The 72089-nt window shown below is 43.7% G+C and overlaps 1 long non-coding RNA gene across 2 annotated transcripts; it reads left to right on the top strand.

Annotated features, from left to right (window-relative positions):
* Positions 1–28993: 28993 nt before the first annotated feature.
* On the top strand, positions 28994–36619 carry LOC134045262 (uncharacterized). Of its 2 annotated transcripts, XR_009933291.1 has the most exons (4): positions 28994–29223; positions 31889–32083; positions 33276–33453; positions 34886–36619. It is a non-coding gene; the product is annotated as an uncharacterized LOC134045262 (long non-coding RNA). The 2 variants fall into 2 exon arrangements; XR_009933290.1 differs by lacking the exon at positions 28994–29223 and having other exon boundaries at positions 31326–32083.
* The last annotated feature ends 35470 nt before the right edge of the window (positions 36620–72089 follow it).

Genomic DNA, 72089 nt, shown 5'->3' with positions numbered 1-72089 from the left:
TAAAAACCCTGCAGGGATCACACTGCCCTTGTGGCATCCTACAGCTTGAATGGGCTTGGAGATCCAAGATTTGAGCAATTCTCCAGGGATCTGCCCTGAATTTCTGCTTTAGCAAAGGGAAAAATCTCTGGATTAATAAGAAGAACAGAAAGTGGAGCTGGAAAAGAAAGGTGGCTCCTGTGAATGGGAAGTGCAGCTCTCTAAAATATGTGCTGAGAAGCCAAATATCACTCTCTGTTTTCTGCTTCCTGCACTAGGGGCCTGTTCCATAAATGTGTGTCCATCCAAGGGCAGCTGCTCTCACTGCTGATTTTAAATTCTCTGAGTAATTTATTTATTACCAGCGTTGTTCATTGCTACACTTGTTAGCAGGGCAGCATTGCAGAGCTGGACATAGAAACCTTTTCTTGCATGGGAAGGGTTCCTGACTGTTAAAGATCATGTTCTGAGCTTCCAGGACTTGCAGAAATCCTCTGCAATTAAAGGAAAACCAGTCAAAAAAGCTCTTCTCCCAGCCTGGGAACTGATGAAGGAGGATTCCTACAGATTGACATCCCAAATCCCTGGTCCCTTCACATCACACCTTTTGTGCTGAAGCTTCTTTTTAGGTTCTTCATGAGCTCAACATGGACATTCCCAAATGGAAAACATTAGAAAAATTGAGCATCTCTTGTGCGCCCCTGCAAATTGGTTGAAATTGGGCCTCAGATCTTAAGACTGCAGCTGTTAGAAGGAAAAGGCACAGTTCAGCACTTTTTTTGGGAACAAGAACTGTACCTGGAGTCAGAGAGTTTTGATGACTTATCAGGAGGTGTCACTTCCAGAGCAAAGGACTCTCCACTTGAAAAGCCTTGCCCACTCTTCAGCCTTTGGGGAGCAGTTGAGGAGTGACTCTGAGCCAGTTTAACACATTTCTCCTAGATCTCCTGCCTCCAGGATTTTAACTGGGCTCTGCAAAGCCAGAACCCTTCCTACTCCAGGCACTCCCAATGTCCTTAGACCATCTCAGGAATTTTTGTGTCCCACATTTCCTTAGTGCATCTGGGTTGTCCCTTGAAATATATCAGGTTCCCAATGCCCAAAGCCAGAGGACACCCGGATGCAGGGCCAGGAGGATTTCAAGAAGTGGCTGCCCCTCTTTATAAGGACACACAAAATGCCTTCATCACTGCCTTGTGAAGAAAAAACACCATTTTCCCTCCCACCCTGATTTCTTGTGTGCTCCTGATCATGATCCTGCAAGGACAGCCTGGGACAGACATGAAGCTCTGAGCTGGGTGGTATTTGGTGGGAGCTGCTGGGACAACTTGGGGCAGAGCAGAGCCAGCAGCACAGAAAGCAGGAGGAGCAGGAGGAAGAGGAGGAGGACGAAGGTGGTGTTTCCTTTCCTGCCTCTGCTCTTCCACACACACGGCTCTTCCACAGGCTGTGCACAGGGACCAGGATTTAGGCATTAATTAATAGGATTATTTCTTAGGAATTTCTTCTTCCCCTTTCCTAGGATGGTTTCTGAGAGCAGTAGGTTTGACTTTCCTTCCTTAAAACACCAAGGCTGAGTTTGCAGGACCTGGGATGTGGCCATCACCTCATTAATACCCTCTGATACGGGGCATGTTCTCCAATTAGGAGAAACACAGCAAATTATCACCCCCCTCACCCCATAGACTGAGAAACCCCCATTACCATAACACATCTCCCACATGCTGAGGCTGCCCCCACACATCGGATACTCCCTGGGGAAGGCAGGATGGGATCCCAGTATCACACCTGGTGGGTGGTTTGTGTGCACTAATTTCCCCCCTCAAGTGGAATTTTGCCAAAACCCAAGGTTTGGAAGCCTCAGCTGTGTGGAGAAGGAGCAGCTCAAGCCAAGGAGGCACCGAGTACCTTTGCTGCTGCTCTCGTTTCAGAATCTCTTTCCTTCATTATTGTAATGCAGCCTTTCATGTGATTTCTCTATGTAACCGATAATGTTCTTGAGCTTGCATTTCACAGGAAAGGTTATTTTTGAAAAGAATAAAGAAAATCCTTATCAACCTACATGCTTGTTGTAGGGATGCCAACTCTCTTATAAGTGCAGGTCCATCCATTCCTTTATTTTGATGTAAAAAAATCTCCTGGCCTGCAACTACAACATGTAAGGGGCATTGCCGGCAGAACTTGATCTCATCTCACTCTGAAGACAGCAGGGCCTTTCTCCCCCAGAATAAATCCCAAACAAGCCCCCCTCCTGCTCCCAGCTTAACTGGCAGCTTCAGCAACAAGAGATAAACTTCAACCTACGTTTTCTTTCCAAGCTTAGTTGTTCATTACTTTTTTTCCTCCCACACCTGCCTTGATCCCCTGCAAGAAGCAATTACCCAAATGATATTGTGGCTGGGGATAACTAAATATCCCTCCTGATACAAGGTAGTGATATCCCCGTGGCTTCTACAGGTCTCAACAGATTTTGTACAGCGTGGCTCAAAATAAAAGGGCCCTCCTCCGAAGCGGTCTTTGAACCTGCCCCCCATTACAAGCACAGCTTGCAGAAAGGAAAGAGAAAATGGCAAAATCTCCAGCCTGGAGTATTTGGACCAAGTGCAAATCTCTAAGAAAGGTAAAACTCTCAGTTACTTGGCAGTTCATAAATGCTAAGGAGTCCCTGTCCTTCTTTAAGATTTTTGAAGGATGAAGAAAAGGTTCAAACTCTCATACTTCCATTCAGGACAGACTCTTCCCACTCACAAAAATCACATTTCTGGGACAAATGAGCTCCCAAACAGAAAGTATTTGTAAAATAACCCCCTATTTTCTTACATTGCCAGAAGATACAGCATCAAGTTAGTCTCCAGATGAGTGTGAGGAATCCAGGTGTCATCGGGCAAACGCCATTCACCGCAAACTCCACATGGCAAAGTCTACCCTGAAGGGAACTGGAGGGAATTCTAGAATCATGGAATGCTTGGGGTTGGAAGGGACCTTCACGACCATCCAGTTCCAAGCCCCTGCCATGACCAGGGACACCTTCCACTGGACCAGGTTTCTCAGAGTCCCAAAGATGTAAAAAAGGGGTCTGGAGGAGGTCATCACTTACGGCTACAGGTCTGAGCTGCCAACCCTTAGCAGAGGCAGCGTGGTGAGTGGGAAAAAAGCAAAATCTGCTGAAGGGCCGAGGCATAGATTTTCTGTAATTAGCAGCTGATGCCCATTGATTTTTGAAACAGCAACTCTTTAAAAGGAAACAGGTTCCACGATGGTCACGGTGGCCGCGGTAATGTGCCTGAGCTCCCAGGTCTGTTCCAGTGACAGATAAAAGTGCCACCAGCACGGCACAGAGCAGCACTGATGTGTGCACCCAATGGAGCAGGGACTGCCTCTAAAACTCTTTTTACTCCAGACCAATTTGTGCAAATAAACGCCAACATTTCCAAGGCTTGATTGACTGAAGTCAGTGAGAAGGTCTCTGCTGACTCCACTGGGCTCCAGATAAGGTTCTTCAGTTCAGTAGCTTCCAAAATGCATCTGCTTTTCTGATTTGGTGCTATTGTTTGATGCAGGTCAAAACCAAACGAGCCTTAATTATCTCCAAACTGAGTTTCCCGTGTTTGCAACATCCTGGTTTTTACAGTTCTGTGCTCCATTCAGGTGTGCACATTGCCTATCAGCTGGGAGCCCTGGCTGCTCTTAAAATACCTGCTTGTCTCACAGTCTCTCACTGACTACAAAACTGCATTTCTAAATTCTCACATAATCAGAGGTACACAAAAAATAGAGGAAATTCTTCCATATCAAGACAAGGAAAAAATGCACGCAACTTCTTTGCTCACTGATGCAACCAAAACACCCAGGAGTTATTATAATGTGCATTCCCTTGACAGAGACTTTTATTTCATGCAAATTACTATGATTAAGATTCGAATGCTTTTTTTCCATTTTCGCACATTACTTAATCAATGTGAAGTACTGTGTAAAAATTGCATCTCTTCATAACAGTGATTTTGACCAAGTCAAGTGTTGCTGCTAGAATCCTAATCCAGACTTGTGATTCAATTATCATTTAGAGACTTTCTAAATTCAAATTAAGTTTACAAAAAAAAAAAAAGTTAATATCAATATGGATCATTTGTAGGTTTTATCAAAACAGCTTCCCGTTGCAAGGGAATGCAAAACATGTTGGATTCTTTCTGTTTCATTTACTTCTTTAACTAAACGTGAAAAATATACAGGACTGCATGGAATGTGAGCATTAAAATGTGTACCTTGGGACACTTCTTGCTCATATTGCACTGTTTATATTTTATAGGCAGCCATCCTGAGAGCTTGAGAGAATATTTAAGCTATGGATGTGGGCATCTGATTGAAGCAACCACATTACTACAACTTCATGAGTTGCCTGCTCTTCAGCTGAGTCCTAGAAATTCACCTCACCACCCAGAGTGAGTGTCTGCTTCAATCCTCAGACCTACAACTACCTAAAAAAACAGGTAAATTTTGTTAAAAACATCCCTCCTCTTGGTGGTCTATGTTAAAATTCTGATGGAATATGCATGTACATGATGCAAGCTGCCCATGAACTGCAATAACCTCATTATTTCCTGTGTTATCATGCAGTCAGGCTAAATATTTCATGGTTTTTTGGGAGGATAAATTCACTGTGGGCTGCTCATGGGTGTGAAGGTCAGTGATGACCTTTTCCACAGTCATGGAATCATGGAATGGTTGGGGTTGGAAGGGATTTTAAAGCTTATCTCATTCCAACCCCCTGCCATGGGCAGGGACACCTTCCATTATCCCAGGTTGCTCCAAGCCCCATCCAGCCTGGCCTTGGGCACTTCCACGTATGCAATTCATACAACTTGGCACTGAAATTACTCCCTCAGAGCCAGCAGTGCTGGTAGCAAGCACTTTTGGGAAATAAACCCCCAGCTACTTAACATAAAGAATCCAATCAGTGGAGGAGTTGCTACATCCCTTGGCCCCAGAGATAACACAAACTATTCTGGAGAGCATTAGCTTGGAATGCTTAATATAATGCCTCTAGATTTCACAGGCTAGCTAGAAAATTACATTTGCATTAATGTTTTGGCTAATTATTCTCCTACATCCACCTAGGAAGGTTACCTGGTCTCCCAAATCTGGTATGTATCTAGTATGCTAGCAATTTCCCTTCCTTTTCATTCCTCACAGGACAGAAATTAGACATTGTCATTCCATATTATTTGCGACATGTTGACATTATAATTTAAAAGGATGCAGCAGTCCTGAACAGCTGGAGAGTAATCCTGAACAATCCTTGACAGTTTCCTTTGGAGGATGAATGCCCCTCCCTGGAGAACTGCACAGTCTCTTATTTTAAACTAACAGCTAATTTTAGACAGTTTGCCCTCTCAGAAATGCATGCCACAGAGACTTCTCTACTTGGTGAACAGCAGTGACCAGAGATAAGCACCCACACAGAAAAAAAAGAGATAGCTCTGAAACAGATTTTTGCTCTTCTAAGAGACATGTCTTGTTTGCTGTGTTGTGTGATGGAGCCAAGGAGGGACTCTGGCTGCTGAGGCAGCCCTCCCTCGTGCTGTGCTGAGCTGGAAGCTCCTTGGATCCCACACACACTTTGGGATTGCTGTGGTTTGCTGCTTCTCAGAGACTTGAGGGAATTGGTTTAAGCAGAGGGGATTTTTTTCACCCCCACATCTATCCAACAGGATCAGCCCACTGGGAGTGAAAGTCCTGACTCCTGGAATGGAGCAGGAAGCAAACCTGCAGCAGGGTCAGGCATTACCTCTGTCTGTCACAGGTCTTGGGTGTGTGGAGGGATGGAGGCACGAGCCAGAAAATACCTTGTGGAAGGTAGAGAACAGCTTCATATGGCCTTGTGGGAGCTGAGAGAAAATGGGAGCTGGGGATTCTCCTCCTGCTGTGCCCATGGAACAGAGCTCCATCTCTCCTGCCCTCCTGCAGCTGTGGTGTGGCTTTGAGGACAGGTTCAAACCAATCAGTGCTTGTGTCTTTAGCCAGTAATGCCTTGATTTTTTTTTCTTTTCATCTTTCTTTTAAACTGTTTTTGCGTTCTTTTTTTTTTCTCTTCCTCCCCCCCCCCCCCCCCCCCCCCCCCCCAAAATCCTGACTTCACATCATCATGCTCCTGGGACATTCCAGGTAAAGACACACTGCTTGCAGATCAGACATCAGCTAGGTGACCCAATACCTGGGGGGTATTTTGGGTTCAGCTCAAAGGTCAACAAAAGCTGCTGAAAGGATTCTTGATTTTTTTGTGTGCTGTGTGGCCTGAACAGAAACAGATCTGGCTTGCAGGAGTCATGGCAAGGACAAGCAAGAAGCACAGCAGAAGCGTCTCTCTGTTGTCAGGGGAGCAGGAGGCACTGCCCACACAGAAGGGAGCTCTCCCAAAAAGCTGGCTCGTGCTCTGCAGCTCTTTTCTCTCCTGGGTACAACAGCAAGAGCAGAGAAGGACTGAAGGGATAAATACTTTTGTGCCATTAACTGAGGAAAAGCTCCCTCTGCTCAAATAGGCTTGGTCAGAGCTGAGTTGTGCTCAATCACATTTTCTCTAAATTTGCATTAGTGTGGTCAGTCTGGTCTCTGATGATGGAATCCTGTTTTTCTGGGACCACTGAGAGGCTTCATGCTGGCTCTAGTGGGGCTGTGATCCAGCCTTTAACCTGTGCAAGGCTTTTTTTGTGCTGCACAGCTCCTCTGGGGAACAGTTCTGCCTTTTCTAAGCAGGAATTGCTGCTGGATGCAGAATAAAACTGTCTGGAGTTGGGCTATGCTGAATGATGTGCCCTGTGATGTCAAGGGGAAATGCCACTGGTTTCAAGGACAACAGCTTGAGGTCCCTTCTTCAGCTGTCTGTCATTCAGGAGTTTGCCTCATGGTTCCTACCAGTTAAACACTTCTATCAAATGAGGATAGTGCTCAAAAGAGGAAAGTCTGACAGAAAAAAAAAAAAAAAAACCAAAAAAACAAAAAATCCAAACCCAGAAATATTTCCTGGTTCTTTTTTCTCTAATTAAGAATGATTCCCCTCAGCTCTCAAAAATCTAATCTGGCTGTTATACTTCTCAGGAAATGAATACTTCCCTTAAAGAGTTTAGAGCAGAAAACTTAAAAATCCAGGGTTTGGAGAGAGGAGATTTTAAAAACCATTTTGCTGTCTTTATTCTGTAGTTGGAGAAGCCAACAATCCATGCAAAAGAAAACCCTGTGAATGTAAAGAGATTGAGTGGAGCCATGAAAACCTTCCTCTACAAGGTCTGTGGGGGGGAGGAATTGGTCACAAGAGTGATGCTGTTCCTGTGAAGAAACATTTGCAGGCTCCAAGCCCCCAAAACAGCTGAGCAGGTGATACCCAGCACGGTGCTTTGGGGCCCAAGGGGGTGGGAGATGAAGATGCTCCAGCACTTGTCTGTGTGCAGGCACTCGAGTGAGCATGTAAAATGTGTGTGCCAGAGCTGAAGGGCTTCTGGGGCTCAGGTGTTTGCACCTGATAAAAAGCCTGGGCTAGTGTTGTGGGAGTGTGGGAGTCTGAAGAGGAGAAGTCAAGACTCATTCTCTTTTCCTGACAGATTCATTGCCCTAAAAGCCAGAATCTGAACTGTGATTTTTTACTGAGCACAAGGTGCACCCAGCTAAGAGGTGACCCAAAAAGCAATTCCCCTGTAAATGTAAACAGAGGAGACAGTGAAGGAAATTATCTTGGGTCATTCCAAACTCATTCTCAAGCAGTTGTTAGAAATGTGATTTCAGACAGTTGCCTCTCCAGAAAGAATAAGATAAAATACAATAAAATGGCTTAGCAGAGTTTTAAAACCCTGATATCCCTATTGATTTTCCATGGAAAGCAGACAGTGATGAATAGCAACAGCACAGTGCCCTCGGGTTGGTTTTCTCATGCTGAGATGCAGAATGCGTCAAACAGGTCCAGTTATTAGAAATTGTCCTCTGGTGCACAAGTCACCCCTTGTCCATCACAATCCCACAGATCAGCTCCTGCCCCATTATCCTCCTTTAAGTAGGGAGTTACCACAAGTCTGTTCAAAGACCTCTGATGTGTTCCAGGAGATACAGCGGAAACCATAAACAAACCAAGGTTTGGGTGAGCCTTGCAAACTCTGCTCTTTAAATGACCTTGAGATCCTCTCTTTATTTCACAGAGGTCTTTTCAAGTCATTCCTGGTGGGAAGAAATCAGGAATGTTGGGTGGAAGAATGGCTCATGGGAAGCAGAAGAAAATTCCTGCCTGAGAACTCCTGAACAATGACACCCTCAGAGGGTGTCCAGCAGATCTCCAGGACCTCATTCCATGCTCTCACCCAGTGACTGGAGGCCTCCTGGAGCCAGTGGACCCTGCTAGGAGAGCAGATTGCTGAGGTGAGGCTTGCTCCTGCAGTTTCTAATATCGGAATGTGCAATGAGAGACATGGACAATTCTGGCCACAAATACCCACCCCCAAACCAAGGCTGCTACTAACTGGGAAAGAAAAAACTGTATTTCAACATAACCTCAACTCTTCCCCAGGGATGTTTTTATCTGTGAAAATGCATTCTAACATGCCTTGGTAGAAGTCCTCTCCTGACTTGCTTCATGCACTGGCAAGAATCCATCCCTATCCACCCAGGACAGAAGGAAGACATTAAAAAAAACCCTCCTTATTTTCTTTCGCCCTCGCACACTTTCAGTCAAAATGTGAAATGTGCCACAAATCTCTTTGCATGGTTAAACTTGATTAATTGAGGTCGGAAGTGAAAATTAAAAAATGGCAGCAGCTCACAAAACACAAACAACCTCTCCCAGGCCTTGTTGTTGATGGAGCACAAGCAGAGGTGCCAGAGCTGGTTCTGCCTGGAGGAGAACAGCCTCCTTCACCTTGGGTTAAACACTCAAGAGCAAAGCTGGGGTTTGAGGGGAGGAGGCTGGCCTCAAAATAATGTGTGCATAATCCTCAAGATAATCAATTTCTTACAGATGTTTTGTAAACTTCCGTGTTCGAGAGCGCAAGCCATAGTACTTTCTAAATCCCTAGGGGTTGTACTTGATATCCATTTGTTATTTCCTAATGCTATTCAATCTCTTTTTTTCCCCCTGTTTGTTTTTTTTTCCCTTTTTTGAAGCTTGCAGCAATAAGCCTGAGCCTCACGTCTGCAGTCACCACCGCCGCTGCCGTTCCGCGGTGAACTTTGAGCGTGTTTTCACATTCCCTTTCTTACACTCCCGATAAAAGCATTATCAGGGAAATTCAAAAGCAAGCAGAAAACTGGCATAGCTAATTTAGGCTAATTAGTATGGCAGAAGCTGAGTCTTCTACTTCAGAGGTTCCCATGCCCTCCCATGTCTCCACCTGATCGCCTTGTCCAGCAGCAAACCCAGGAGGCAGCTCCAATTATATCATAACCTCTTCAAACACCAAGCCACTCAAGCTAATTTTATCCTATTAAACAGACTGAAGGATTCAGAAGAAAGGTTCTCCCCCAAAAGCTTCAATTACCAGTGTCCCTGATTATCATCTTTACAATCCTATATGCTACAGTTAAATACTTTTTTGCTTAGTGTTGCGTTCTTGATTTAGATGAAAAGCGAGTATTAAGAGCATGTCTTTTCAACTCAAGCAAGTGACATTCATAAAAAAGGAAAAGGAAAGAGAAAAGGAGCCTCTCTTGTAGCGTGTTTAATCAAAGTCAAGTTTAGAACCGTTCAAAGACAATGCGACTGGGGAAATGTAAACATCCCCTCATTCAGTGGCATTTAAAGCAGCCACAGGTAACTGCCAGGAACAGCAGTGATGGCCAAAAGTATTAGGGCTAGAAGAAAAAAAAAAATATATCAAGAAAACAGCAGGATCTCCTGAGGAAAGGAAATGTCGAATGGTGCTGGGATTAAATCCCATGTCACTAATCAGCAATAAAGAGAGAAAACAGCCCCAAGGTGCTGCACTGGTTCATCCCTGAGCCCACAGTCTCTCCCACCTGGGTCACAGATGTGCCTGGGCTTCTGTGCCTGGGCCCCAGCCCTGGGGTGGCCTCAAGTCCTCGCTCTCCATCCCTGGGAGCCCCTTCTCTGAGGGCCAGAAGCTCACTGGAGAACTGTTCCCCATTTTCCTGGTCAGTGCCTCCTCCCAGGGGGCTGCTGACTCCAGGTGCTGCTACAATTCAAATAATCCAAGCTATTATTTTTAACTACAGAGGGAAAAATTGGGGGGGGGGGGGGGGAGGTTAGAATATATGTTTATATGTCACCTGAACATCAAATTAACCCTCTCTTGAACACTGAACCTGGGGGAAGTTTAGGTGGTGGCACTACCTGTCAGGGCAGCATTTATATGGAAACGTCACGAGGATATTTATCACCTGGGAACTTCAGCAGCAAAAATCATGACCAAAAAAAAAAAAATCTAGCTTTATCAGAAAGAAACTTATTCTTCGCCTTCCCCAATGAGACTAATTTTGCTTATTCCTCTTCTTCCACTCACAGCAATTATTTCAAACACACTTAATATCCTTGTTTTCTTTTGGGTCATCCCCTCTTGTTAGCTCACAGTCCTCCAGAGCTGGAGGTATTTGGGGGTTGCATTTCACTACTCATCTACTCCTCCTTGCCGTTGAAAATGAGCATTTTTCTTTACCTCTAGAAACAAACAAACAAGCAATCAAACAATTTCTGTCGTTTAAGAGAAATTGAATGCGTTTCACCCAATTGCCCGAATTTTGGGTGATAGTGAGGTGCTATTGTCTGCGGACAATGATTCTCATGCTAATGAAACAAGAGCTAAACAAGAACCCTCCCTATCTCTGTTTGGGCCAATTTTCTTAACGTTTCAACAGAGCTTAATCTGTTGGCAGAAGTGTTTAGGCCCATTAACAGCTAAAGTCACAGAGTCCACAACTCACCCTGCTGACAGTAAACACGGAATTTGAGGAATGGCCTTTAAACAATGGCTAAGCCACAAACCATTTTGTCATCAAATGCTGTGAAAGGCATATGGGCTGATGATTTTCTTCCTTGGGTTACAGCGATTTGAAAGCCTGGCTTTCCTCCCCCGAGTGCCCAGCGCCCTCCAGGCTTGAGTTACAGCTGTTCTATTTGCCTTTCCAGCCCTATATTGTGGGATGGGTGTTGCAGGTGTGCTGCCCACGAATTACTCATGCCAAGGCTTCGTATTATTTATTTGTGTTGACTGCTTTGGAGGCCAGGGCCACCATGTACTCGCCACTGGCCAAACACAGGACAGCACCACGCTCTGTGTCCTGCAGGGCGGATTCCTCAATTTAATTGTGTTCAGGGAATTCTGTGCCCAGATCCTTGCCTAAACACCCCCCCTTGCTGAGGAACTTTAAGATCCTTTCCAACCCAAGCCATTCTATTACTCTGCTCCTGTGGAAAAGATAAAATTTATCGAGGGGGAGAGAAATACATGGTAATTTCCAAATAAAACCAATATGGCTTGAATCCTGGAAACTGGGAGGAGGATGGGGATGAGGATAAGGATGGTGGGGCTTCTCACTGGGAAACACGGGTGAGAAGTCCTACTGGGCAGTGCTGAAGGAAGTCACTTTGAACCCCACTGCCTGAATGGAACCTTAGTTTATCCCCTTCCCCTGGGGAAAGAAGCACCGAGTCATGGCAGATAGCTGCAACCAAAAAGATTTTTTCCAAATGTCACTGGAGTGGTTTGGAAAACACACACCTCTGGAAACTCACGATGCCAACCCCATCTGCCTCCCAGGCACTTTTGTGGTTTCTTCCCAGGACAAACCAGAAGAACAGGGAAGGGAAGAGAGGAATGAGGAGCAGGGCAGGTATGGAATGTTCTAAATGCACACCCAGGAATCCCATGCTTTGATTTGTTCACGCCGCATTTGAACTATGTTTCATCCACCACTGCCGTGAGGAATCCCCATCAGTGTTACCGGAGAATGAGAAAGAAGAAAGGAAAAGAAAAGACGGAGTAGGGGAGAGTTGGCTGTGCCTGGAACCAGCATGGAGATCTCTTCATCATTCCACAGCTCTGGAATGCCACATTTCCCTCCTCCACCTTTGCCATTCATTACCAGGAAGGGCAGGTGAAAACACGAGGTTATTTTGTATTTTGGTATGGTGACTTCTGAGCAACCCCTCGGCAATTCCTTGCCCCAGCCTTGGTATAGATTGGTCCAAAGCAACCAAAACACTTTCCCCCCCTCCCAGTTAATTAGTTCTGCAGCAGACAAGATTTTGGGGTTTGTTGGAATAGAAATGAAATGAAATGAAATGAAATAAAGTGAAATAAAATAAAAATTTAAAAATGAAAACTTTAGTAATACAAAATTAACTAAAAAAATAATTAAAGTTAAGAAGGCTTGTTGCCAAATTTTTCTGCCATTTCAGTTATTTTTTAAATAAGTGTTACAGTGCTTCATGGAAGTTTTTTTAAAATGAAAAGGTATCAGTCAATTAAACCATGTTACTCCTTAATGCCAGATTTGTTTCATTTATATCTTTGGATCACCACAGTTACAGTGACACTGTTGCCAACTGCTAATTAAATGTGGGAGGAAAGGTTTTTGAGGCTTTTTTTTTTTTTTCTACAGATGGCAATTGGGAAAAAACTCGGGTGCTACCAGTACCAAGCTATAGGGGTGAGACCAGAAATTGATTTTTTCCATAGATCCTTCTGTACAATTTTAAGTGATGTGGTTCCAAACACCCACACCTGTGTGAGGAGGTGGCTGCTGGGTTTGTTGTTGACTGGTGGCACAAAAACACGTCCCAGCTCCTGGTGTGGTGCCACTATCCCACCTTCCAGCCCCTCATACAAGCATTTACCTACAGCTCCAGGTTTTCCCTGACTCCACATTCAAGCTGATGTGAACAGATGGAGAGGCTGGGCATGAATTATATGAATGAGAGTTGGAACCACAAGGAAAGGATGAAAATGAAGAGTTTAGCAAGGAGCAGACACCTTTATCAGCAGCACCAGGACCACAGGGATGAATTTTGCCAGAAGAGTGGGACAGCAGCACTCCACAAATTTCACTTTTTACTGGGTTTAAAGCTCTTTTCTCTATTTTTAGCATACTACAGAACCCTTATAATTCCCAAAATACCAACCAGAAATACTCCTCGGTAACAAAGTGGAGTTTATGCAGCAAGCAAGCCTTTCGATCTACAAGGCAGCATCAAAGAGGAGATCTAATGAAATTTTAAAAAGGAACAAGCCATAAAACTCAGATCAAAGACTCTGAATCATCTTGTTTATTTCTGACAGACCTGAACATTTCTTGGGAGAGTTTCTTCTAAAAGAAATAAATAAATCACCCTCTTAAAGCCACGGCAGGACATTCCCCCATGCATATGCATAAATACACACACACACACACACACACACACACACACACACACTTGTGTAAACAAATAAAATGCCCACAGTAAATCGGTTTGCAAGATTTGATTCAGCAAGACCTTGCTCAGGACATCTGGATGGGGAGGAGACCCCAGGAGTGTGGTGGGACAGCAGCCCCCAGTGCCAGGCTGAGCTGGCACAGCTGGCACACCTGCCTTAGCAAGACATTTATTTGTAAGTTACTGATTTCAGGGTGCAGAGCACAGACGTTGAATGAATCATGGAATTTAATTTATCAGAATTATCAGACAGACAGACAAGAAAAATTTGACTTGCATTGAGCGTGCAAAGACATAACATCTAATTTGGAAGTTTTCACTGCCCTTTTAGGAATTCAAAAGACATCATAGCTTTTCTCTTTTTTAGGGGAATAGATTGAAGCTGGATATTTTGCTGGGAAAGTATTTCTTCTTCTGGGTTTTATCAGAAGTGACGATGATCTTGGCACTCATGGCTTAGACCCAGCTAATCAGAACGTGCAATCAGAGACATCACAGTGTGTTTCTGCCTGCAGGTGAAGGCAGGATTAACACACCTGAGTGATCCAGGGGCCTTTGGTGGCCACCAGAACCCTCTGTCCATGGACAAGGTGAGACAGAGATGGGATCAAAATTCACCTCTTCAAACACAGGGTTGCAGCCAAATTCTCTGGGGGTGCTAAGAGCTCCTTTGGAGTTGCCAAAGCCCAGCCACTCAAATTTTACAAGCCCAAACTTTCACCCCAAATGTGAGCATGGCATGAATAGAGCAATGGAAGTTAATTGGCGTCATTAAATCTGTCAGAGCAGCAGATTATTAAAATTACCACCATTCACTCTTGAAAATGGGAACAAAAAATGATGCCCTGGCTTTCTGAGCCTGTTTGTCTTGTTTTCCCACACTGCTCATGAATTTCTCCAGTACATTGCAATGTCCTCTATCCGTCTTCATTAGCATTGTGAGCAAATTGTATTGGGTTGTAATACAGCGTTTTTTTATTCCTTTTTTTTTTTTGGCATTGTACAAACACACACGGTGTACAGAAAATGGGCAATTTAATATGAAAAGAATATTGTGCCTCAGAATTTTTATTTTCTAAACAGTCATTTCAGTTGGGAATTATTGCATGATTTGTGCATAATTTCTCATGGATAGTTATTTAAATATAAATAGGGAAAATATGTAAGTCCATATGGCGGCTATCTACCCTTTCTTGATGCCTCTCCATATTTTTAATAGTGCAATAAACAAAAGATAAAAACATCTCTAAGCCACACACTAGTCAAAAGAAGATAATTGTGCCTCTATGTGTTTATTGTAATTTGAATGTGCTTCAATTAACTTTCCTCAATATTTCCCAGTTCTTTTAAAGGAAACTTAAATTGGTTTTTATTTTGTGAAATTTGTTTTCTGTGCAATAAGGAAAAAAGAAAACCACAATGCCTTTGTTTACCTCATTTTGGATACATCCTATGCAGGAGTAAAGCTCAAACTCTTTATTCCAAACCACCTTTTTTTTTTTTCCCATTCTCACATGCTTCTTATCGTACTTTAAGTAAAAATATCACATTTCTAGTGTTCCCGAGGAAGAGGCAACTAATCATCACTCAATATATCACATATCAAAGTGTGGTAAAACATAAAAATCGCAGAAAAGCAAACTCTTGCACTTTTGCACTGCAGTCACTTCTAAAAGATGAGAATTTATTACCCTTTCCTCCTCTAAATCATCAGGGCCACCAGAACAGAGAAAATGTGTCTGGAATGCTTGTTGTAATTAACCTTGAGGCTTTTATTTAAACAAGGTCAAACATTTTAACAGCTTTATAAATCAAGGTTGGGTCCGCGTGGCTCTATAGCATCAGGCTAATGACAAAATGCACACGGAATACTTATTAAACAGCATTTATTTACAGGAAAAAAAAAAAACAAAACCAAAAACAAATGTCCTGCAGGCTTTAGGGAGACACACCCACAGGCAGAGCCGGCACTGAGGATGGATACCCAGCTCCAGCCCCGACCCAATGCCCCAAGGTGATCTCTGGAATGCTGGAATGTGCTTTTTTTTTAGCTGCTACCAGGGAGCCCAGCCCCAGGTATGAGCAAATCAGGTCATCTGCAAATGAAGTGCATTTTAAATGTGATTGCAAAATTACAGGAGGTAGATTGCAAACATCCCAATGTCTGCTGTTCGCTTCCTTAATGTTGTCTGATTTTTATTTACTCTTTCTCCTGTGTCAGCCAGGTTTTACTGGAAGGGGAAGGAAGGAGGACATGTGAGTTGAGTAAGATGGACTACTGCCTCATAGGGAACATGAATCAATCTCTAAAATTAACACCCTTGGATTCCTCCAGCCTTTATGGATTATCTCCTCCGTATTAATAAAAAGTGGCCTTTATGACCAATTTTTTTCAGCATAGGGAACATCAACATTTCTATTTTACACTGTAAATAAACGCCAGCTTTCAAGTGACCCCTGTACATAATTTCACACTGTGTTCAGTGTCAACATGAAGAATATCACGAGTCACAGTGCCTGACACAGTTCCTTTACCTGGTGCCCCTCTCCACAGGCATCCCTTACCAAAAATCCTCTCTAAAATCAAGGAGTTCCACACGGACAACACACGACCACTTATAAGTGTGACCCTCCCAGCTGTAAAATATCCAGCACCATTTCCCTAAATGGCTCAGGTAATTTCTCCTCGAATATTTCTTGGCTGTGAAATGTTTTTTCTTTTCCCCATGGTGTATGGTGTATCCCCACACTCCATGCTCAGTCTCCTGAACGTCACATCTGGTTTGTCACAACCAGTTCCCACTATGAGCTCTGGAAATACTGCTGCTGCTGCAACTGGGACCTCTTAAACCTAAACCTAAACCTAAACCTAAACCTAAACCTAAACCTAAACCTAAACCTAAACCTAAACCTAAAACCTAAACCTCATCCCTGCCACTTGGCCACTGAATATTCTGTCACAGAATCATAGAAACGCAGGATGGTTTGGGTTAGAAGGGGACCTTAAAGATCATCTCGTTCCAACCCTCAGCCAAAATCGCACCCCACCAACAGTGGGGAGCACAATAGGTGGAGACAGAAACACTTTCCAGCATCTGCATTCACCATTTTAATTGACTTCTCCTTTCATTTGCTCTCCTCATTCGCCCTCCAATACTCAGCATTCTCACCAGTGTAGAAACCCCCAGGAAAAAAAAAAAGCCAAAGCAAAAACAAAAAAAAAAAAAAAAAAAAAAAAAACAAAAAAAGAAAAAAAAACCCAAAAAAACCTCTACAAAACAACAGAAACCAACAAACAGCAGTTGTGCTAAACAAGATTTTTATGTGTGGGTGTTGAAGCATCCGCGTGAAGCAAATTTCTACCCTGTTCTCATCAAAAAGGGAACGAGACCATGTGAGTGATGTGACCAATTACTGCCGAGCGCCCCAGAGCAGCTTCTGAATATTCACGTCCAATTGCTCGTTTGGTGGAACAATTGGTTTGAACAGTTTGAAAAGGCGATGATGTCAAATGTGCGGCGTGATTAAACGCAGCGAAATTACCAGCCGTTCAGCTGAAAAAGAAGCTCTGTTTCCTTCCCAGGGTGATTCTCCTCTCGAGTTTTGTTTTGCTCCGACGGGAGCAGGGAACACCTGGATCCGTCAGGGGCGAAGGTGCAGAGGAGCTCTGGAGGCAGCACGGACTGGGATGCGCATGGGAGCTTTGCTAAGGGTGCACCAAGCTCCTTCCTCACCCTCATCTTCCTCCAGAACTGCACCTCCACCCCAGCCGGAGCAAGGCGGAGGTGAATTTTGCAAGCACGCCCTGATGCAAATGTGATTCCTATCCAAGATTTTTCAGGACCCAGTGTCTGTGGGTTGAATTGTCCGGAGAACCAGCAAAGGCTGCGAGTGTTCCATCAGTACCAGCCACGTCTGGGAGTTTCCTGTACAGGCAAGGAACACCCTAAACCCTCGGTCCTGCTGTTTGGGTCATGCCTGTTTCTTTCAGCACTGAAAATGGCCTATAATTATTAAAAATATATTTTAAAAAATTCTTATACAACGTATCATACTTGAGTTCTGTGACTGACTCATACACATCCAAGCTGGTTTTTTTTTTTTGTTGTTCTTGTTGCAACTTGTGCATCCCAGACGGCAGAAGGGAGCTGGGAGCATCCCTGAGGAGTAAAAAGGTAATGCATCCTGCAGGATCACATCTCCTGCTGAACCCTTGTTGGGGAGAGGGCTGCAGGAGCCCAGCTCCAGCTGCTCAGGTCTGGGCCCACCTCTGGAATCACTTTCTCTCCTCCTGGCCCTGTTTGGAGAAGGCGATTCACATTATTGTAAAAAATATATATATATTTTCATCTTAACATGCTACTGCCACACATTTTGTGAATGTGCAAAAGGCTCCTTGATGCAGAAGGCTAAAATGATGAAACCGCCTGTATAAAATCCTCCCTGAAAATAGGGAACTTTTTCTTTTCTGTCCTTTCTTCTTGTTTCCTTCCCAGAGATCTGAGCTAATTTTCCTTACCCATAGGCTCCCCCATGCCCTAAAAAAAAAAAAAAAAGGGGGGGGGGAAGACTGTATTCACTAATTATACATCCTGAAAAGAATTTGGTTCAGTGTAAGATGATCCTAGTGATATGCTAATCCTTTTTTCTGCTTGGTGCAGCCTGAAGCCTGTGTCTAACATTTTTTTCAACTGTATGACAATAAAAGTTGTGGCAACAAAAGGAATAAATGGGCAGCTAAAGAAGGTATAGCTGAAACACATGGCAGACCAGTTCTCTCTTCTCCTTCTGGCTGCTCTTTTGTGGGCTCTGGTTTGGTATCCTCAAGTCAATAGCCGAAAGCCAGCCACCTTAGCAACTTAGTATGACACCCAAGCCCTCTCTCTTTACATTCATGAATAGTCAGCAAGCAGCAGACAAAATAGAACTAATCTTTTTTGACAGAATTGTTCAATTTTAGAGGAAAGGCTTTTGAGGCACCTTCCATACATTTGCAGAATATGAAGCAACAATGGCCACCACCACATTTTTGACAAAAGGACGACCAGGGGCGTGAGCACGCACACGCAACACGGCCGTCAGCAGAAAATATTGCAGCCAAGTTCAAGCCACTGCAGGATGTGCCCATTGTTAGGGGGAAGGCTGGCAGGCAAGAAAATAAATATATAAATAATATATATATTTTTTTTTTTAAAAAAACCCCTCCATTGTTTTGTTGCTGATTATTGAAAATACACATCCTGATAATGCATGTTGAGGGTTATTTGTCTTGATTAACCCAAGTTAAGAGAGCTGATTAATATCCACTCCATAATTTCCTGTCATAGGCTGATAGCTTCATTTTTTTTTTCTCTCCCTCTCTTTGGACCAATGAATCTTACTGCAAAATGCATTCAATCCTGCAGGTTCTCGCCAGCATTTAAAAGCTGGTTTTGTCATTTCGAAATCATGCAGCACAGCAGCCACTCACAAGTCCAGTGTGTGCAGGGAAGGGCATTCCTGCTTTTCCCTTCTCTCCCCTCCATTTAATGCAAGCATATCTCTATCTCCAAAGACAGAAAGCTTGGAAGAAATAATAATAATAATAATAGTAGTAGTAGTAACACCACGCAGTCTATGGGCAAAACCAGAAGTTAGCAACATGGTCCATGCAGCTGCAACACTGCATTTAAAATTCAGTTTACTCCTAGGAAGAGGGCTAATCCTGCCCCTGTAATTCCCTACAGCCAAAATGTACCCCCCTCCCTGAGTGACAGTGCAATGCAAAGACACTCGCACGCTTATCTTCCCCAACCAGATGGCCGACTTGGATCAATGCACACACGCCACGATCAATGGGAGCGATAAAGAATTAGGAAAACAGTGGTACATGCTCCCAGAAAGCTTGTACACTGCATAATTATTTTATGATTCTACACATGGCTACATGTGATACTGGAGTCAAGAAGGAAAAGGATAATTAGAGAGCCAGAAAGCGCCCGTACTGCACTGCACACTTTGTCAGTCAGCAGTTCCCACTCGGCTCAACTCACCGCCCTTATCTCCTCTCCTGCCCCCTTGCAAACGAATTTAGGGAATATGTAAAATATTAGGGGGAGGCGGCTTCTGGGTTACCGGGACGGGATACGGGAGATTATCGTGTGCTGTGATACGACAGGAAAAAGTTGTTGGTTTTTTTTTTTCCTTGTTTTTTTTTTTTTTTTTTTTTTTTTTTTTTTTTGGTTTGGTTTGGTTTGGTTTTTTTTGGAAAGGTGGGGCGGGACTGTGCAAACATCGCTCGGGGAGCGGAGCCCGGGGGCGGCATCCTGGGGTACCCCCAACCCTCCGGGGCTTAGTTGGGAGAGGGACACATCCACATCCAGTCAATAAAATACAGCTGCACTGTTACACTCTGGGTTTGGGGCTTTTTTTCCCCCTCCTTCCCTCCCAGGAGCGATTTAGTGATTGGTTCCTTGTATCCAGCCCGTTTTGAAACTGAAGGGAAGGGGAGGGGGCAGGAATGAGCTGTGCTCCCCCCCCCCCCCCCCCCGCACAGACTGAACAACACGGAATAAATAAATAAATAAATATCGAAGCCGCATGGTCACGAATGTGGATGGCAAAGAGCACACGACCGAGATTAGGGAGCCGAACAATGCCAGGCGGAGCGCTGCCCTCGGGGGCAAGGCGGGCACTGAGGAATGGCAAAAGCATCTCGTCCCTGCCTGGCACCACCGAGACACCGACACGTCCCGGTCCTGCCTGCACCAGAGCCACACCACCCTCTGATTGCTGCTGGGAACGCGGCGGGAGCCAGGAGATGGGAGGCACCTTCTTCCTGCCAGTGCCGCCCGGGCAGCACCTTCCTGCTGGGCATCAGGTGGAATCAGGGCTAGGAAATTCCCAGAATGGATTGTGGAGGGCTCACCCGGCATCCAGCCAAGGAGGAGGGGGTGTGATGGAGAGCTGGAGCTCTGGGTGGAACGGGGCAGGCACCAGTGCCCCTTCTGGAGCTGCTTTTCCTGCAGAGGTGTGGCCTTTGGAGACCGCGGTCCAGAGATACCTGCCCAGGTACTTCTGCAGGGATGTGGCAGAGAGGCTCACCCTGCACCCCCTCATCCCTGTCCCAGCATAAACCAGGGCCAAACAGCACTTCTCAGTAAATAAATGGACAGACACTGGGGTGGTGACATGTTTGGAAATGTCCATTTTAAACATGAGGCTTTAAAATTGGGGTCTCTCCTGTTGACATTTGACCTGAGTCAAGATCAAATCCCAGAGCCCTTGTCCTGACATGTTGAGCAAAACATCTCTGATGTGCTCTCCAAAAGCACGTCCAAGTCACCCCAAAAAGCATCTGCACGTTGCTCATCTCCTCCCCTCAAACACAGCTCACTGGACAGGCAAAGGCCCCAAACTGCAGCAGGTTCATGAGTAGAAGCCACCACTGTGGACCTGTCTGTGAGGCTGGACAGGTGATCGGAGACACCCCATGGGCAAAAAGTCACTCACTGAGCTGCTGACTGCAGATGCAGCTGTGAACGCACACTTGTGCTGGTGGCATCTGTGAGGAGAGGGATGAAGATGACACTTAGAGATTCCTAATCAAGGTACACTCGCTCAAGGGACCACCTGGATTGGGATTTATACATCCTGGAGGATTTATAGTCCTGGACAATTGTGCATGGGATTCCACCTGCTATAACCAGCCTGCTCTGATGGGCGTGTGACCTTCACTGGTGTCACTGTCACAGCAGCATTGTTTCACCTGAGCAGGTGTGCATTGACCAAAACCTTGGACAGACAGATCCCTGGGAGAGGTGGACACTGTGTAAGTCAAGTGCTTCTTTCAATCTCTTAATCAAAAGGTGCCTATGAAAAAAAAAATCCAACTTTTTGGACAGATATGAAATTTTTGTTGGTGCTTCAGTTTCTTTCACTACTTTACAGCTATGTATGGGAAACCCCTATAATATTTCCTTTCTTTAAAAATTGCCATTTTGGGGTTAAAGTTTTATTAAAGACTTACCTCAGATAGAGTATTTATGCTAGAAATTAAAAAAAAATCTCAGTTTCTGTTCTCAAAGGTCTTCGCTTTTTTCTGGTCAAATAATGATAGGTGCTTCAGATAGAAAAGGGAATTGTTTCCAAAATTTCTCATGAGAAATAATTGCCTCCATAATCATTGTTTCCACAAAGAAAAGGTTCTTTAGTGACACAGGTTCTGCCTTTGGAGTTGGCATCATACTGGGTAACAGCATAATTAGAAGCAGAGAGATGTAATAACTCTCCAGGTTGGAACTGATCTGTGTGAGATCGGTTTTGCCTCACTTGGAGATGGACTATCCATTTCTGGAGTGCAGTTTAATTACTTCTGTGGTAGCAGGTGGTAAATTCTGCATCTCTCCTGAATGGCAAAGCTCTTCTTCTCCTCAGCCCAGTTCCGTGCACCTTTGCTAGGTCCATCTTCTTCCTGGCTGGGTCTGTCTCTGTTTGGTATTTTCCTGCCGTAGCAGCTTTGATGGACAAATTCCACCCTTTTCCTGGGGTAAGAGAAGCTGCAGCTGCAGCCAAAGAAAGCACAGTGCCACTCAGAACAGGATTTTTTCCAACCTTCTGTGTATTAGTCAGTCTTTCTAACACAGAATTAAATAACCTGCCTTAAATTTTGGCAGCCACTTTGGGTCCCTTAGGACAGGCAGGGATGGCTAAAAGATGTGGGACACCTTGGCCATGTCTGCTGTTTCTTGGCCAGGATGCTGCCAGAGTTTTTAAATATCACACAAATATCAAGGTATTGACTCTAGAATGGCTGGATTATCATTCTTTTTAACACCCCTGTGGTTTTGTCTCCTGGTGAGGCTGGTCCATGCCACTCATGGCATAATTTGAAGTACCCATGCCATGGCCCCTGCTCTGGATCAAGACTGGAAGTGCAAGTGAGTGTCCTGTGATGAGACAGAGTGTGAAAACTGCCTGGGACCAGCCGAAAGCAATCCCACCAGAGAACAGCTCATGAAGCCACCCTGCTGTGGATCCTCCCTGGGATGGGAGCACATCCAGCTCTATGTGGAGAGCCCCCAGGTAAGGAGCACCTCAGGGTGGCCGCTGTGAAGAGTTTCATGCAAACCCCTTCCACAAAGTCTTGGAATCACAGAATCCCAGAATGGTCTGGGTTGGAAGGGAGCTTCAAGGCTGTTTCCAGCCCCCTGCCATGGGCAGGGACACGTTCCACTACCCCAGACTGCTCCGAGCCCCATCCAACCTGGCCTGGAACAATTCCAGGGATCCAGGGGCAGCCACAGCTTCTCTGGGCAACCTGTGCCAGGGTCTCACCCTCCTCACAGGGAAGAATTTCTTCTTAACATCTCATCTAAACATCCCCTCTGCCAGTTTAAAGTCTATCAAGTAAAAGACAAATCACTAGAAGGAGAATAACCCTCTGCACACCAGTGCCCAGACCTCTTCCAAAAGGGGAGCCAAGGTGCCTTTTGGTGCAGGGTGAGACATCACATTTCTGTGGTGTGGTGATTTCATTTGTGTGGTGATAATACAAAACACTGATGCTGTTCCTAATGACTTACAGGAATTGCTGAAATAAGTGAAAAATATCATAGAGCAAATCAGACTTAAATTGTCCCAGATGAAAGTAGGCTGGCAGAGAAGCAAGCAACAATATTTTATGTCTTTTTGTGTCTTTTGTTAGGGTTGTGGGGTGTGGGGGTTTTTTGGGTTTTTTTTTGTCTCTTGCAAAGCTAAGTAGCAAATTCTCTCTCTTCTCTTCCATTATTTCCTACTTAATTTTAGGTTTCAGTTTTGGCCTTGACCAGTAAAGCTGTTATCAGAGAGCAGTGCCTTGGACTCATGGAGGCTCTCAGAAAATATTGGTGCCATCTTCCATAAAACATTTTAAACACATGCTATTTGTTTTTAGTCTCCCTTCTGGTTCTACACCCTACAAAGAGGACATTTAATATGTACAATAGAATTAATAGGCATGCAATGTAAGCAGGACTTACATTCAAAATACACTTCCACAAAACAAAGGAGCAGCTGTGAAAATGTAGTGTCTGCTGAAAATTTTCTACTTGGGTATCACATTTGCTAAAAGATTTACTCTGCAAAGTTTTATCTAATTTCCCATTCATTCAATTAAGGAGAGAGATAAATTCCCAGATCCCAAGAGATTAGGGGAAACTATGTTTAGCTCCCCCTTACCCTTGTGATCAAGCCCATGTTCAGTTTCATGATTATCACTCTAAAGCTTGTGTTTACAGGCTCTGTGCTGCTGATAGAGGAACACCTCCATCTTCCACCAAATCCAGAGGGATTTGAAAATACTCAGGATGGCACAGATCTCTCCAAATCGGGAGGATTCAATCCACATGGGACAAAATGCCCCATTCAGCAAGTCTAGGGCAATTTAGGATTGGGTTTTGGGCAACCTGGTCTAGGGGAAAGTGTTCCTGCCCGTGGCAGAGGGGTTGGAACTTTGGAACTAGATGGTCTTTAAGGTGCCTCTAAACACAAACCATTTTAGGATTGTACAGATCCATGAGTGGTCTTTCAGTTTTTCTGGAAGACATGGGCAAAGCTCGTGGGCTACCACAGTCAAAGAGTTCAGAGCAAGAAGAAACACCCAGCAAAATATCTTTGAAATTAATCATGCCATAAAGCAGAGGAAAACAGATAAAATTAATCACTTTCCTCATATTTTTGTCTCATGTCCTTTATCAATTTGCCTAAGCAAATACAGCAATATTTTTTGAACAAAACCAGAAACACTTATGAACGTTTTGTTGAAAATCAGTCCAGAATTCTGCTTTTAATTGTTGTAGTTATTTCCTGGAATTACTATCCATTTAAAGGTAAACTATGGATCTCGTGGGTAACAAATAGGTAGAAAGGCTGAAAATGGAGACACCCATCGTGAAAACACTGAGCTCTGAAGGAGATTCCTGGCCACTCTTTTGCATCAGGAGAAGGCACAGCTGAAGTGTTCCTATGTCCCACCTCTCAGTCAGTGCTTGGGAGTTGTTGGCAGCACAAACAGAGAGCTGCTCTTGCCTTATTGAATTTGTGGCCTAAATATATAAAAATGATTCTGACTTGCAAGAGTTTTCCCTGCTGTTTACACCTCCCATGCTTCTATGGTTAATGGGGATGGACAATTCCAGCAACCCACAGGCCAAAGGGAAACTGAATTTCCTGCAGTCCTTGTAGGCAAGGTGTCCTCAGGTTCTTTTGTTCCAAACACTAATGAACAGCAGAAATGTAGAGCAGCAGCTCCTTTACGCATCTAAGGCAAAGCATTTGGCAGCAGCTTTGATGAGATCATTACCTCTCACATTGATCTGCATTGTCTCAGGAAGTTCTTCTTTTCATCCATTTGGTGTCCCTAAACTTCTGCTTGGATTGAATGTTCTTTGAGGATAAAAAAAGTCTTGTTGGTGACAGTTTTTTCCCCTTTAAAAGCACAATAATCCACAAACAGGCTGTAGCAACTGTGATATTTCTCCTCCTGCTGCTGCAACTACCACTGTAATTGGAGTTGAACCTCTCTTGATACCTTGATGAAGAATTAATTTCCAAAAGCATCCTCAGGTAAGGAGAAGTTTGCAGATTTGAGCCTCAGATAACAAACATGGTTATTTGACAAGCACTAATATAAAATGTTAGCTCCTTCATGTTTCAAAGCAGGAAAACTTCAGGACACTAAACAGACTTTCTTGGATTTTGATGTCTGTTTGTAAGAAAATTGAGAAAACAAGGCAAACGTTGGAAAACACTAAAGACATTATTCTAAATGTTACCAGAAATTTCTGATTCAACATTTATGAATATACTGCCTGGTTTTAATAAGCTTAAAAGCATCATCAGCAATTAACAGACAAACCAGAATGATGCTGCATAGTCAAGCAAGGGTAATTGTGCTCATTATATTGCCAGAGATGCAGCTGATCAAAAAGGAAAACACTGAAGTTCCTTTACAGTCTTTAGGTGGAATCATCACTGAGTTGACAGACATTAATCAGGCAAAGGGCTTCATCCAGGAGCTGCTCACCAAACTGTGATGGTTCACACACCACCAACACACAGAAGGTCTCCCACTAGATGTGTGTATCTGTTTTTCCAAGGCTGTCCCTGCTTTTTTTTGGCCATTTCACCCCAAACAGCCATAGGAGCAACACCAGCCTCTGGTCATTCTGTGGAGGGCCAATGTTGAGGGACAGCAGGGAGTATGGATATGCCTGAAAACTGCTTTGTGGAGGCAAAATATCCCTGTGAATTTACTAGGAAAGATGAATATGGTGGAACCCTGTTATTACAAACAGCTAATTCTTTTTCTACAGTGGCATAACTGTAGCTACCCAAGAATGTGAGAGAGGCAATGTCTGCAGGCAGAGGGCAAAAGCTCAGCAGACATAACTGGAAATAGGACAGACAAACCATTTTCACAACTAAAAATGTCATCATTTTTTTAATCCAAAGCTGGGATTCTGAAGTTTGGCTTTCCCACTACTGTTTCTTTCCAGGATGGGACAAACTGGACCACCCTGAAAAATTGCAACTCCCTCTACAACCAAAGGTCACATGCACCCTCTCAGTGGTGACTCTATAAAGGAATTTCTGGCTTTGTCTGGGCCTTGTTCTGCATATGAACAAGCACTTCACCCATTCCCCTCACCCTGGCCTCTCATTTCCATAATTACCTGCATTTATTGTTTACTGTGAATATGATGCATTTAATGCCTCGATTTATCCAAACGGGGCCCGCAGCTGTAGCTGCTGTGCTGCATCTCTGGGTTTCTTTAATGGATTGGTTAAGAAATCATTGGATGATTTCTTAGCCAGTGTAACCAAGCACCAATTCCCTCCAGGGATGCACAACAGCCTCTTCTCCAAGCCAGCAAACTGTTGGTTATGGCAATATTGCTTAGTGATGTTTATTTTTAAAGAAATGTGCTCCAATATGATGCCTGCACCCACATTTTCAACAGAGAGACTCGTGGGCTTGAATTACAGCTCATATTTTACCAACTCCCAGTGCTATGTCTTTTAAAGCTCCGTTTCTGAAAAATGTTTTCTTTGCCTCAGAAAAAAAGAAAGTTTTGCTCCTTGTGCAAAACTGTTTTTATAAAATTTATGGTGAGCCCTTTAAGTTTTTAAGCTTTGTAAGGAAATACTTCGCACATGTGCAAACATGCAATGCAATTTTAAATATTTCAGGAAGGTCCAGAGAGGAGATAGGAAAGGGATTGCGACGAGGTTCGGCCCCAAACTCAATTCTGCATCTCAGCAATAATTCACCAACGTAATTCCATCAAGGACTCACGTCAGCTGGGTCTGGAGAAAGAAAGTTCAAGGAAAAGGCTCCGAGCCTTTAAGCACAGATCCCTTCTGTCCGAAGTCAGGAGGCAGCAATTAAACTCAGTTACATCGGGGTGAATGTGCCCTCCCCGTGCCCAGCTCAGGGACCACACACGCGCCTGGTGACCCTCGGGGGCTGAAATGTGTCCTGCTCTGGCTGGGTCACTCATAGCCAGAAGCCCTTTGAGGTTTTTTGGCTCAAAGGTGCAGCCCTGTGAAATCCTCAGGGAGACAATCCTGCCCCTCGTTGGCTGTCCTGATGAAGTTGCCCCTTTTGGGGGACACTGACCCAATTTGCACAGACCCTCATCATTAGCATAGACCCATTTCAAGAGAGGTCTTTGAACACCAGTTGCCTCCAAATTCCATTACCTCTCTCCCTGCTGGGTTTTGTGCTTTAAGTATCAGGCAGGGGCTGGGAGAAGAAAAGAAAAAGAAAAAAAAATGAGTAAGTGAAATCCTAAGCCCAAATAATTAGACGTGTTGTGGTTAGTTCTCTAAACTCTTACTTATTGCTTTTTCTCCGTTTGACACAATATAATCTTCTTTTTTTTTATTATTTTTTTTTTTCAATCTTGACACACAGGTCAGTTAATCCAGAGGTTCCTAAGTATGAATGAGGCAGAGAGAGAGAGAGGCAAACACCAACTTTTTATGTGTTTGTCACAGCACTTCATCTTTGTTTGCAGCCTCATCTGAGGTACAAGCAAATTTCAGAGTCATCCTTGCTTGCAGGTACTGTGAGAAAACTCCAGTTGGAGAGGGAAAAACAAGCAGGATGTCTTTGCTGTCTGGCAGATAAGCTTAAGGGTAACAATAATATCCTTTGAGAGGCAGGCTTGGGGTTGCTGGATAATTTTAAGAGGAAAACTGCTCATAGAAAAATGCTGTGTGGACAGTGGAGAGTTTTAGCTCTACACTGAAAAGGTAGCAGATGGGTTTTTTTTCATCTGGAGGTTAAGATCCAGCCCTAACCTGACATGGGGAGCACTCATTGCTTTTGAAAATTAGATTGTGAGTCCAGGACAAGTGAAGGAGTCCAGCTGGTTTGATTGCCGAAAGGTTTTTTGTTTCTTTGTGTTTAGAAGCAGGTATTTAAACTTGTTGTCTAGTAAATGGAAGCAAAAAGGTTATTTCTGCTAAATATCCAACACTTTGGTGCACTCCACCTTCATTACTCTCCACAAATGAGAGTACCAGCATTCAATGCCTGTAAAAACCTATTTGAAAGTAGGACATAGCAGCCAAAGCCAAAAAGGGCTCCTTACATGGATTAAAGTTATGCTGCTATGGGATCTTTGGCTTAAAGTTACTTTGGTCAGGCCACAGCTGACCTACAACATGTGAACTCACTCTGGGGCTGCAAAAGCAGAACTGTTGGAACTCCACTCCTTTTATTTCAGTGTGGCTGGCTGCATTGGTTGGGTTTTCTTCAGAAAGAGAATTCTTACTTGGAGTGATTTGGGTACAAAAGAAAGTGAGATTGAAAAATACTCATGGAGTAGAAAGGAGTGAGGTGTGTGGTGCTTATTTCTTCTCCAGGGACCCAAATATGCCCTGCCTTTCAGGAAAGTTTTATCCTGTGTAGGGCCAGGAGCAGGACTGGATCCTGGTGTGTCCCTCCCAGCTCAGGACATTCTGTGATCTCTCTCCCCAATTACACAGGGCTCCATGATTCAGAGGAACAAAATCCTCAAGGATAAACCTTGGAGGTCCTGGAATGGTATTATTTTTTTTTTAACCTTTTGCAGGGCTTGTTAGATCTCGTCAGCAAAGAATAGACTACAAACTGGATTTTAAATTCTCTGAAAAGCCAGTTGAAGGACAGTTGGGACAATGCAAGGTGACATTACCTGATGGCATTTCCTACTACTAGCTGCAGTTTTCCAAAAGCTGATGGCTTTCCACACAGTTCCCTCACAGTGCTGCCGTTTTCCTGCAAAGTGACAAAATGCTGCAGGGACAAGGTGAGGTCACCACTGGAGGAGACAGGACAGAGTCTTTGAGCTGGAAGGAAACAACAGAGGATATTACTGACACGTGCTGCTGCGGGTGAGATTACTGTCAGGGAAGACTGAGCTGAATTGACACCTTCAACAAAAAAAAGAGACAGTGCTACAGCTACACAGCCTCTGAAATCCCTTCCTGTGAGCAGCAGCGTTTCCTCTGCCTCGCTGAGGTTCAGCACCAGTGAGCTCCCGTCCCTCCGTGAGGCTGTCCCCATGTCAGGGATGTAGCTCTGCGTGCTGGCTAACGGGAAAGGCCGTGTGTTATCTGAGCTGCTGGCACTCCAAGTGGTGTTGCCTAATCAGGTTATCTTTGGGTTTCACAGAGATGCTGAAAGAGGCCGGAGAGGAGAGGATCTATGGGAGACTCCACGAACAAAGCACTTGGAGGCTCGGCTTTATTTAGTCCATTTGAGGATTTCATCCTGCAGCCCTGACACCTGTTTGCCACAAGCAGGCAAACCCACATGGTCTCCAGGATCAAAAGTAGGTGATGGGGTTGTTAGCTGGTGTTTGGCTCAATTCAGAGCCTGCTCAGGAGCGGGAGCTCAGCCCATGGGAGGAATTAATCTGGGACTGATCTGCGAGGTGAGAGGTTTCCTTGATGTCCATGGGATGGAAATGGCATGGGCTGGATTAAGACAACTTTGGGGGACAGGGAGGAAGGAGGGATTTTTTTTACATCACCAGGACTTCTCAGGTGGAACTGCACTGCTCCCTGGGAGCAAAGATCAGCTGTGGGCTAGTGAGTAAAAGTAATTTTGCTCCCAAAAACCACAGATACGAAAAGCAGATCTGCTAATTCAGTGCACTGCAACAATGCTGTGTGGAGCCTGCTCTCTTTAGTGCTTTGACAGGCATTTTCTACACACTTTATGACCATGGTTCCTCAGGGTGTAAAAATCACCCACCAGGCTTTAGTGCTGCCATTTCTTTTGGTGAGAACTGTGAGCCTGGGTGGGGATCAGAATGTAATTCTGCAGATTATTTAGAAATGTCAGCTTTCTCAGGGTGCTCAGGTGCAACTTTTCATGTCATTATCAGTATCCACAAAATGCTGTCTGCTTTGAAAAGCATTGCTTACCTTAAAATAGTAGAATCTGATCCAGGAATATGTAGATTTCAAAAGTTCTCATCAACAAACTGTGAGCTTGCTAATAAAAAAAACAAAAACCATGATGGATGAGAAACATAAGAAAACTCCAGCAACTAAAAGTTGTGAGGATTCATCTTTTTGAACTGGAATTCATGTTTGCAATTCCCATGAGTATTACCAGGGTATAAATCCCAGCTCATCAAGAGGGGAATATAACCCCTGGTGGTTTGGAATTAAAGGCATTCTGAGGGGTGCAGAGTCTCATCTTAAGACACAGAGCCACAGTGTGAATCTAAATCCCTGTGCAGTGGGATGTGGATGTGCTGGGATCACAGCAATGGCAGTGATGATGCAGCTTGTTTGGGGCTTTTGAAACAGGCTGGCACACACACGTCCTCCCAAATGAGCGATTTAAAATTGCAGGTGGCTGCTGCTTTCAGTTTTCATCCACCCTGTAACCCTGGAGATGGTTTCACTAATACAGCACTTCCCAAATGTTCAGACCCCAGGTGTGCAACAGTGCTGTTATTGATGAGATTTAAATTCTAATTTTTTTTTTTCGGTACTCCTTATGATGGGAACAAAGATAACTGCATCGGGTCATATCTGTCATTATCACACAGTCTTTCTTTCTTCCTTGCATTACTGGTGATGGGTTTAATTGGTTTTACAATGAATTTGCTGAGATTGTACATATATTTGTGTACAGGGTACGTCCTTACCTTGAACCAGAATAGCAGCTTGTCTGTCCACTCATGTGTAAACACTGTCTCCATGTGCACACTCGCACCTGCAGTCATTATTTTATCAGTGAGTTTTAAACTGTATTATTATTTTTTTTTTGTTTTTGGATTTGTTTTTTTTTTTTGGTGGTGCTAATCTACATAGGATCATAGAGTCATAAAATTGCTCAGGTTGGAGAAGCCCTCTAAGATCACCAGGTCCAAACCTTTCCCTCAGCACTGCCAAGGCCACCATTAAGCTATGTCCCCAAGTGCCAAATCTACAATTATTTTAAAGTTCCACATCTACAATTGTTTTAAATATTTATTATTTGAAGGTTTTGAGGTGAGAATCCCAGGATGGATTGCTGTGTCCTGTGCTATTCATAAACCATCTGGGACTCACACAGCATTTGCCTTGTCTTTAAAACATCTGAATTTTACAAACAAATAAATACGGCGTGAATTAAATGTAGATTTATTGTCCACGGTGTGCTGTGCAACAAGCAGCAAAACAGAGAGTCCCCTCCTAAAAGGACTGAAGGATGGCAGACCATAACACAGCCCCCTGAAAATGGAATAAATCTACCCCTAATCACTACAAGAGTCCTGAGTTTGCAGGAGATATTTCCCTTGTCAAGACCTGTAGCTGGAGTCTCTGATACAGATAATTTCCCAGGTGTTTGCTTGCCTGGGAAAGGGGTCACCTAGGGGGAAAACTGTCTCTGGGAGGATGAAGAGCTGTGAGCCAGCAACAAAATAAAGGTAGGGAAAGGTCTGCCTATACAGCAAAATGTTACAGCTGTTATAATTCCAGAAAATGTCGGGGAGCTGGATTCACAGACCTTTTCCAGCTGCATGTCCCTGTGTCTTACATGACATCCCTCCACCTGTACCCATGCAGCCCGTGCCTCGGTGGAAATAGCCCCAAAGTGTGTTCTGGAGGAGAATGAGACTAGAAAAAGGCACTATCACCATTCAGGTTTGCTGAAATCAACACGTGCCATATTCCAGAAAACAAAATATAAGATGTGGAATATTATACTTCGATTTTTCTTCCTGTTTCTGAGTGAGCTACTCTCTGAGTTATTCCTCTGTCATTTTTACTGCCAAGGAAAAGCCTGAATGTGCATTGTCCTCAAATAAGATCCCGCTGAGCAAAAATTTCCTATATAACCCTTGAAACACAGCGGAGTGAATACACATTCTCTCTCTTTTTTTTTTTTTTTGGTCTTGTTTTGGTTTTTTTTGTTTGCTTGTTTGTGTTTTTTTTTTGTTTGTTTGTTTGTTTGTTTTGTTTTTTTTTAATTTTTGTTTTTTGTTTTTTCCCAAGTACTGAAACTGGAAACTTGGCCTTGGGAGTCCCACTCAGCCACTGCTGGCAGAGAAGCACTGCTGGGTGACATCTGTCATCGGCCACTGCTGAGCTCAAATATTCACTTCCTAGCAGCAAGATGTGTTTTAAACAAACAAACAAAAACAAGGAGAAAGCCTTCTGAGTATTCTCCAACAGCAGCTCGAAGCAGAGGTGAACTTGAAAAAATTTGACTTATTTTTTCAGCCACTCGTCCTTCAAAAAAATTCCCATCAATACCACGTGAGCTGAGCTCTGCACAGATTAGTTGGAATTGCAATGTGAAAAATATCAGGCAGCTATCCTGTTCTAATTGTGTTTTGTAGCACCTGTTCAGACAGAGGATTTTAGAAGGTGCTTTAATCTAAAGAAAACACTTGATAGAAACATGGATTTTGACACCTAAAGAGAGATGTATAAAAAAGCCACACCTTGAAAACTCACCCGGGGAAATTCTAGAAATAAGTTAAATATTTTTAATGCTGAAGATGATTAACTGCAGTGACAGAAATTGAGCAGACTGGGGAATGGTCTAGCTCCTGAGGTCTTCAAATCAGGAATGGATATTTTAACATCACAGAATGGTGAACTTCATACTGATTTTAAATTAATAGAAAGATCCAGTTTGGGATGCACTAAGGAGCACCCAGACTTCAAATGATGACTCCACATAACCAAAGGGGTGCACAGGGCTCTGCCACTGCCCCATGAGATGAACCAGTTTGTCCCACAGCTCTAAAGCTGGGGTCAAAGACTGTTCAAAGACTAGACTTGTTGTAGGCAGAACCTGAAGCTCTTGGGAAGCTCTCTACACCACCAGGACAGATGATATCTTAGGTAAGAAAGGCTTCAGCATTTTCTATAGAGCCTGATAGCCCCATAAAGGCATCTGTTTAAACTTTAAAAATAGGTCCTAATAACACTTCTGAATAAAAATTAAATAAAAAAGAGTATTTCCATCACAGTTTATCCTTGCACGTGTTCTAAATGTAACCAAGAAAACCCCCACCAAAACCACACAACAAACAAACAAAAGAGACCAAAAAAAGGGGAGACTACTTTCCCCTGTTTGGATCCTACTGCATCCCCAGAAGTGAAGTAAAAAACCTGATCAGAAGGCAACAAAATGTTTTCCAAAGAGGACAAAAACCTATCTGTACTTTAGAAATGGTACACACCTGCTGTGGTGAGACACCAAGTGTTGACATGAGTGTGTTAGGTTGAGGTTTAGAACATCATTATTTGCTCTTATTTACCAAATGTCTTACCCACCATATTATCTGCCTTTTCAGATGTGTACTGCTTTTGATTTTTAATTGGTCTTATTTACCAAATGTCTTACTCATTAGACTATCTTCCTTTTCAGATGTGTCCCTGCTTTGAATTCGCTGTGAGGAGAACCAACACATCAAAGCAGTGACACACGAGGCTTTCTCAGCATCCCGGTGCCTTTCAGAGTGCCCAGCACCTCCTTTTGTCACTCTGCTGGTTCCACAAATGGAGCTTTCTCCCTTCCCTGCTCTGTGATTTCACCTGGTCAACAGGTAGGGAGATTAATGGGATTAATGAGGCACTGACCATGATGGGGCTGAGCCAGAGACCCAGAGACTGTTCTCTCCACTCTTTGCTGTTCTGCTTTCTGAATTAGCACCCTTTTAAAAAAATACCTTCAGCACCCAAAGTTGCTTGTGACACTGCACTGCTTTTCTTTCCTCACCTGTGGCAAACTGGTGTCACTCACCAGGTTTCTGAGGTTTGGAGTCCACAGCAGAGCAACGGGAACCTCTGGGTGTATTGAGTCACTCAGTGCTGAATAAATTCCCAATCTCCTGCTGGAGGAGATGCTCACCGGGGGCTTTTTGTGGGGATGATAAAATATGGTGCAAACAGCCTAGAGAAGACAGTGGAGCCCGTCACTGGCTGGAGTGCCAGGGGCCGTCTCTGGAGCTGGATAACCCTCAGCATCTCCACAGGAGCTCCTCGTGATGTTCCCAAGCAACTCCCACCCCACTGGGCAGAGCCAGGGATGCCTCTCACAGGCACCCACCAGACTGGAGCCCCACAGTGGGATATTTCACATTTTGTCTCAGCTCTCTGAGTGTTCCTCACCTCTCGTGGATTTCAGTTTGTGATTAAAGGCAAAAAGTGGGCACAAAATTGGCAGTTGTCTGTGAAGTAGGTTGGAGGTTGAATTTTTTGTTTCCTTGTACAATGAAATCCATTTTTCACTGAATAAAACCCAGCTGTTTGCACTGACTGCTTAAGAACCCTCTAACATTTAACCTAAAAACCATCTGCAAGTGATAGTTTGCCCTAGATCTTCTGGTAGCTGAAATTCTAGTCCACAAAGAATGAAGTTTTCTAGAAAGGATGTGATCTTCTAAAAGAATCACAGCTCAGTCTTAAGAAAATTAAAATTAAAATCATATCAATTTAAATGCATATAAATGATCAATAATTAAATTTTATAATTTTATGTTGTTCAGAATTTTTTCATTATTTTTGTGTAGATCTCAATGCGTTACTAGTCTCTCTATCATTTCTTATCTCTGGAACTAGCAAACTAGTATTAGTAAAATATTTAATTTAATATTAATGTTAACATTAAATACAAGATATTAAATAATATTTAACAATAATATTAAATAAATTTAATATTTCATTTACTATTAAATTATTAATATTACTAAGATATTAATTTAAAATATTACCGAAAACATTATTTTAATATCAACAAGCAAAACTAGTTATTTTTAATAAACATTAATAATTCTTTAGTAAAAATTAGTAAGTTTTAATACTACTAACTAAAAACCAGTAATTTTATGTATTATTTCAAAAAACACTCTGCTGCCCATGCAAGCCAATATTACTGACAGCACAGAAGAAAATTGGTGGCAGCAAATATTTCTCTTTTACAATATTTCAAATTAGCCTCTTTTACACACACACACAAAAAATTTGCTTTAATTACAGGCAGGCTGAATTTTAACTGATGAAAACTGATGGCTTGAGATGCAAACTCTGACCCAGAGCGACGGTGCACTGCGGCACCAGCTGGGGAAAATTCCAAGCAGAAACCTTCCTGAAGAGGAGCAATAAAGGAGCAGCATTCCAGGGAGGAACTCGACAACTCAGCGAGAGATTAAAAAGCAGGGAGTGAATTTTTAATGACCTGGAATGCTCTGGAAGATGTGCCCGATGCAAACACCAAAAAATTGCCATAAGGAATGTGAACCTGGTGGAGCCCAAATAAACGTGGAGCTCTGATGAAGAGGAAAAAAATGAAGTAATGTTGTAGTGCTCCTTCATTGCATGTGTGAATTTTAGTTATGTCTTGAGGAAACTTAAGAAGGATAGGTTGGCTTGGGCTTCTGAACTTTTTTTCTGGAAGAATAATTTCTGGTCAATTATCCTCTCCAACCCCTCTTGCTTTGACACCATAGAATCCCAGGATGGTTTGGGTTGGATGGGACCTGAGAGTCCATCCCATTCCACAGGGACACCTTCCACTATCCATAACCCCATCCCACGTGGCCTCCAGCAGCATCAGAGCTGGATCAATTCCCTTCAAAACGTAGACCCTCAGTGCCCTCTGTCAGCACCACCAGTGCAGGGCCTGACCTCAGATCCTGTCCCCTTAATTCCACAAAGTGTGACTTCAGCAGGTGCCTGGTACAAAAAGGAGAAGAACAAGATCTGTGTTGGCCTCGGCAGGTTCAGAACTTGCACCTTAAAGGGTCACAGCTCAGCTGGACTCTTTTTTTCCCATTCATTTGCCTTGCCTTACCAGGAACCTGAACAGGATTTCCTGCACTTACTGAGGCACTTGATGGAGTCCTTCACCCAAAAGCAGGAAGATGACCAAAAAAAAAAAAAAAGTCAGGAATCAGAAGGAGCCCACCTGGCCTCCAGCAGAACCAATAAAAAATTCCCTGGCTTGGCATCCAGAGTCCTCATCCATTCCTGCTTAATCAGGTCCCACACATCCATCTCATTTAAAGGGGATTCCTCAACTCACGTTTTAACCTTACTTTTCTGAAAATCTAGCTCAGAACAGAAGCTGAAGGCATTTTGTAGGGCTGAAGACTGATGGTGTTATAACAGTGAAAAGCATCAGGACCCTGACACCTCAGAGAGGGCAGCACTGACCTGCCCAAGAGCTCCAGACAGATTATAAAGGTTTCTTGTGGACATTTGACCATGAAGGTGCTTGGCTTTTCTTCCCAGTACCAGCTTCTTCCCTAAGCCCTAGCATTTACTGAACTCTTTTCTTACAAGGAAAGAAAAAGAAAAAAAAAATAAAAAGAGGAAAAAATTGTACAAAAAAAATAAATCCTGCTTTTGTTCTGGATAAAACTAGGTCAGCGTTTTCCATCCCCACTGTCAGTTTTCTGCAGTGTGTTTCAAACAAAGCATCATCATTCCAGCAAAAGGTATTTATAAAGTGAGCTTTGACAAAACAATTGTATTTTTTATTCCAGAAAGGCTTTGGCATCTGTCACTGCCAGGAAAGATTTAAGATCTAGGCAGAATTTCCATCTCTCAGAGTAACTTGGCCTATATTGACTAGAACTAATAGATCTGATGTTTTAAAACCCCTTGTGCAGCAAAGCACTGTAAATTGCAGCTGTTTAGAAATTTCCCTCCTTCATGGAAAATTTACAGTGGCAAAAGTATAAATGTTACCAGGATTTATTTTCACCTGGCACCCCCACAACCCCCCCAGTTCTTTTGACTCAGAGACAAGAATATAGTGCCACAAGGAAGCTGGAAGATGCCAAAAATAGTACCCCATGGGACAAGGAGGATGCCAAGAACACAGACTACTGTGGACAGGGGGCATGACAGAGGTTTTGCTCAAATAAATGAGAGACAATTTTCATCAGAAATAGGGAAAAAATAATGGTTTTTAGTTCTTCTTAATTTTCAACCAACTGGTAAACCCAGACCCTCTTCCGCCCACATCTCAGTGCAATTAGACACAGGAAAAAAATTTTAAAAAGTGACACTTGGAATTTAAAAATAAAGAGAAAAAGATCTGTAATTTTCTTGCCATCTTTTTCAACATGCACATAACCAGGGCTTGTTAAAGCTTATCATGCACACACAGAATATTCACTTCAGGGCATTTACTCCATTGTGGGGACATGTAACCCATTGCAAAGGCAATGTCTCCACTTACCCTGCTCTTCCCTCTTCATTAGGAATTTGCTGTAGAACTCCAGGAGTCTCAGAGCTCCTTACCTGTTCAACAAGAGAATTTGGGAGTATAGGATGGAGCTGGGGCACACATTTGGCATCAGTTCTCCAGTCAGATCATCCTTTAAAAACAAAGACATGAGAGAGCCATCCACCTTTGATGCATAAACCAAGCATAGAAGATCTTCATCAGGGTCAGAGGCAACAAGAAAAAGACTGAGAGGCCCAGAGCTCACTTAGAGCCTGATGTCTTATTAACAAAACTGGGATAAAGGACTGAGCAGCAAGCTGGGAAACATTGGAAAGCAGAGATGAGCACAAGGAACAAGCGCAGGAAAAATGGGAGATGGATGAAAGATTGTAAGGCTGAAGTCAAGGGGTTTATCTCTGGAACCATCACCATCAGGCCTGTGTTTTCACTGAGGTTCTTGGACTGAGTCAGAGGAGATGGAGAGAGAGAGAGGACATGCAGAGGGAATTTCAGGACATCCCACTCTGGAGACCAGGCTGGAGCCAAGACAGGACCACAGACTAGTTAATCCCAAAAACTTCAAGTGAACTGTTCTAAGCCAAACCTGCCACCAGAAAGCATTCCTGCAGCCCTCTAATAGCTCAGCACTGCTCACAGTAGCCATGGCACACCCAGCAGAAGAGAGGGGCAGACAGTAAATCAATATTATGTCAAAGCCCAAAGTCCACCTGAGTCTGATTTGGAAAAAAAAAAAAAAACAAAACAGTTCCCATGTCTTCAAACACAGCCAAATTCTTTACAGGAAGAAAAGGTCTTTGCTTCCCTGGGTGTTGTGAACAAGTAAATAAGTCTAACAAAATCCAAACACAATTTGGCAGGATATAACACTTGTTGGAGATAATCCTACCTGCTGAAATTTCCTTTTAACCTCAGTGAAGACTCTGGTAGATGCTAAGTATAATCAGGACAGACACCAATTCTCTCCCACTGGAAAGCAGAGTGAGCAGACTTCAAAATATTTTTCTTTCATGTCACATCAGCAAAGAAAATCTTCTAGAAATAGTTACTTTGGGCTTTTTGTCCTGAAATGTTACCTGGGTGATTTTAGCTGTGGTAGGTTCCCTAGAGAAATAACAATATCACCCGTAATAATGTAACGTATACAAAACCCTGAAAGCATTAAATTCAATGTTCTTGGGTACATTGTGTGGTTCTTGGGGTATCCTGTGCGGGGCCAGGAGTTGGAGATATGATAATTTTTATGGGTCCCTTCCAGCTCAGGATATTCTATGACTCCATGATTCTGTTGATTCAGCCCAAACTTTTCAGGTGATGGAGAAACAGAGGGTTTCAGATTCCCACAGCAGGAGCTGGTCTGATTTCTTCTGAATCCATGGGGGGTTGGGAAGAACCACAGGCAAAGCTGTTGTTGATATTTCTTGTCTGTTAGAATCCTCTCACTACAATTTCTGCCTCCACGCCCAGCTTGAAAATGGCTCTCAGGATCTGTTACAGGATGGGAATGACAGTTGTGGTCATCTGAAGATGCAAACAGAGAGTCCCAAGGCCCCACAAAACATTTTCTGGAAATGCCCATTATGTTATATAAAGTGTTTATTCAACTTCAATTAAAGGTCTGATCATGCACTCATTGCAAATTTTGTTGCAAACCATCATGAGTTCCCTGATGATTAAAGGACTGATAGTTCTGTTATTAATTATCACTTCTAGCATGGAAGGCTGCAGTGTGATTCCCTTTGCAGAGGTAGGTGCCATCTACACGCTCCTGAAGAAGTATCCCTGGCCCTGGAAAACTTAGAAATCTAAACAGACAGTGCAGACAAAAGAACTACCATTATCTTCCTTTTCCAGATGGGGAACTGAGGCACAGAGAGATTAAGTGACTTGCCAACATCTGTGGAAGAATGGAGGATTAAACCTTGATCTCCAGAGTCCAAGTCTGGTGTTCAGTCACCGGACCAGCCTTCCCGCTCCTGCTAATGTGTTACTGCTCTCATCTGCTCAGTGGTTTTTCCTACCCACTCCTACCTAATCCCTTTTCAAGGTAGCCCTTGAGGGACTGTTACTTATGTGGGTCAGGGCTGGATACAGCCGTGCCAAAGAGGGACACACTCTTTTTGTCCTCTGGGCACCGCTGGCCCAGCTGGCAGGTGCCATTGCTGGGTGGCATCGCAGGAGCAAGGAACTTACAAAGTCATTTCTACTTCCAGGCAGGAAAACCTGCCATGGGCAGCAGGGGAAGAGGAAGCTGATTGGTATGGCTGCATCTGCAGTTCCCAAACTAAGGAAACCAAAGAGCATGTTTGTGTAGGAAGAAGGGTTGTGAGACGAAGGAAAACGTCGTGAAAGATGAATATCCACATCTCTGGACTCTATCAGTATTTATTTCTTGAGCTGCAATACCACCTGCAGGCCCCAGACCAGGGCTGGACACTGCAGAGAAAAGAGGGTCTTACAACCAAAGGGGGCAGGTCCCAGCCCTCAGGCTCTATGGGAGCCTTCCTGATGGATGGGGAAGGTTGGGATGATGCCCTGCACACACCCCTGGACACACACCCCCCAAAACTGCATTGTCCAACCATTCCCCTCAAAAAACAAAACAAAAACAAAAACCCTGCATGCAGGAAAATCAGCCTGAAAACAATCTTTGAGTCGGAACGTTGCAGGTCTTCCCAAATAACCAGGCGACAACGCAATTTCCCTGTTTTGCCACAGGTCAGGGCTTTGTGCTCTGCTGAGAAGGGGCTGCCCCACTCCCCCAGCCCATGTCCCAAGGGGGGTGAGGGCGGGGGTGTCACTGCCAGCCCCTGTCCTCAATGCCTGTCACCCCGATTGCGGTGGGCGAGAGATCACAGGCGAGCGGCAGGATCTGCTCAGGAGGCATCAGATGGCGTCGGAGCAAGGGTAATCCAGTTATTTTTAGAGAAGTTTTTCCACTCGGAGATCATACACACTGCAGATCACAGAAACACATGCAAGCATGAAATTTCATTTTTAAGAATTCTTTTCCCGGGGCTTCCCTGTAAAGTGGCAGTGAATGGGAAAAGCTACAATCATGACAAGACAATTACAGAGGGTTTTTTTGCTAAGCATGAAACTTAGGGGGGGAAAAAAAAGTGTTTAGGGAAACGGAGAAGGATAAAAAAGCAACTCACAAGGAAAGTCATTTTTGTCCACTCGTCTTGTTCCACTGAAGCAAAATTAGACACTGTGTCACATAAGCGATTTTAAAGTAAAAAATGGCTTTAAAGTACCTGAGAAAAATAAGCAAATGTTTGAGTTTGAACTGCTTTTCCTGGTTTGGCTCTTTTAGTGACACAGTGTGTATTCAAATGGGGAAACAGCCAGCACCCTCCTAAATGCTGCAAAACACACACACTCTTGTGCTTTTAGCATGAAAGGACTGGGAGACATGCATTAGGATTTGTGGGATTATGGTGAGAAAGCAGGAGTGATAACTTTGATGTTCTTTTTTTTAAAAAAAGGGTGAAAAGACAGAAAACTGCAAGTGGTTTTTTTTTTTTTTTTCCCCTCTCCTTGGCAAAGCCCCCCAGGAAAGAGCTAGCATGGAAAATGGATCCCCTCTCATCTTCCGGGGAGGCAATTCTTCCCCTTCCAGCCTGGGTTCACCAGCATGGCTGTGCAGGGGAGCTCAGACGCCGTGTGTCTGAGCCCTGCTTAGCCTTTGGATAAACACACAGGTTGGCTTCTACAACGGGCAGCCACGGAAAACTTCTTAAGGAGCAAATATTCCCTGCAAAATAAATAACAATCCTGCATCCAGAAATGCTAAGACAGAACCAATTTGGTGCTGGTGAGAAGCGCGCTATCACCGCTGCCACGATGGTCACAGAGTTGGGAATTTAACTCTGGGGGACGTTTCTAACTTGGTTCTCATTAGATCAAGCCCCTTCTTGGTGTAGGCATCTTCTGATGGAGACACAACTGCTGAAAAGTTCCTACAGCTGCCCTACTAATCACTGCAGGATCCCAGCAGTTTTAAGTAAGAAATAGAGATCCTGGTAAAAGAAAAAAACAGCTAATTGATTCACAGCAGAGGGAATCAAGACATTTAAAAATTGCTCTGAAACTTTTCAGCTGTTCTTATTCAAGAGGCAGGTTGTGTAGCACAGATCACCTAGGAGGAAAATGTCATGAAGCAGAAAGTCTAAGAGGGTTTACCTTGGTTTTGTAGCATTGCAGCATCTTGTTGGATCTCTCATCTCTCCACCAGGCAACCCTCAAAGGTGAGAGTGACACACTCAGCTCCTGCAGGTCTAGAGACAACACAGCAAAATAATTTGTCAAATTGTCAAAACTCAGCAGACAGTGTAGAGGAGCAGACTGGGGAAATTTGGATAGACTGTGCCTTCACCCAGTCCTAATCTCACCACTGGAGGCTGTAAACATGATGGGTAAAGTGACAGTCTGGCTACAAATCTGTCTGGCAGCTTCATTAGACATCTTTCGCCTGACTGATTTAACTGCATTTAAGACCCACTTTCATTTTTTCAAGTCTTTTGTTTAAATTAAAAGGTCATGTTTTCGAGCGAGTGATCCTCTGCCCTCTCCAGTCTCCTGCCACAATACAGTTACATTACTACGAGTGTTGCACAAAGAACTCTGAATAAGATCCACAGACACCAACAAATGTCGCAGCCAGCGGAGGCTACAGAAAGGGGTTTTTGTCTGTTCGTTATGTGCCACAGCAGGGAAACGAGCTTGAAAAGTCCCCCAGCCTCAAACTTGGACTATTTCTGCTGTGCTCTGGAGGGCTTGCAAAAAAACCACTATCTACTTTTGTGAATTTATTCAAGCAGCAAACCAGGTTTGCCCAGTGCGTCTCGCTCCACCTCGGTTTTGCTGCTGGTTTGCCACTCATGAACTGAAAGTGATTTTTGGTGGTTAGACAAAAAAAAAAAAAAAAAAAAAAAAAAAAAAAAAAAAGACCCAGGACCTGGGATTTGGGGTCTAATGCTGCCAAGTGCTGAGTGCCATCTGTTCCCACTGGCTCCAGAGCTCCCAGGATGGGCCCCGGCACGGCGGAGCCTGACGGAGCGGGGCAGCTCTCCAGAAGATGTAACTCAGCATCTTGGGAGCGCTCCCAGTTTGTACCTCGGAGTGTCTGGCCCGCAGACAGACCACACTTAACCTGTCACCCCGCAGCCAAGTGCTTCCCTCATCTCCCAGAAAACAGCACTCCAAACTGGGAGAGACATCCTGGCTGTGTGTGAGATTTTGGTGCGCTTTGTTTCTCACTAAATCCACATAAGGGACGCCCTTATTATCAGTGTTGGTCTCCTCTCACAAGTAACAAGTGATAGGAGGAGAGGAAATGGCCTCAAGTTGTGCCACGGGAGGTTTAGATTGGATATTAGGAAAAAGCACTGGCACAGGAGGGAGGGATTTAAGAACCATGTGGATGTGGCACCTGGGGACATGGGTTAGTGGTGGCTTTGGCATCAGCTGGACTCAAGGATCACAAATTTCTTTTCCAAAGTGAAGGATTCTCTGATTATCTGTGCTGGGAGATGATGGTGCACTGAGCACTGCACTTTCTGATGGCACGCTGGTGTCAGCCTAACAAAGTCCCCCAGCCTCACTTGCACCTTCCTAAAGATTTTTGCTGGATGGAGAGAGCAGAGAGAAGAATTGGAGGGTCAAGGCATGGAGCAGCCAGTCCTGAGGAGGGCTGAGGTGTCTGCTCCTCTCAGGTGAAAAGCAGAAATCAAGGGAGTTGAACAAATGGACTAAAAACAAGACATTGGGTCACTGCCTCCAAGGAGTCCTTGCTCCTGCTGAGAAGTTTAACTCCAGCACGAAGGGGTCAGCTCAGTGCCTTGCACAAGGGCCCACTTTTCACCAAGGAGATGTAAAACCTGACTAATTTTTACTAAATAAAATGAGCCTTTGACAAGTGCTCTGCTATAGAGACCTGTACTCTGACCAGTTTTGACCTGCTGTATTCCCTAAACTGCAATTCTCTTAATTAAATGTGACTTAATAAACTGGACTGGAGCTTGGATTGCAATATCCAACGAGTCTCATTTTGAATCTTCGTTTATAAAGCACATTGCATTGGAATTTTGGTTGTACACAAAAATATATTTAGTAGAGGGTTACTTCCCTTCTCTTTCAGGTCCAATTAAATCCTCAATAATTACTGAGGTTTCCAGAAGTGGTGGTCACATCAGAATCTCCCAAAAACAGCTTTTCCATTGAATTGCAGTGGGAATCAATCTCTAACAAGTACAAGCACATAGTGATACTGCAAAAACAGCCCTGTTGTCTTCTTATTGCCAGGATCAATAGCTGGTTAGGTAAAGCACCTACATTATTACTGTAAAATCAAACTGCCTTTTCTGACCCACTGGCACTGAACTTGCTGAAATCCTGCAGGGTAACATTTGCTTTAGGACTACATTTCTCTAATTGATGTGCCCAAGATCCACATGCAGGTATTGACAGGAGAATAGACCCTTTAGCATTTAAAAGTAAATCCTTGACATTTCTGTCTCAAGCAGAAAGTCCAATTATTCTCCTTTTGCTCTGTTCCCTAGTCAGAAATTTGAAAGGCAGAAAAATATCCAGAGCACACAGTAAAATTTACCAAGTTGTATGGATTACTGCAAGAGCAGCAGTAAGTAAGAATATTTTGGATACCAACAGGGCTACAACAATGTTTAAGGCTTGTTTCTGTAAGGCCAGAGGACATTTTGCTGCTCAGTGTTCATTTATAAAACGTAAAATAAGGTAATTTTTCTTTCCCAAAACCTAAGAGAAATGGTTCTGAATGTCCTCTTCTCTTTCCTTCACACAAACTGAGTTTTTTCACAACTAGCTGACTATGAATAGGCACAACAATTCCAGTAAACCCTCCATTTCCACTGCCAACAATTATATCAGTTATCCAGGCCCTTACGTGTCATTTAATACCTACTTTCATAAAGGGAGAGATGAAAAGAACAACTACAGTAAGATGCAGTTAATTATGGATATGTTTAGAAACAGTCTAATGAATAATAAACAATGTTTTATTTCCCCCGTCTATGACACAGTGGCAAATAATTAAGAATCAAAAGAATTCAAAGTATTAGGTAACAATCAGAAAACTTGCGCAAGATTTTTTTCTGCTCGAGTTTAATTGGCTCATTGTTCCCATGAACTATAAACCACGGGGTTGATAGCAGTGCTAAAGTTTGCCTCTATAAAGGAAGATTAACATATTCGGGAACTTTACCCTAATCCTTGTTTTGCGTTAACTCAAGCAGATTGGATTAGTAATTCTTACCTACCACCCACTAGAAGAAAACGGGTTTCTTTTCTCAGACAACTGCCTGCATTGTACCTCTGTGTGCATTATCTGCACTGAAAGTGTTCTGCAGAAAGAAATGATGTGAAGTGAAAGGGAAAAGAGTTTTACACTGTGATGGCAAGGAACAATCGCTGACGTGGCAGAGCCTGAACTCTGCTGAAAGGTTAGACCTGTTCCTGCCCAGCTCATGTGCTGCTATTTCAGGCAAAATGAGAATAAGCCTTCCCTGAACTTCTAATTCAGGAAAATAATGAAAACTAAGGAGAGTTGATTTACAGGATCTGATTTGGAGACTCTTGGGGTGAGCTTGGAGCAGCCCAGAGAGGGAGCAGAGCTGGTTCAGTGGTCAGGCTCTACCAAGTGTGTCTGCTAAGGATGGCATTGCAAACCCACTGTGTTCCCAAGTGCTCAGCTCAGCCGGGAGGGGGGCAGCTGCTGTGGGAATTGTCCCATCCTGGTGGTCTTCCCTTCAGGGACACTGTTCAACCACAAGCACCACTATAGCCCTGGGCCCATGGAAATATCTCTGCAGAGTTAGATCCAGCAGGTCTTTCCCATCCTGCTGATACCCCATTTTCATTAATTGGAATCAAAGAATCACAGAGTGGTTTGGGTTGGAAGGAACCTCAAAGTTCATTCAATTCCAACCACTGCCATGGGCAGGGGCATCTTCCACTATCCCTATCCTTGGCTGCTCCAAGCCCCAGTGTCCAACCTGGCCTTGGACACTTCCATGGATCCAGGGGCAGCCGCAGCTTCTCTGGGCACCCTGTGCCAGGGCCTCTCCACCCTCACAGTGGAGAATTCCTTCCCAGTAACCCATCTAATCCTGCCCTCTGTCAGTTTAATTGCCTGAACAAAGTCCTACTTGTTCTGAACTCAGTGCCACGTTTTCACCTCAGGAAATAAATTGCCATTACTTGTTCTCCCTGCAGTTACTTTACTCCCATTTTTTTCTCTTTCAGAGGCTGTAGCCCATACCTTCCTACTCCCTTTCCATATGCAGGAACTATTCTTTTGCTCCAACAGGAGCACAACAAGATCCCATGTGAGGGAGAACCCTAACACTGACATGACGGCCAGCAGAAGAACTTACAGGTTTTTGTGAAGCTTTTAACCCGCAAGCTTCTTCCAGATGCTTCACTGGGGAAAATCATCTTCTTAAATATATGAACACACTTAGCCAGACTATTCCCATTACTCATCAACAAGTTATGCCATGGAATTTGAGCACTCTTGGAATAAGCAGAATCAAACTATTTGCGCAGCATTTATGAGCAATATGACGCCCCAGGTGAACACAGGAGCTCCATGGATCACATTCACACAATAAATGGACCAAAATATCCAGGGCTGTGGAAGAGCCCAAGGTAGGTGATAGTTCCTGTCCATGCTCCATCCAACCACAGGACTGTAAAACTCCCACAAAATGTGACTGCAGCACTTTGAAGGAAATGCCAAGGTATAGAAAGGCAACTCTTTGCTTTCTTGTTGATGCTGGTGGCTTCTGCACCTCACCACAGCTGACGATCTTCCCATAACCATGGCCAAAAATCAATCAATATTTGGGTGGTTTCTATATTTTTTTTTTTTTATATTATGCAGTGATTGCAACTTGGCACAGCTTAAAAACATGCAGTGGCCAAGGCAATAGGAAGTAAAGAGTTATCAAATACATGTGCTCTAAACACTGAAAAATATTTAGCACAAGCACAACTACAGTGATTAGCTTTGTGTTAAACTGCAAGGAGCAAAAAACCAGGGATTTTTGGGGCAAAAAGCAATTCCACCTCTTAGCTGTATGCCAAGGAGACAGCTGGGCAAAGCACGGCCCATTTTAACCTGTGTTTCTGATTGGACTTCAGTAGTTATCAATAAACCTCACTGACTCAGTAGTCGTCAATAAAACCCATTTACTCCTGCTCATTAGCAGACAGGGATATTAGTTAACTCTGCAGCTAGGAATGAAAGAGACCTCCTTGAAGAAACTCCAGGTATTTCCCCATCCTTCCAGCACAGTGTTTGGGGACATCAAGAAAATCCCAGAGTGCCCCAAGGGTCCCACAGAACTTAAAACATTCCAGCACATTTCCCAGGGGAAGTTTGGGGGTTTTTCATATCCATGAACCACCTTTGAGCTTTGCAGCCTTGAAACCTTTTTCTTCCTGGGAAAAACGAATATTGCTTCTGCTATATCAATTAATGAAAAATGAGGAGTGGATCAATAAATTACTCAGGTGCTTTGTAGTGTCTGCTGTGAGAGCTGCTGGTATGAATTTTTTACCTTCTTCCTTTCTCATGGTTTTCCACCAAGCTGTGCCAAACACGCTGCATATCACTTACTGTTTGGGATTGTATGAAGCGAAATAAAAAATAAATCAAGCCTCCAAGTACTAATTTCAAACAGTTGTAGTGAACTCTCCCTTTTTTATTACATAATAGACCCCTTTGTCCTCAGTTTTCCATCTGTTTGGTAAGCATTTTTCACTTGAAGACTCAATTAGGACAAAAAACCCCACACAATCATTCAATTCAAAAATTAATTTGGAGATCAAGGGACTGACTTAGGCCTATACCAGTGACTAAAAGCGATTCAGGCTTTGTCACATGATCCAAGAGAACTGAGCAACAACAGTTTAGCTGCTTTAATCCTGCTTAATTTGAGTGCAAAGAAATTCACATGTGCTACTAAGAACATTTTGGGAGTACACTGTGTCCATTTTTCTGGGTCCCCAAGTCCAAAGACTTTGTTTCATTGAGAGCTCATGACATCCTTGATTAGCAACCCCCGTGCAGACGAAGGAAAAGCACACAAATTTGCAGAGGTGGAGAGGAAACTACTCAGAAAAATATCCTGCAGAGGAAGAGGTGGTTTCAGACAGCACATTTTACAAGCAGGAGTGACAGCAAAACCAGCACCTTTTAGGGGTTTTGGTTGAGAGGCAGGTTCCAAGCATGTTTAAAAGACACATGTCATCAGTAATCCAAAGAGTATATTGAAAGAAATAATAAAAATATTTCGGAGAGGACTTTGAAATATCTTACCAGTTTTATAACTTCTTTGCATGTTTTGCATGGGTCATTAGCAGAGAAATGCTGCTCCCTCGCCACCTGGCACCAGTGTGTGACCCCAGGGCCAAGCCACGGGGTGTCAGCCCATCAGAAGCTTGGCTACAGCCTGTTCTAATGGGGACAGCCAAGGAAATTTTCATTAGAGGAAGGAAAGCTTGCAAAAATCCCATCCATCAAACACGCGCGCTCACATGTACCCTGTCCCTCTCTAATGCCTTGTGTGCATTTGCTGGGTTTGGAAGAACTTAATTAAAGCCAGTTGTGAAATTTCCAAGGGGGAAAAAAATAAAGTAATCTCTTACAGTAAACGTGCTGTGATTGTTTTGGGTTCACCATTCCTCTCCCCCGGGACTGGTCTCTTGATGGGACAACAAAATCTGAGAGATCAAAATGCTGAAACGGGCTGTGCTTGCTTCTCATCCTCCCTTCAACAAGAGAAGTGGAGGGAATTGAACTGCTTCATCCAAGCAAAGAACCTTCCCTGAGAAAAACCTCCTTACAGTGCTTTAAGGGGCTCCAAGAGAGCTGGAGAGTGACTTTGGACAAGGGCAGGGAGTAACAGGACAGTGGGAATGGCTTCCCACTGCCAGAGGGCAGGGTTAGATGGGATTTTGGGAAGGAATTCTTGGCTGTGAGGGTGGGGACGCCCTGGCACAGGGTGCCCAGAGAAACTGTGGCTGCCCCTGGATCCGTGGAAGTGTCCAAGGCCAGGTTGGACATTGGGAATTGGAGTCACTTGGTCTGGTGAAAGGCATCACTACCCATGGCAGGGGGATTGGAACTGGATGATCTTTCAGGTGTATTCCAACCCAGGCAACTAAATAATTCTCTGAAAACCTTCCTAAGAATCATAAAATCATTTAGGTTGGAAAGTGCTTCTAAGATCATTGGGTCCAATCATTAACCATATCCAAACTGCTTCTTCCCAGGAACATGATGGCAGAGGACAGCTTCTGGTAATGGACTTGCTTTACCATCTTGACTGCAAGAGAAATGCAACACAAAGGAATAAAATCTTTTCTTTCATCCCCTTCAGTCCCTACATATCTGGTGAGTTCCCAGAAGTTGTGTGGAATGTGTAGTAGCCTTCTGTTTAACACAGAGAGGACAAAACTGCTTAGTCTTCTGTTGAAAAAATAAGCGTGGTGAGAAAGAAGATGAAAGTGGAGTGAGAAATCCAGAGAAAATTCCTGAGCAGCAGCCCTGAGCAAGGCAGGACACAATTTTGGAGCTCTGTGCTCCAAGGCAAAATTGCTTCCTTCCTGGTGTGCTGCTGGTACCTGGACTCCCCACACCTGTCTTTTCAGGTCTGTGGTTTGTCTGGCTGTGAATATCCTAATTTTCCATCAAATCTGCAGGTGCCAATGGAATCCCGCTTCCAAGAATGCAAGCATGTTAGGCAGACAGAATCATAGAAAGTTTTGGGTTGGAAAGGACCTGAAAAATCATGGACAGGGATAGCTGAGATCGAGAGGAGAGAAGCCTGGAGGGCCTCTTTGCCTTGATTTACAGCTACATCGGGATCTGTGGCATTTTGGGACAAAGTGTCCAGCCACAGCCTTGACAGAAATCAGTTCATTCGAACCACAACCGTCCACAATGTTGGAAAGTCCATTAAAGGCATAACCAAAGAGCGGCCACGAGGATGGCGATCCCGGGGCTGTGGTGTGGGGAAAGAAGCTGCACAGAAAGGTCTGTGTTGGAAACCCAACTCGTTCAGCATCAGAAGGAGAAGGAATAACAAGCCAGGCTTGCCCTCCTCCCCTTCCCTGCGCCGTGTGTTTTATCCAGTCGGAGTGGCGGTGCTGGCGCGGCGCCAGGGATCTCTCCGATAGATCCGAGCTGATTAAGGAATGCAACCCAAGTAATTAATGATGGGGGAGGACTCAACCGACGGCAGAGCCGGGATCTGACTCGTTCTTTGCCACGGTTAACCCCAGAAAGAGTCAATTAGAGCAGGACTTCCCAACCCTTTGCCACAGACACTCTCATTTTCAATTAAAATGGCTCGCCAGGAACCCCGAGCAGCAGGTTGGAGCCAGCAGGCTGCCCTGAGCATCAACCTTCCCAGGCCTTTGTAGTTCCTGACCATATTCCTCTGCCATGCCGGTTTTTAATTTGTAAAAAAATATTTGTCTGTATTTCACCCAGGCTTTCAGACAGGCTTCAGCCCTCTCTGTGCTCTGTTCTACATCCTGGATAAGGTTCCAGCCTCTCCAGTATCAGCAATGGCACTTGCTCTGAATTCTCAGGACAAGGAAAGGTTCTCCCTGCGTTACAGTCATGCTGTTGGTAAGGTCCTTGTATGCTAATGCTGGGTCAATATTTTGGGCCAGTGTAGAGCTCTGGAGGTTTAGTTCTATCTGGGTGGCTGCAGGTTTGCCCAGGTTTGGAGGTGTTGAAGCTGATTTCAGCCTCCTGAATTCATTATGAGTTTGGTTCAGGCTTTGTTGTGGCTAAATTCAGTAACAGCTCTAGCTGTTTTCTCTCAATATAGAGCAAAGGAATGAGCTAGGAAATCCAGGCTGAAAACCCAGTTTTAACTTTACCTGTTCTCTCTTACATCCTTTGTGTCAAAATAATAACACAAGAGAATGGCAAAGGAATCTTTTAAATTTGTCAATATAATATACTTTTCTCTTTGTGAGAAGAACTCTGTGTAACAGAAAAAAACTCAGTTCACCCCAGCAAGTCCAAAAAACTCAGGAGCTTCAGACTTCTGACTGGCTTTAAAGGAGACTCTATACTTTAACAAGTGGGAATTGTTTTTATTTGGCTTTAGTTTATAACCACATAGAAAGACCACACTGTACTGAGCAGCAGCATCATAGTGGAGAGGTAATATCTTAAAATTTACCCTCTGTTTTGGTCCAGACATGACCACCCTAAACCCCCAAAGTGGTAAATATTTACCCTATCAGTGGAGACACACACAGATTTAGTCTCTTTCCCCACATCTTTTTAACATAAAATCAAGGTTTATTTCCATGACAATCTTTTATGATCTGCATGTCAACTGGAGGAGACATTTTCCAGCCCAGAGGGCAGAGGCTTTGCTTTATACTGTCAAAAGCAGCAAGTTCAAGTCCTGTGGTGAGGGTCACATTTTTTATAATAAACCTTCTGTATCCTGTATTATCTCCTTGTTAAATGGTTCACTACATTAATTATCATTATCATCCAATATATTTTGCACTGAATGAAAATATTTCACCAACACTTTTGGTTGAAGAAGGAAAACATAATACACCATTTTATGACTAATTTTCATGAAATTTTGCATGCATCCAGATCTTGTGAGGTAGGGAACACACTTTGTTTGAACTTTATAGCCTCCTCATTCAGTTTTCATTAATAATTTTCCCTTTAGTTCTCAATAGGTTTCTCTAGCATTGAGGGAACAATATCAGAGCCCTCCTGGAGCTAATTTAATATCTGTAAATTTCCATGGCTGATAAGCAACAACTGTGCAGACAAATAGAAAAATAAAATAGTGAATGTGGGAGAAAAAAAAAAAAAACAGCCAAAATGAAAGTGGAGACTGAAAGATGCTATGAAGTGATAATCATTGTAAAAGGTTTGGCTTCGTCAGGTAAAATCAGTAGCAGATCAGTGATTAATATTTGTCCTCTTAAAGTAAATGAAAGGCTTAAATTTGTTTGTTCCTTTCAAAAATCATTCTCTTAAAAGGTAGAAATGCTCTCTAGGGGAGTTTTTCACCAGCCCCTGCTCTGAGCTGTGCTCACACACATTCCCAGCACTCTGAGGCTCTTCCAAGGACAAATGTGTTTCCTGGACCAAGAAATCATTTTCTACCACATCTTTCTCCCTCCCAAAGCAAGGCTCTGGCCCCCACTCATGACTCTACTCCTCTCCTCAACACAACCAAAAAAAACACCAAAAACCCAAAGCCCCTTTGCTCTTTTCAATCCTCCTGCCTTGCATTTCATGACCTATTTCTTGCAAAACTTTTGCATTCCCTCTCTGAACTTTGTACTGATGCCTGGAAAGGCTGACCTGGAACAGAGACTAGGCAGAGCAAAAGGGATAAAACAGGGATTTATTGAAAGGATCCACCTTGGGCAGTGCAAGAGCCTGGCTGGGGCTACACCCAAATCACATCCAAGATGGATCCTGCTCACGAGTTTTTACACTTTTATAAGTTTTGGTTCCTCTGCACATTGGGGTCAATTGTCCAACCACAGCCCCAGGCTCTGCAGTCTCAGCCCCTGCCTTGCCCCCTTTCCCTCACTGTGGTTTCTGCTTTTTGGGTACTGGTTGTCCTTGGTTCTGCAGCTGGGAAGGGATTGTTTTGTCTGACTCCCCTGGGAAGAGAACTTACTGACACCTAACATGAACTTTCAGAGTTACACACCAAACAGCAGAGATTCTGAAAAATATAAAAGTGAAACCCCAAGGCATCAGAATGATACAGCTGGTCCCCACATCCTCCTCACCTCCCATAGCCTGAAATCCAGCCCCTACTGAAGATGTTCCTGCCCCGTGCTACTTCTCTTCCTCTTTCTGCTTTTATCCCAGCACAGTGTGGGGTTGTGTTGGGATGAAGTGATGCCCAGCCCAGCTGCAGGGGATGAGCAGCATCCAGAGCAGCCCCGTAACACGGCTCATCTCCCACTCCCTGTCCTCCCTCACAGCTGCAGGCAGTGCACAGCCCTTTCCTGCACTCCCACATGAATCCCACGGGCTTTGGTGACCACTTCAAAAGCTGAACGCAACATCCCGGATGAGAAGTTTTGGAGCTGTCCCATGCGGAACCAGGAGTTGAGCTCAGAGATCCTCACGGGTCCCTTCTATGATTCTAAGAAGACACTCTACAAAACCCAGAGAAACCCAGTAACTTTGCAGTGTCTGATGCCGCTGCCTTTCCACAAAATCTCCACCTTTAGCAGATGTATAAATTGCAGCTCCACAGCAAACAAATCTTCCAGCAACAAGCCTGCTCCACAGCAGCCCAGGGAAAGCCCCCCTGGAAAGGACACTCACAGGTCTATCAATTGAAGATGTATTTTTTTACCCTTGCCTGCACAATATAATGTTCTCATGAACAGTTCCAGCTGCACCTTTGCAGCTATCAAGCACAAGAAAAGCTGTACAGTGATTGAGGATGGAGTTAATGTGTTTGTTTAACAAGGGTAAAACCTGGGGAAGGACCACAGACCTTGCTGCGCTTAAATCTTCCTTCGACAGCAAACTCTATCTGGTCTGCAGAAAAACACAAGCTGAAGTGAGCACTGAGGGTGTGATTTTTCTTTCACTGGACCAGTCTTGGTGCTACAAGCCAAACCATCTTGTCCAGACAGGACTGGTGCCTCACACCAGGCCACCGGAAAGACGGGACCTGCAGGAGGAAACAAATTCCCCTGGAGCCACGGGACCAACCATGGTGCTGACCACCAGGATATAACAACAAGCAAATTCTTTTCCAATCCTGCAAATACCCAAAGCCCTGGCACCCGCAGACCTCACATCTCTAATTAAAAATGACCATGAGCACTTCAATAAACAATGCAATCCATCATGTTCAGGACATAATAAAGGGACACAGGGTAGAAAAGAAGCTTTGCCCTGTCCTGTGTGCTGTACTGTATGTGTTTCACCACAGGGAAGCATGTGCTAATTTCTTACCTCTCTGCTGACTGCACTGTCCTTTTGCATAGTTGCTGCTAAACTGCATGAAAGGTATTTCTAATCTCGTGACGGTGACTGAAAAGGGTTGAAGGACACAAATTAAGTCTCATAGCAATAGAGCAGCTCAAGAATGGAAGGTCAGCCAGTTGACTCTTCCCAGAATCCCCCGAACAATGCAATTATTCATGAAGGAAATTTCAAATTATTTTCATTAGACTTCTGTTTTACCAATCTAACCAAAGTGATTAATTAGGGATTAAAATATTTACTCTGCACATGCTGCCTTGGCACAGCACTAGAATATTTAAGCATTGTGCTAAAAGGGTCAGCTGTCTCCAGTACTGTTTGGAATTCATTCTCTACTTTCTGTGTAAAAGGGCATTGACTCTCATGTCTATACCACACTTAGGATCCCATCAGGGATGTGGAGAGAGAAAGGAGTCCCTCTTCCTGCCCTTGGAGCTGCCCCAAACTCCCCAGCTTCTTTGCTGGGCTACTTCAGCACAGAAGCAGGGAAGAGCAACTGCAGCAAGCCATGCAGAGGATTCAAGGTTCCACTCCTATTCCACAGAACCAGAAAAGAGGGAGATGCTTGTGAGAACCTGGAAGAACCAAGCAAGGAAAGAGAGCACTGTGATAGAAGACACAAGAATAGAGGAACTGGACTAAGATTTTGGTACAGTTGTGGAAATCCTCTATGACCCTGGCTGGTTTCTCATCCCTCTAAAAAAAAAAAAAAAAAAAAAAGGGGCACAGGTAACTTGGGAGTTACACCAAGTAGCAAATGCTTTCACTGTATATGAAGTTTAGAGACAGGAATATTTGGCATCCCCCTGTGAAACTGGGGGTTGCCAAAGTGGGCTGGAAATGCCATGCTTGCTCTGTTCCCTTCCCAGAGCTGAACCAGCAATACCAGGTCAGAGCTTGGGTCAAATCCAATTCCTGCTGACCTCCAGAAGCTCTTGGAATCCATTTGCAATTCATCCCTCACCCCTGTTTGTCCAGCTGAGTCCAAAGCAACGGGATAAGTAAGAAGGAAAGCCTCCAGAAGGGGTGAACGTGGGAGATGTGAGTGATGGTGCAGCAGGCTCCACCAGACCCACAATTCTCCCCAGGGATGGGTGGATTTGGCTCAGCACTGAGGGCTGCAGTGGCTTTGCTGGTTGGCAGCCTGACCCACCCCAGCCAAGCACCTCTGCAGGGTGGTTGAAATGCACAGCACCCCAGAGCTGGAGAACGCTGCCACTGCAACCTCACCAAGATGAAAAAGATGTATAACAGGATTTGCATTCCTTTCCAGACTGACTGCTGCAAGCAAACATTTCAGCACTTATTTGTTACCAATATTATTAGAAGTCTCAACCCATTTCCTGGCTGGGGCATGTTTCCTCGAGGGGACCGAAGTCACCTGTCACTTTCTTTCTCATGTTACTTAATCGTTTTAGTCCAAGCAGCAAGCTGCCAATCATATTTAATATTTAGTCACCTTGAATGCATTGCTACTGATTAAATAGACTGCTATTTCAGTAAACAACTCGTGAGAGAATACTTACAGCTTCATTATAATTATTCCACCAGATATTAGAACATTATTCATATGTAAGTCCAAAGAATATTTAGGTCTTCTCCTATTTAGTTCACAAACAACATTTTAATTGCTGCCATATTAGCAGAGCTATCAGTGCTAATTGGATAATACCCCTTCAAAGATTTTTCTTTTAGCAACCTCTTTTGCTCGCAAGCTTTTAAAATGTCTCTGGTTTTTGGCTCACTGATGATTACTTGCAAAGAAATTTACCCTTATGAGTCTATCAGCCAGACACCTATATACATATACATAGATTTTTTTTTTTTTATTTTGTGGAGGGAGTCTGTTGTTTGTATACATTGAAAACAAGGCGCTCCTGCATGAGGGAAGAAGAGGATGACAGGACAAAGCCTGTGCTGCAACTCATGGCAAAGGCATGATGAAAAACCTAGATCTTGAGATCATTCATAGACTTATCCATAGTGAATCCCATAACCTGAGCCGTATTCCCCTGGGGGCCTGCAGAATCATTTTGGAACAACCCTGAAAAGTTCATTAAGAGAATCAAAGAATGATGAAATCATTTGGGTTGGAAGGAACCTTAAAGCTCATCCAGTTCCACCCCTGCCATGGGCAGGGACACCTTCCACTATCCCAGGTCGCTCCAAGCCTTGCCCAAGTGGCCTTGGGCATTTCCAGGGATCCAGGAGCAACCACAGCTTCTCTGGGCACCCTGTGCCAGGGCATCCCCAACCTCACAGGCAAGAATTTATACCTAATTAAAGCCATACAAGTAAACTTACTGTTAAGAAGTAAATTTACAGTTAATACCTTTAAAAGCAGGGGTCTTGCTCCCAGCACAGTGTCCTACAGGGTTCACACCTGGAGAAGTGCTGGAACACGATGCAAACTGAAGCTGGGCAGCAGGTTTTGACAAATTATATGATTAATAAAAGTCTTTGCATACTAATGGCAGATTTAATGAGTGAGCTTTGCTGGGAAAGGAAAGGCAAAGGAGAATTTTGCAGGAAAATAAAAATGTTCTGTGTCACTACCATCTAGGTAGGACCTTCAGGCCTTGCTTCCAGAAGGAAAGTTTTGTTCAGGAGCCCAGATAGGGCCGTTTATCAAAGGAACAGATAATACAAGTGTTTGTTTCGCTTCAGTGAGAGAAAATGAGAAATGGGTACTTAAGGCTGACCCAAACACATCTCCTTGTTTCTTCCCACTCCATTCACCTCCTCTCCTTCCTCCCTCACAGTTTTTTCAGTTTGACCACTGAACTGAAAAATTAATTATTCTTACAGCTCTATTAAAGGATAACTTATGCCAGGCTGCTTGCAGCCTAAATGATGTACATTAAATATCTCTATTTCTTACTTCTTTTCCCCTTTCTTTCAACATCTATCCCTTGTTTTGAAAATTTCAGAATTCCCAAGTGCTCATGGGGGCGTGGTGGATTGTTCATTAGGCAAATATATTTGAAGATAAAATAAAATAAAATAAAATAAAATAAAATAAAATAAAATAAAAATTTCATCCTAAATAATAAATAATAGTAATAATAATAGTAATAGTAATGAGTTTGAACCAGAAAGATAAAATTTAATAATCAATTCCTAATCAGAATGTTGTGTTACACACAAAATCATCGGGCACACACAGACTTCAGTGTGCACAGTAATGATTACCTGTGTAGGACAGAGTTAAATGGGATTTGTTGGGATATTGGGAAGAGATTCTTCCCTGTGAGGATGGGCAGGTCCTGGCACAGGGTGTCCAGAGAAGCTGTGGCTGCCCCTGGATCCCTGGAAGTGTCTAAGGCCAGGTTGAACATTGGGGCTTGGAGTGACCTGGGATAGTGGAAGGTTTTTTCCATGGCAGGAGGTGGAACTGGGTGGTCTTTAAGGTCCTTTTCAACCCAAACCATTCTGGGATTTTATGATTCTTTTTAAAGCTCTGTCAGATCTTCCTGGTTTCTCAGGAAAATTCATTTCCATGTGCAAATTATTTAGCTGGGAGGGCATGGCTTGAGAAACAAAGTGAGGTGATCAACAGAAATATTATGCAACTAGAAATAATCATAAGTCATTCATTTTTTTGTCTCTCTCCATACTCTGGAGGAGGTCTGGGCTGTTTCAGTTACTTCAGTTTTCCAGCAGATGAACTTAAAGATAGAGAAATATGGAATTTAACCTGGAAGAGGAATCCTGAATGCTTCTCATGGCCCCAAAGCCATGAATGGATCTGTCCATTCCTAAATTAGAGACTACACACCCAGCAAGGATGCAAGGGGTCACTGCAGATGTAAAACCAAGGGTGAAACAGCTGGAAGTGGACATGATCCATTTTTGGATCCAACCTGGGAAAGCACTTCCAGAAGAAATTATATAACTAACGAGTCCAGGCTCAAAATGCAGAAAATCAAAAGATCAGCTGAGTAAGGGAATTTCAGGGTATAGAACACACTCACTGCTCTTAAACCAGCTCAGAAGTTCTCACTTTTTTCCTCTCCTTTCATTTCAGTCAGGTAAACAGAAACATTCACTTTCCAGTGCAGCTAAGAAAGCTGGCAGGAACAAACATTAAAATATTCAGAACATCTTAAAGCGCAGAGTTAGAGTTTTTTTCTTGTTGTTTTATAACTTTGCTTTAATCAACTTTTTATCCATTGACTCACTTGCAAGTTCCAACCAATATAATTAGCACTATCTAAATTAGTTATCACTCAAAATTACTTCCTTCTTGGAAAAAAACTGTTTTATTTTTAAATCATAGGTGTTGCCATAGGCTGTACCAGAACTATATGCATGGACACGTTTTAAGTAGATAATATTTTTAATCCTAATTAAAAAAAAAAATTCCTCCCCTCCATAAAACATTGAGATTTCTGAATGATTTTATTTTAATTTTTGATAGACACACGGTAACAATCGACTGATTTTCATTCATATATGTACTGTGCACCTTCCACTGAAGCATTATATTGCTCATCTGAACTTTTATATAAACTCAACATAAATTTTCACTGTGGGGTTTGCTCCTGTTTCACTGCACACTCGATGGGGAGCAGAGGAGCCAACATTTCCTAAGGGTGCCTGTTCCAGGAGCTGTTACTGACACACTGCCATCAGCAGCAGGACTTTGTCCTTCTGCAGCTTCCAAAACCCCATCAATACCTATTGATTTCAAGGTGCATTGCAAGTACATCAGTGCATCTGATAAAGCACCAGCTGAGAGTGGAGATGCTAAGATATCAAATCTCCCAAATGTGGTTTTGGATCCAGGAGCTGCCCAGGGTGGTGAGTGTTGCTGGGCACTCCAGCTGAGCCACTTCAAAGGGACCAAAGTGATCAGTTCAAAGAAGCCCACAAGGTCATTTTCTGGCTTTGAAAACGTTGTCCCTGGTGTAAATCTTTAGTCACCCAAGTTTGGACAAGCTGCCTGGAGGTTTTGTACAGCTCAGAGATGTGGGTTAGCCATGGGCTTGGCAGTGCTGGGTTAAAGGCTGGACTTGGTGATCTTAAAAGTATTTTCCAACAAAAGTAATTCCATGATTCTGTGATTCTGAGTCCTCCCACCACTCAGACCACTGGGAGGCCTGCAAGCCCAGCGCTGCTGCTCTGAGCAGATTGCAGGAATGGACTTTACCTATTGACTTTACCTATTTGCCCCCAGAAGTCAATCTAAACCTGCCCTTCTTCAGCAGGGGAGCAGGTCAGGGAACAGTTTAGAGCTCCCATTTCTCTGTGGAAGGAACTCCTGGTGCCTGGGGGATGTTTGTCCTGGCATTCCTTGTTAGTTGTCATTCCCTTAGGGAAGAATTTCTTTACACTCACCCACCTGCACTGCACCTGATTTCTCCCTTGCTTAGGGAAATAAAGATGGAATGGGGGTGCCGGAGAAGAGCCTGAACTCTGGGAAGAGGCTCCTTCAAACACAGAAGAGGGGCAGGATGAAGCACAGGATGAAGCACAGGATGGAGAATACTGGGGGAGACCTGAGCAAGGGGGCTCATAGCTGGAAATGCTGAGCTGCACTGACTCACCTGGGAAAGCTCTAGGCTTACATAAAACCCACTTTAATTCTTGTTTATTGGACATTCCAATCATTTAAAACTACACTGCAGTGCAGGGTACCCCAAATCAGCTTTATCACTCACTGCAATACAGCATCCATCACAAACTGCCCCTCTCCCTCTCTCCCTCCCACAGTTTCATGTCACAGGAGTGGGGGGGTGGGAGGTGCAACAGGAATCAAAGCCACCTTATCATTTCAATGTATCGTTTGAAATTGGGTAAAGAGAAAGCTGAATCATTCCCCACAACCTGAGGGCAGTGCTATCTTTCATCCTGACTTGTTCTGCTATTTACAAAAAAACCCCTGCATAATTACCAGAGCAAATGCCACGTCACAGCCTGCACCTGCTACGGGCAAGATAGAGAACATTTTTCTGAAAGTAATAATTAAATAAACCCATCCATCACTCAGCTACATCTAGTTCTGTCGCTTCTGTGTGCTTTAAAAGGAGCAAAACAATGCATTTGTGCAACGAGCTTTCTCTGCACATTTTAATGGCAATTATTGCATGTAAACTAGCTTTTGTAAGAACTAGGAAGCAGATGGATGTGGTCAGAAAAAAAACCCAGGCAAATACACCCACTGGAAAATCAAAAAGATAAAAATGCAAAGTCACTCTGTGTGTAGTTGTGTGTGTGCTGTGAAATGGTTCTTTATAGCCTCAGCATCTGAATATTCCCAATGGAAATGTTATTATAAAAGACAACAGGTTGTTTCAGCAGAACTGATCAAAGATTGCAGTTCCAGGCACAGTCCCACGATGTGACAGACTATCTTGAGCAAAGGAATTATTATTTCTCAGAAACTCACACTAGTATGGAAGAGCCATTTGGGAAGAGATGGAGATGCTTGAAATCCTGGGAAGCAGTGAGAGGGTCCTGAGGAGAGTTCTGACACCATGGAATCATCTTCTCATCTACCCTTCATTTCCCCTCTGAGCTGTGCCACTGATGCTGCTGCCAGCTGTGCCAGGCATGGCACCCCTCCCGCTTTAAACAGCAATTCCAGGCTTTCTTTGGGGCTGCACCAGTTTCCTGATGCAAAAATTCATCCTAGCCCAAGCCAAGGGGTGATTTGGGTGCTGGACCTTCACAGAGACAGGCAGATGTTTAATGCTTGGGCTCAGACATCTAAACAACCCCACATCTGTCCACGTGCTTCTTTCTCCATCTCCTCATGATGTCTTTTCCTCTCTTCAAAGCTGACATCCGTGGTTCACATTCCTTTTACACCTCAGTTTAACAGACAGCTGGGATCCTGCAGGGGACATTTGTCCTGTGTGACCACTGGAGAGAGCTGTACCCCACTGCTTCTTCTCTGCCAAGGGAGAATTTTACAATATTAAGCCAGTCCACGTCAAATGTTGGGAAGTCGCATGCAAGGTAGGATTATGAGGATTAAAGGGGTGGAGGGCTCTGCTTTCCATTAAGGATTTGCTGACAGAGAATCTGTTGGCAATTAATAGATTAATAAATCTTTTTGTAAATGTCTCTCGGATTCCTATGGAGTAGAGCAAGGCAATGATCCCAGTTCACAAGCCCACAGAGCACTCTGTGATATTTAAAGCTGTGCTTTGCAACTCTTCTCTTTTACACAACTCTCAATGCTCAGAATTTTACTACAGTGGCCCAGCCCCTGCCCAGTGTGTTTAAACCACATGCCAATGTTGTTCTTCACCACCCCCAGAGATCTTGCAGAAGCAGCTCTTGGACAACTTTGGAAATCTTTGCTTTGGACCAAGCAAAACAAGCAAATCCTGACTTCAAAATGCTGGGGTTTATTGCCAATTAAGCCTTCAGAAAGAACTGAAGATTCAATTCTTGAAACACGCTGCAGCTAAGGAGCATGTTTGAAAAGGCACCACAACCGAAATGGGAAGGCAACAGAAATGGCTCAAGAAAATTCCAGCAGATGGCTCATACAGGGAAAGAGACCTCAGGAAAAACCCTTCATAATCACCTCTTCAGACAGCAAGGAAATGACTTCTAGGAAGGATTTACTTCCTTCCCTTTTCAGCATCCCAGATATTCAGAAACTCTTCCTGAGATCTGCAGTTCCTACTTAAAGAGTAATTTATTGACGTTCCTAAGAGAGAACGCTTTAATTCACAAAATATTATTCATCAAAACGCTACAAAAAATGGCAGTTTTATTCTGATCCTAATCTATAAAGCTTTTTGTCTATCTTTAAAGCTATGGTTATCTTGAAGTGCTTAGTCTCATATTCATTGCTTTTATAATTGGACAACATAGAACAATGGGAGATTTACTAGTTTATTAAGAACCAAAATGAATGTAATCCAATATCACCCTTTGTTGAAAGCCACCTACAAAAGAATTGTATGAGGATGTGAAATGAATAATCTTTCTTGGTTTTCTCCTCTTGAAATCACTCTAGTGCCTTTCCAGAGCATAATAAATGGCAGGATGTTATGGAAAATTACTACAGGTCTTACCAGATAAACAAGTTCAGGAGATTTTGGGGAACTGGTGCAGCTCATTTCTGACAAAGGTTTTCACAGAGGAATAATTTTTTAATTTGAAATTTTCCTAATGGTCCAGAATTAAAAAAAAAGAAAGCCTTAAGATCAACAATCTGATTCTTGTGCCACACACAACAATGCAGCCATTCAATTCAAACTATTTTTTGGCCTTTTTCTTACCCATAAAGATGGGCAGGTGCATGAAGCAATGTTTCTAAGGTGGGAAAACAAAAATTGTTCCAGAAAAGGGAGGACAATAAATAGCATTTAATATATAATAACAAACTAGCACCAGGAAATAAACCTGAAAAAATTATCTCAGCTTACAAGATGTAAGTCCTTGTCTTCATTATTAGTCCTTTAAAGGGGAACTGAATGATCAGTGCTGAGCAGGAGCTAAATCTTCAAAGGTGAGAGCAATTAAAGAACAAGAACAGTGCCTCTCCATGATGTGTCACAGTTTGAATCAAGCAGTCAAACAAACAAAGGGATTTTGATGCCTCCTTGCCATGGACAGAACTAATTTTTCAAGTTCTGAATTCAGTTTATGTAATGAAGCTGAAATACATTGGAAAAAAAAAATTCACAAATCCTATTTTGGATGAAAATGGGCTTTGACTCTTCAGTGAGCTCAAAAAGTGTCTGCTACATCTCGGTCCTGAAGTCTGCTTCAAATCAGAAGACCAATTTCTTATTTCAGTTCAGCTCAGTTCACCTCTATCACTGTTCAGCTACACCATCATTACAGCAATTTCTTCCCTGGCCCTCAAGGTGCTTTTGTAAAGAAAGAAAATAGCATTATGCCTAATTCACCCCCAGAGAAACTGAGGGACACAAAGGCAAAACTTTATTTTCCCCTTGTAGGCTGGACCCTCAGACCAGCTCAGTGCAAACCAGCAGGGACCATTGCTGCCTGAAGCCAGGACAGGTCTGTGCCCTGCACCAGGAGCTCCCCAGGGACTCAGACCCGTCTTGGGGTTGGATTTCTGACCACACACATGGCACGTCATTGTGTGGATTCTCAGGTCCCTGAGGAGTCACTCCTGACACAGCACCTGACTGCACTCAGCCTCTTTAGACCGTTCAGTCATTCGTGCTCCATGAGAAACTTTCATCTTCAATAATCTGCCTTTTCCTGATCATCATCCTGCATGCTCATCCAGCCCTAACCTTGCTCTGCAACTTCTGGGCTTTGTTGTAATGCAAGCAAAAAATGCACTGAGCTGCTTGGAGCAGACCTTCAGACAGATGTCAAAAACCTTCAGGAAGGGAACAACCAAGCAGAAGTGCAATAAGTTCATTCTTAAATCTGCCTTTATTTAATGTGGGGTTTGTGATAGGCCTTATTCCTACCTCTCCTTCTGCACTGTGAGCTTGCAGTCTTCCCATCTCCTGGGTGAGCAAACAGGATGCTGGGATCCCTGAGAAAGGTGGGAGGATTCTCTTCTCCTGCTTGACAGGATCCTGTTCCCCACATCCCGGAGGGGTCTGGGCTGATGCATCTCCAGGGAGCTGGGAAAAATAGATGGGAAAAGCACAGCATGGAGATTGCCGTGGCTCAGCTTCTGCCACCCCATCACCAGCACTGGAAATAACTGGAAATTACATTACTGGAAATAACAACTGCCACTGGGTCAGGGCATTTGAGCCCTTCCTGTGTGGAAAGCCAGAGGAAAAATGCTGGATTGATGCCAAAGGCTCCATTGATCCCAGTGGTCACTGGCAAACTGATCCCATGGGGTCTCCATGCATTTAGACCCTGCAGAGCATCCATCCAGAAACGCCTCACAGGGTGATGATCACTTCAAGCTCTCTCACACAGATCACACCTAAGATCCTTTCTCAAGTTAAATTTTACCCATTGGCTTCAAGAATAAATAAATGTTCTTGTTGATTCCTCTGCTTTCCTGAAGCTCATGGCAAGGCAGGATGTCAATTGTCTCTTTTCTCAGGGCTCGTGTGATTCTCTGCTTTTCCCCATAGACGATTCCTTAAAAAGAGCAAAAAAAAAAAAGAAAAAAAAAAGGTAATGGATAAATTGAAAAAAAAAAATGCTTGTAGACCCAAAAGAAAGAATGCATCTGCTATAAAATAAAATCTCTTTTAGCAGCTATTAGAATGCATTAAAAATATTCACAGGACTCTCCCCTCCAGTTATGTTGCAAAAGCCATGCAAATAATAATTGTGGCTAAGTGCAGTACAGTGACAGTCAATATTGTACTTCCCAAGCTAGCACTCATTATTCTTTATGGAAATCATGCATTTTGTGAAAGATCAAAAGATTTACATATCATATGGAGTGCTTTAGGGAGTGACTTGCTGTGCACTTTAAATGCACAATGTTCCACAGCCATTTAAATACAGATTTCATTTCTCTCTTCTGTGTGATATTAAATTTGAAAAAGAACGGAGAGAGAGACAAAATCAACTTGGGTACCTTTGTTCACATCATGAAATACAATTTTAATTTGCTTCCGATATAGAAGTTTAATATTTTTATGGGATGTTATTGAATAATCTGCTAGGCTCAGCATTGGCCTTTTCTCAGGAAAGAGATGAAAGAATTTTTTTTTTTTTCCTGAGCACTGCAGGAAAAATCATCCATGCCTTGGAGAAGGGGACAGACTTTGACAGCGTGGCCCTCCACCCCAGTTTCCCTGCAACCTCCTCCTGTTGGTCTGGTCTGCCCTGGAAGGAGCTGCCCAGGCTGGAGTCACAATCCCTGGCGGTGTTCAAGCAACACCTGGACGTGGCACTCAGGGCCATGGCTTGTTGGAGCCCTGGTCACGGAGAATTTTAGGCTTTCTGTGCTGTTGGCAAAGTGGTGATCAGCCAAAGGCTGGACTTGATGACCTTGGAGGTCTTTTCCAAGCTAAATGATTCTGACTCTTCCCTGGGTGTTTCCCCTCTGAAGGGGAGATGGGACTGACAGACAGCCAGAGCTTCACTCCTGGGAGTCCAACAAAGCTGGGACCTCTGCTAAAAGCAGGGTTGTTCAGAATGGTCTACAGGGCCAGAGAAGGGTCTCAGAGTTGAACATTACTTTTGAGATGGCGCCTAAAGGGATGATTAGGAGGATGTTTAGGATATATTGGGTTTTGGGATTAGTTTAGGTCATCCTGGGTCTAAGCAGCAGCAGTGGGAGGAGTTGGGCACCACCCAACACGATGTCTACCCTAGAAGATTGTCCTTCTGCCTCCTCTGAAGGAAGAAAAGAAAGGCTTCTGCACAAGCAATTAGTCCTTTATTTCTGTGCAAGAGAGAAAGTGTTGGATGAATAGGAAATCTACCCCATTTTTTTGCTTCTGATGCATCCTGCATTATTTTCTGAATGAAGCAAATGGATAACCTCTTCAATGAAGCATAGCTATGTTGTGATTAAGGCTTATTCTGTCTAAATACTGACTCAGATAACATTTTCTCAGGACGAACAGACCATAACCCATGACTATGGCTACAAAGTCAGGAAGATTAACAGGAAAGATGCATTTTCTGGTTGTCTAAAGAGAAGTTTGACATGGCTAAGACAACAGGCAGAGTCTTTTATCATTATTTGTGATATGCAGGCAGAGGGGTTTCAAGAGGCTGGAGCTTTCTGGTTCCACTGAAAGTTCAGGGGAAAACAGCTCTGTCCTTCCCTAAGTTGTTAGCACAGAGACAGGATCAGAGTGGCAGGAATTTCTGTGAAACGTCCAAAAGTGGGAATTTCTCCCATTATCTTGGAGGAAAAATTAACCACGGAGTCTTGCAAGCCCTGCTGAAGTACAACCAGTGGTTCTTTGACCTTCACCTGCAGGTAAAACCAGAATAAGTCAGGCATACAGGTAGTAATCCTGGCCTAAAAAATCCAGGAGAAGAACAGGTGGATTGGTGTCTGGAAAATGAAATCTGTAATTAGAGCAGAGGGTGCTTGGAAAATTAGCTCAAAAGGGGAAGATAAATTGTCCTGGGCATAGCTGGTCTTGTGCCAATTTGAATGGTGTGGTATTTTCTCTCTCTTTCAAAAATACACAAATTTGTGTTTCTGTGATAAATAAGTTTTATTCTCAAGAAAGGTCCTGCTCTGAGGGAAGGGGTGTGAAGGGTTCTTGGTTTAGACATTGTTATATGTACTACAGTCAGTCCAGATAGACAAACGCAAAGAGGATCTCATTTTGGGGGGAAAAAATAACCCATGGGGTGAATCTCTGCCCCAGAAGGGTTACCACTAGGTGAAGGAAGGCACAAGAGAGGGGCAAAATGCTACAATTCTGTTTGTTGGGATTTCAGACTTCTCCTTCTCTGTCTGCAACCAGCAAAGCAATGATACCTCCCAGAGAAATACCACCTCCAGGGCTAATCAACTGCCATGTCTTGGAAGTATTCATAAATAAACAGAAGATGAATTTTTTCCCACAAACACTTAACAGATAAACCTTCCTGGGAAGGAAAAAAGCTCCCTGAGAAGAGTATTATCTCCTTGGTCCAGGGGAGTTTTTGATCATTCTTAGGATTTGGGAATATAAAGAAATCGTGACAACAGATGATGGTGTCAAATAGAAAAGGAAGAAAACTGCTGTAGCTGCAGAGGTACAGAGCTCTGTAATTCCAGAGTCTCCTGGCCTGCCTAGGATATCACCAGGGCAAGGTGAGGAGTTAGGAGAGTTAACAGGAATTATCTGAGCAAGAATTTAATTCTTTGAGATTTAGTTGCTTATTTTAGCTGTCAAAACTCTTAAAAAGACAAACCTAACTTTGGGCATACCCCTAGGTCTCACTGTGGGCAAGGGGAAGGATTTACACTGGCTTGTTTTTTCAGGGTTTTAGCAGTGCAGATGGTCTTAAGGGAAAATAAGGAGGAGCTGAGAGGCCCTGGACATGAACCTGCACTCTCTGGGCACTTCAGGAGGAAGATGATCTAAAATAGATTCTCATTACTCTATAACTCACCTTCTCTCCATTCCTTGTTTCTTCAGACACTGCTTTTTCATGACATCATGGAATCACATAGGCTGGGAAAAACTTTTAAGAACCAACCATTAAGGTTCAGTCCATCCAGATTAAGTGAAATCATTCCCCCAGCACTGACAAGCCCACCTCTAAACCACGTCCCCAAGTGCCCCATCTATAGCTACAACACAATTGGAATATTTCCCTGTAGAATTCTGCTGTCATATTTCCACCTTTGCCACCTGTCCAGCCCACCTAAACTTTTAAATTTCCCTTCTGTTCCTCTTGTAAACTTCCCCAAGCTGAGCTCTGCAGCTCCAAGGTTTTCTAGATGGACAGGCAGAACTGTCCAGGTTAGCTAAGTGTTTGCAAAAGATAAAATTATTATTCTCTGGGAAAAACCCACAGCAACAACAACAACAACAACAGGGGAGACACAAAATAATAACCCAGCAGATCTCACGAGCCAATTGCCAAAAACCTTCACAGCGGTGTTTTGTCTTCCCACCAGCTGCAGATCCCAGCCCTTATTTTAGGCTCTGCACTGCAAAACTGGGTTTTCCTTTACACTAGAAGGAGCCAGGAAATAAAAGAAGCACAGAAACGTAAAGGCTGAAATTAAAGTGGGAGAGCAGCGGGAGCATGGCAGTGGTGGTGTTAATGCTGAAGTATTCCCAGGGAGCGTGAGCTGGCAAATGTAGTGGACACCCAGATATTTGAAATGCGGCCAAATAATTTGGCACATCTCTAACTGGCACAAAGCAGTCTTAGCAGAGCTTCCTACTGCTGCTGGCACTTTTACAGCTGTCTTTCTTCATCTTGCTCTTCCCACTGCAACAGCTACTCAACAGGTGTTTCCACAGACACAGTGTGTTTGGCAGCTGTAACCCTTCAATATTATCGCTGGAATACATTTTTCTCCCTCTCAACAGCATCGCTTGGGTCCGTTGCCCAGAGGCCGGCATGGCAACGGGGACAGCTGACCAGCTGGATTTGGGAAAAGGGGGCTGTGGGCTCTGGGCAGCCAGATGTAGGAGTTGGTAGAGCAGTCGGAGAACATCAAGGCTTGGCATGGCCCTGCAAAACTGGAGTGATGCTTGGCTGAGGTTTATCTGGAACCCATATTCTGCTCACCTGGGTCTTCACTGCTTTTTTTCTATTGTTGCCCCAGGAGATCCTGGTCCCACATCCATTAACAGAACCTACTCTTGGTTATTTTCTGCTGATTAAACAGGCATGGAAAAAGTCATTTCTTTATTCTCTGTTGTTCACTTGGAATGCAAGTGGCTTTCATATTCTGTGATTTTCTTCATTCAAACAAGTTTCCCTAACCTTTGGGTTTCCTGTCTTTAATTTTTCATAAGGATTGAGTGTTTGCTCAAACTATGACGGATTTTCTCTGCCTGACCCTATTCAGTCTTCAATCCACATGTGCTTAGAGCAGAAGACAGGAGAACTAAAATCCTAAAGGAAACTTGGGAACTGTGAGACTTTCAGATACAGAAAGTACCCAGAGCAATTCAGAGGTGAGACATTTTGGAGGAGACTTCATGAGGACATTAAAATTGAAAAACTGTCTTTTTTCTTCCTTTCCTTTAGCTTGCCTGGGGAGCTTTTTGGCTTTTTGTCACCTTTTTGGTTTTCATCTCATACACACCAAGGCAGTCTCAATTCTTTCAGCAATGAAGTCCATGGTTTGCTGGATGTTGTCTTCTTCCCACTGCACATTTTCCCTGTGCACAAAACCTTGCAGCTGAGAAACTTCCAGAGCAAGAGAAACATGGTTCTTAACAACCCTCAAGGAACTTTCTTTCCATGGATTTATCTGCTGGATTTTTAAATTTTGGTGAACTTTGAGCATCCACCAAGGACTGCAGTCAGGAGTTCCACCCCTTCACAACTCTGGGTGCAGAGAACCACTTCTTCCTGGCTATTCTGAATCCATGACCCAACAGTTTTGTTTGGCGTCTCTAAGTCTTGTATTAGAAAACAGGTGGGAGAATGAGTTTCTGTCCCTCCCTGCTTCTCCAGCAGCCGTGGTTTCTTGGGTCTGACTTAATGGGTAAGTCCTCCACCCATTCGTCCCTTTTCCATGAAGTGCTTGACATTTTAAATAGAAGTATGGAAATGTCCCAGTGGGTCTTAACTCCCTTTGCTCCCCAGAACATCTCACCTTGGATTCAGTCCAGAGAAGGCCATGAAGGTGATTAAAGGGATGGAATCCAATCCTGCAAGGAAAGGCTGAGGGAGTTGGTGTTGTTCAGCTTGGAGAAGGCTCTGAGGAGATCATAGAGCTCCTTCCAGCCTGAAGGGGCTCCAAGAGAGCTGGACAGGGACTTTGATCAAGGGAATGGAGTGACAGGACAAGGAGGAATGACTGCACACTCAAAGAGACCTGATTTAGATTGGATATTAGGAAAAAAATCTTCCCTGTGAGGGTGGGAAGGTCCTGGCACAGAGTGCCCATAGAAGCTGTGTCTGCCCCCGGATCCCTGGAAGTGTCCAAGATCAGGTTGGACATTGGGGCTTGGAGCAGCCTGGGACAGTGGAAGGTGTCCCTGTCCATGGCAGGGGGTGGAATGAGATGGGCTTTCAGTTCCCTTCAAACCCAAACCATTCTGGGGTCCCATGACCCTTCTGAAGAGCCAGAATTTTATTTCCAGCCCTCCTTTGTCTATGTTTATGTTGCATGTGTGGACACAGACTTGCTAACTACAGGCAGGGTCCTTGAAGAGCCCAGGTCTCAAGGTATCTGTGGCACAGAAAGAAGTTTTTAAATCTCTGTCCAGAGCACCATGAGCTCTCACTTCCCCATCAGGGCCAGGAGGCTGTAAGGCAGTTAAAGCCCTCTTCCCACTCTCCCCAATGTTGCCATTAATATGTAAAAGCTTAAGCTTGCTAAAGGGATTATTTCCCATCCTATCTGATTGTAAACTGGCATTTCAATGATTACATGTATCTTTTTGTCATTTCCTCGTAAAACATCTTATTCTTGAACGGCATAATTGGCCTCTTACTAATGTTTAATAATGATTAAATCAGCATAAATGCAACATACAGCTTGACATGGAAAGCATGTTTACAATCTCCGGAGCCACAAAAATGTCCTTTTTTTGCAATATAGGTTTGAAACCCTTGTAGTTTCCTAATTATGAACTTTCTGCTGTATTTGATACTACATGTGTGGGAAAGAGAACGTGAATTTGCCTGTGAGAGCTCAGAAGCAATTCAGTCACTTATCATTTCGTTAGCAATTTGAAACCTGTGTATTAACAACACCTCTCTGGTTCTCATTTAAGTATATTATATAATCTTCCCAAATTAAAAGCCAATTAGAGTCACATAATTGCAGGGCTCAGGCAGGTAAGTCCTTGCAGAGATGGCTGAGCAAGGACACTTCCTTGCACTGACACATCACATTAACCGTCCTTACAGACAGACTCCAGGTTTTGCCCAGGATAAGGAGTCCAAGCCAGATGAAGCATCAAATGTTTATCTGAGTGAAAAGAGAAATGGAAAGCTATTTTTTCAAAGGAGGGAGAAATATGGGAGGATACAAACCCAGCTTGCTGAAAGATGAGGTTGAGAGGCGTTTAAGACAAATGGGAATCCTGTGGAAACACGATGATGATCTGAGGGTCACAGATGTAAGATTAACGTAAGAAAATCCATTTTAATAAAGGCCCCTTAGCTGACAAAAGCCAGACCCAGAAAACTGGGGTATGTTTTACTCGGGTGACTACAGCACTCCAGTATCCTGTAGGAGCGGAAAAGCCAAGTGAAGTCCAAAGGTTTATGTGTCCAGATGTAGCCAATGGAGTTAGGAGAGCATCACTGATCCTCTCCAGGGTCACTGGCTGAGCAAGGTGCCTCATTCAGGAAAGATCCTCCCATTTCAGCAAGTACAGAGAACCAGGGAGATGGGAATTTCAATCTTGCAGGAGAAGATGCAATAACATTTGGCTTTCCCTGTAGAAATATGGCAGGGAAGTGAGCACAACAAAGCGAAGAAGCCTGCTTAGACAGAAAACTGGCATTAGCACAAGAATATATCAGAACAAGCCAAATAGTTCGGGGGTGGAAGTTACAGCTCCCAAGAACTGAGGTGCTGAAGCAGCCCTTTGACAGGCGCAAGGAAATGCATGGGTTTAGAGTGATGCTGGATTTGCTTGTGGAGGGGCTGGGGGTCTGTTCTCCCTTCAGAGCTGCTACCTACATTGTTCAGCAGAAAAGTTTGTTTTCAAGACCAGGAAGCAAGAAGGCACCTTGAGGCAGCATCCTTGAGAGGTGCAGAGCATGTGGCAGGCTGCTGGCTGAGCAGCTCTCCCGGGATTCACCTGAACCATGGAATTGTTCAGGTGAGAAAGGGCCCCCAGGACCAATAAGTCCAACCATTCCTCCAGCTCTGCCAAGGCCACCACTAAACCATGTCCCCAAGTGCTGCTGTCTCAGAATTCCTGAGCTCCCTCTGCACTTCTACTGAAGAAATACTTTACTGAATCTGGAGAAAAAAACCCGGGGGTTTTATCCAACCAGTCCAGTGTAATGCCCACATAAATGGCTTTTGCCTCCTGCTCTCCAACAGCTGTAGCCATTCCTCATGTGCTTTTATGACAAAACTCCATGGTCAGGACTTTCTGCCCCCTGCCCAACCTGTGGCGTTGTTCATAAAGCCCAGCTGACAGGAATTCTCCCTGCAGCATTCTTTACCATGGAATCCTCCCATATCTTGCTGCCTCCATCCACTTCTGGACTGCAGCACACAAGGCAGTAAAAAAAAAGGAGATAATTGGGTGGTCTGTTGTGGTGACAAATGCAAACAATTTTAAAAAAAATAAATTAGAAACTAATTAAAATGACAGAACAACGTCTTATAAAGGAATTTTCAGTATTAAAAAAATAAATATGGGGAATCAATATTCCATTTTCTGAGGTGTTCCTGCAACACTTCACAAGGGTCACAGCAGCCTTACCAGTATCATGATCCAACTTGTATCTCAACGCTTCATCCAGCCATAACTGCACCACAGACTAAATCCGAGTTTGGCAAACACTTTCCTGGTCTCATCATCTGATTTATAAAATCACTGAGGGATTTTAAAGGCACCACAGGCAGGTGCACTTTTAGCTGGCATCACAGTTTGGATTAATGGCATGTCCAAACCACCAGCAGGAGCAAGTGTTACAGCTCTCAGCAAAACCAGCCTGGATTTATTCATTAACATCTGAGGAAGAAAAGGCAGGCACTGAAACCAACACACATCCACCCATTAAAAATAACAAAAAGCCCAATCAGGAAATGCAAGAGCACAATATTTTAACCAAAAGGCAAGGAAAGATTAATCATCAAAACATTTGGAAATTTCTGGCCAACCTGTCTGATGCTGTCACAAGACCACAGGCTGGAAGTGATCCCAGGCTGTTTTTTAAAGTGGTGAACAAAAACACAGTGCCAGAGAATGACTCTTCATTAAGCCTTTATCCCTGCATTCCCATCCCTGACACTTCAGCACTGGGAGCTGTGGCTGCTCTGCTTTGCAAATCTTCTGAGATACTGAAATGTTCAAGAAAGATGTTCCTGTGAGAATGTCAGGTGGAGAGTTAGAGCTGAATGTTGGAATAACCAACTTTCCAAGGCAAATTGATGCAAGGTGCTTTATTTGTTTTTTATGTAAACACAGGCAAGCTATTCTTGCATTTTAGGGAAATAATGGTAATAGAACCAAAAAGTAATGCGGTGTCAAGCTCCTTCAACATCCCCTGATCTGTCACTAAGGGAATCCTCACCAGCCATGTTTGAAGGCTTCACATGAACCATAACAGTGTCTAAAGCTGCTGTGTTTGCTCTCTCTGACACAGCCCAGTGGTTTCAGTCAACACAGATACCTGGAAACTGTCAACTTCAAACATTGTTTATTGAACAAACAACC

This window comes from Cinclus cinclus, chromosome 6 (genome assembly GCF_963662255.1).
Source record: "Cinclus cinclus chromosome 6, bCinCin1.1, whole genome shotgun sequence".
Classification (NCBI taxonomy): Eukaryota; Metazoa; Chordata; class Aves; order Passeriformes; family Cinclidae; genus Cinclus; species Cinclus cinclus.
This window is presented reverse-complemented; position numbering and strand designations above follow the sequence as displayed.